The 72,089-nt window shown below is 35.2% G+C and overlaps 2 protein-coding genes and 1 long non-coding RNA gene across 3 annotated transcripts; all 3 read left to right on the forward strand.

Moving 5' to 3' along the window:
* The first annotated feature begins 9,393 nt into the window (after positions 1 to 9,393).
* On the forward strand, positions 9,394 to 10,884 carry LOC136270974 (tigger transposable element-derived protein 4-like). The gene has a single exon (XM_066070014.1). The coding sequence runs from the start codon at positions 9,811 to 9,813 to the stop codon at positions 10,882 to 10,884; it is 1,074 nt and encodes a 357-aa protein (XP_065926086.1). The 5' UTR covers positions 9,394 to 9,810.
* Positions 10,885 to 18,478: 7,594 nt separating this feature from the next.
* LOC136270892 (uncharacterized) lies at positions 18,479 to 25,772 on the forward strand. The gene is made up of 6 exons (XR_010708764.1): positions 18,479 to 18,677; positions 19,835 to 19,942; positions 21,804 to 21,885; positions 22,676 to 22,812; positions 22,890 to 23,100; positions 24,357 to 25,772. It is a non-coding gene; the product is annotated as an uncharacterized lncRNA (long non-coding RNA).
* Positions 25,773 to 33,469: 7,697 nt separating this feature from the next.
* On the forward strand, positions 33,470 to 49,237 carry LOC136270871 (uncharacterized). Its single transcript, XM_066069743.1, has 7 exons — positions 33,470 to 33,669; positions 33,780 to 33,887; positions 34,075 to 34,156; positions 34,378 to 34,505; positions 34,606 to 34,638; positions 45,409 to 45,468; positions 49,136 to 49,237. Exons 1-7 carry the CDS (start codon positions 33,552 to 33,554, stop codon positions 49,222 to 49,224), a joined length of 618 nt encoding a protein of 205 aa, XP_065925815.1. The 5' UTR covers positions 33,470 to 33,551; the 3' UTR covers positions 49,225 to 49,237.
* Positions 49,238 to 72,089: the final 22,852 nt, after the last annotated feature.

Consider the following 72,089-nt stretch of genomic DNA (forward strand, 5'->3'; position numbering starts at 1 on the left):
TTAAAGTTTTGGTGGTATTGAATCCACAACCTAAAAACCCTAGCTCTATAATGTTACTTAATGTCTGGAGCTCTAACCACTGAGCCATTTCAGTCATAACAAACTTCAATGTGAAGTGCTAATTGGAACTTCAACCACGAATTTACGGACTTGTAGTACATGTATTTCTCTAAAACGTTCAATTGTTGGGATACAAAATGACATTTTTAAAGTATAGTGGGTCATCTCTCCACGTTTTTGTTGATGGAAATCGGTTTGATTTCCTTTAAACCTTATATAGAATATGACAAAAGTATGGAGCCCAGATCCACTCTATAGAAGAAAAGGCATTGAAGTTCTAAAAATGACACTATTTGGAGATTTTGATACGCATACGCCAGTTTAAATCAACCTATTCTCAATATCTAACATATTTAAAGGTTATAAATCGATGTTATGGTAAATAAACATTGTTTTAAATAATTTAGAAAGAAATTATGAGATTTGTTCATATTTTAATTTTATAGTATCATATCTATCCCCATATGGGCAATTTACACGCCTTATTCACCCATCTTCTTTAGCATTAAAGCCTGTTGTGTGTGATCAAACGATATCACAAGATGCAGTATCCATCAAAGTTTGGTAAAGATAAAGACCAGTTAAAGCTTTTGACATGGCTATCAAGGGTACCTGCCTCAAAACCTTTAACCTCCTCCCGCATCTAAAATTTTTGACTGAGACTAGATTTCGTTCACAGGCACTTGGTTTTTTTTTTAAATAAAAGTTTACCTAAGAGCGAACTTTTATTGCTGAACTCCGTTAGTGAGTCAATATTCATGTAAGTGGAACATTTAACAACAGTTTTCAGTGGTTGAACCAATTTACGCAACCTCGAAACTATAAATACAAAACCAACGGAAATATAGGACCAATGTAAACAATGCAGACACTTAGCATCGCTTCTAAAAGTTGGAAAAGGGCAGGCTGATCCAAATAAAATCTTGACAAGCAAAAAAAAAAAAAATCGGAGGCAAATTGAAAGGGGGGGGGGGCTAGACTAATCCTTAGAAATCTTGACAAGCAAAAAGAAGGGGGGGGGGCCTAGACCCTCCCTGATGCTATGTGCCTAATGGTTAGGTCTAACTTTGCAAAAAAAAAAAAGGGGGGGGGGGAGAGGGGCTAGCGGTTCAGACGCCTATGAATAAAAATGAAAAGGGAAATTAGCAAATGGTGAAAATCCTAATCCATTGTGGGGGAGCGCTGTGAGTGCGTACAATGATTATGATTACTTGTAAATTCAATTTCACTGTTATTAATTTCCTTATTTTAACTTCAGTTTCTTACATGCTCCCAAAAAAGTGGGAAGGGGGAGGGGCAACTCCATTGTAATTCAATTTTCTATAAGCAAATTTGCACCCCCCCCCCAATCCGCTCTCTCCCCCTAATGTAAATGTAATGTAATCGTAATGTAATCGTACATGTGTATTGTGTTGTTTTTAAAGTTTAATACAAAAATCCTTGTAAAACGGATGATATCATTGGACATCCAATAAGATTGTTCGTGTGACAAAAGATGAAATTGAAAAAAAAAGAGGAAAAAATAAACCCCAAACATTTAACTTACGTAACCAGTGCATTCTTCGAAAAACCCAACCTTCGCCGAGTTTTTTAACCAGGCTGAAGCTAGCAGCCACTAACAGCAGCCACTAAGCCCGTAGAAGCTAGCAGCCAATAAGGAAATTCATCAAAGGACTGAGAGTACTCGAACAGAAAAATTATATTTCACCTAATTATCGACATATTTTAATTAATATCAAAATTATTAATGCTCAATAATTTGTACGAGCATTGCCGACTTCCAAAGCCGTAAAGCTCGCCTGGATAAGAGTTACAAATGCTTCTATGTTGGATAGAAATGAAATACGTCTATACGGGTCATAAGTTATGAAAATAATAATATCCTAAGTGTAGACTTATTGATACAAATAGAAAAACTATATGCATCGTATTGAGTGATATGCAAGCGTATTGTGATATAAAAGAAATGATAAATTAAAGTAAATTAAAAGGCATAAAACGATACAAATACAATAAAAACTCAAAGCCAACTCAGTGTGGCAAGATAATTTGTTTACATCGACGTTGAACATGTGCGTGTTTAAAAATTTATCCTCGGGCCTTTTTACTCCCCTGGACACAACATCAATCAAAAATTAAAAAGACATTGTATTATTACGAATATGAGACAGTAGAACACCCAGCATTGTGATTTTATTCTCATAAGTAAATTATTATATGTCGCAGTCAAAAACAGCGAAAATCATCAGGTGAAATTGGGATTATTTTGTATCGGCCATGTTTTGACGTGAACCTTCGAATACAACATTGGCAATGAAAAGGGTCGGGATAGCTCACCCGAACTTTGTCATATTTTAGCATTTCACAACGATATAGGGGTTAAAAGTGGCCCATTATCTTCCTTATCTTTGAAGTGTGCATCAAACGAATAACAGGGTAGTGTAGGGGGCATATGGGGCTAATATTTCCCGGTCTCAGATTTGGGCTGTAGGGGTACCACCAAGTGGCTCCCAGGGGTTCTGGCTCATTTCAGGGATTTATATCTCACTTGAGATTGGCCACAGGAACTTGCAAACACTTGGATTAAGTAGAGGACCTCAAGAGGTATTCATAATAAGCGTTAGAGGGCACCTATGACCCCTACAAGGGTTCGGTTAGCTCACCCGAACTTTGTCATATTTTAGCATTTCACAACGATATAGGGGTTAAAAGTGGCCCATTATCTTCCTTATCTTTGAAGTGTGCATCAAACGAATAACAGGGTAGTGTAGGGGGCATATGGGGCTAATATTTCCCGGTCTCAGATTTGGGCTGTAGGGGTACCACCAAGTGGCTCCCAGGGGTTCTGGCTCATTTCAGGGATTTATATCTCACTTGAGATTGGCCACAGGAACTTGCAAACACTTGGATTAAGTAGAGGACCTCAAGAGGTATTCATAATAAGCGTTAGAGGGCACCTATGACCCCTACAAGGGTTCGGTTAGCTCACCCGAACTTTGTCATATTTTAGCATTTCACAACGATATAGGGGTTAAAAGTGGCCCATTATCTTCCTTATCTTTGAAGTGTGCATCAAACGAATAACAGGGTAGTGTAGGGGGCATATGGGGCTAATATTTCCCGGTCTCAGATTTGGGCTGTAGGGGTACCACCAAGTGGCTCCCAGGGGTTCTGGCTCATTTCAGGGATTTATATCTCACTTGAGATTGGCCACAGGAACTTGCAAACACTTGGATTAAGTAGAGGACCTCAAGAGGTATTCATAATAAGCGTTAGAGGGCACCTATGACCCCTACAAGGGTTCGGTTAGCTCACCCGAACTTTGTCATATTTTAGCATTTCACAACGATATAGGGGTTAAAAGTGGCCCATTATCTTCCTTATCTTTGAAGTGTGCATCAAACGAATAACAGGGTAGTGTAGGGGGCATATGGGGCTAATATTTCCCGGTCTCAGATTTGGGCTGTAGGGGTACCACCAAGTGGCTCCCAGGGGTTCTGGCTCATTTCAGGGATTTATATCTCACTTGAGATTGGCCACAGGAACTTGCAAACACTTGGATTAAGTAGAGGACCTCAAGAGGTATTCATAATAAGCGTTAGAGGGCACCTATGACCCCTACAAGGGTTCGGTTAGCTCACCCGAACTTTGTCATATTTTAGCATTTCACAACGATATAGGGGTTAAAAGTGGCCCATTATCTTCCTTATCTTTGAAGTGTGCATCAAACGAATAACAGGGTAGTGTAGGGGGCATATGGGGCTAATATTTCCCGGTCTCAGATTTGGGCTGTAGGGGTACCACCAAGTGGCTCCCAGGGGTTCTGGCTCATTTCAGGGATTTATATCTCACTTGAGATTGGCCACAGGAACTTGCAAACACTTGGATTAAGTAGAGGACCTCAAGAGGTATTCATAATAAGCGTTAGAGGGCACCTATGACCCCTACAAGGGTTCGGTTAGCTCACCCGAACTTTGTCATATTTTAGCATTTCACAACGATATAGGGGTTAAAAGTGGCCCATTATCTTCCTTATCTTTGAAGTGTGCATCAAACGAATAACAGGGTAGTGTAGGGGGCATATGGGGCTAATATTTCCCGGTCTCAGATTTGGGCTGTAGGGGTACCACCAAGTGGCTCCCAGGGGTTCTGGCTCATTTCAGGGATTTATATCTCACTTGAGATTGGCCACAGGAACTTGCAAACACTTGGATTAAGTAGAGGACCTCAAGAGGTATTCATAATAAGCGTTAGAGGGCACCTATGACCCCTACAAGGGTTCGGTTAGCTCACCCGAACTTTGTCATATTTTAGCATTTCACAACGATATAGGGGTTAAAAGTGGCCCATTATCTTCCTTATCTTTGAAGTGTGCATCAAACGAATAACAGGGTAGTGTAGGGGGCATATGGGGCTAATATTTCCCGGTCTCAGATTTGGGCTGTAGGGGTACCACCAAGTGGCTCCCAGGGGTTCTGGCTCATTTCAGGGATTTATATCTCACTTGAGATTGGCCACAGGAACTTGCAAACACTTGGATTAAGTAGAGGACCTCAAGAGGTATTCATAATAAGCGTTAGAGGGCACCTATGACCCCTACAAGGGTTCGGTTAGCTCACCCGAACTTTGTCATATTTTAGCATTTCACAACGATATAGGGGTTAAAAGTGGCCCATTATCTTCCTTATCTTTGAAGTGTGCATCAAACGAATAACAGGGTAGTGTAGGGGGCATATGGGGCTAATATTTCCCGGTCTCAGATTTGGGCTGTAGGGGTACCACCAAGTGGCTCCCAGGGGTTCTGGCTCATTTCAGGGATTTATATCTCACTTGAGATTGGCCACAGGAACTTGCAAACACTTGGATTAAGTAGAGGACCTCAAGAGGTATTCATAATAAGCGTTAGAGGGCACCTATGACCCCTACAAGGGTTCGGTTAGCTCACCCGAACTTTGTCATATTTTAGCATTTCACAACGATATAGGGGTTAAAAGTGGCCCATTATCTTCCTTATCTTTGAAGTGTGCATCAAACGAATAACAGGGTAGTGTAGGGGGCATATGGGGCTAATATTTCCCGGTCTCAGATTTGGGCTGTAGGGGTACCACCAAGTGGCTCCCAGGGGTTCTGGCTCATTTCAGGGATTTATATCTCACTTGAGATTGGCCACAGGAACTTGCAAACACTTGGATTAAGTAGAGGACCTCAAGAGGTATTCATAATAAGCGTTAGAGGGCACCTATGACCCCTACAAGGGTTCGGTTAGCTCACCCGAACTTTGTCATATTTTAGCATTTCACAACGATATAGGGGTTAAAAGTGGCCCATTATCTTCCTTATCTTTGAAGTGTGCATCAAACGAATAACAGGGTAGTGTAGGGGGCATATGGGGCTAATATTTCCCGGTCTCAGATTTGGGCTGTAGGGGTACCACCAAGTGGCTCCCAGGGGTTCTGGCTCATTTCAGGGATTTATATCTCACTTGAGATTGGCCACAGGAACTTGCAAACACTTGGATTAAGTAGAGGACCTCAAGAGGTATTCATAATAAGCGTTAGAGGGCACCTATGACCCCTACAAGGGTTCGGTTAGCTCACCCGAACTTTGTCATATTTTAGCATTTCACAACGATATAGGGGTTAAAAGTGGCCCATTATCTTCCTTATCTTTGAAGTGTGCATCAAACGAATAACAGGGTAGTGTAGGGGGCATATGGGGCTAATATTTCCCGGTCTCAGATTTGGGCTGTAGGAGTACCACCAAGTGGCTCCCAGGGGTTCTGACTCATTTCAGGGATTTATATCTCACTTGAGATTGGCCACAGGAACTTGCAAACACTTGGATTAAGTAGAGGACCTCAAGAGGTATTCATAATAAGCGTTAGAGGGCACCTATGACCCCTACAAGGGTTCGGTTAGCTCACCCGAACTTTGTCATATTTTAGCATTTCACAACGATATAGGGGTTAAAAGTGGCCCATTATCTTCCTTATCTTTGAAGTGTGCATCAAACGAATAACAGGGTAGTGTAGGGGGCATATGGGGCTAATATTTCCCGGTCTCAGATTTGGGCTGTAGGGGTACCACCAAGTGGCTCCCAGGGGTTCTGGATCATTTCAGGGATTTATATCTCACTTGAGATTGACCACAAGAACTTGATAACACTGGAATTAGGTAGAGGGCTTTAATCCAAGTGTTTGCAAGTTCCTGTGGCCAATCTCAAGTGAGATATAAACCCCTGAAGTGAGCCAGAACCCCTGGGAGCCACTTGGTGGTACTCCTACAGCCCAAATCTGAGACCGGGAAATATTAGCCCCATATGTCCCCTACACTACCCTGTTATTCGTTTGATGCACACTTCAAAGATAAGGAAGATAATGGACCACTTTTAACCCCTATATCATTGTGAAATGCTAAAATATGACAAAGTTTGGGTGAGCTAACTGGACCCTTGCAGGGGTCATAGGTGCCCTCTATCGCTTATTATGAATACCTATTGAGGTCCTCTACCTAATCCCAGTGTTATCAAGTTCTTGTGGTCAATCTCAAGTGAGATATAAACCCCTGAAATGAGCCAGAACCCCTGGGAGCCACTTGGTGGTACTCCTACAGCCTAAATCTGAGACCGGGAAATAGTAGCCCCATATGTCCCCTACACTACCCTGTTATTCGTTTGATGCACACTTCAAAGATAAGGAAGATAATGGACCACTTTTAACCCCTATATCATTGTGAAATGCTTAAATATGACAAAGTTTGGGTGAGCTAACTGGACCCTTGCAGGGGTTATAGGTGCCCTCTATCGCTTATTATGAATACCTATTGAGGTCCTCTACCTAATCCCAGTGTTATCAAGTTCTTGTGGTCAATCTCAAGTGAGATATAAACCCCTGAAATGAGCCAGAACCTCTGGGAGCCACTTGGTGGTACCCCTACAGCCCAAATTTGAGACCGGGAAATAATAGCCCCATAGGTCCCCTACACTGCCCTGGTATCCGTTTAATGCACACTTCAAAGATAAAAGAGATAATGGCCCGCCGCTCACCCATATAGCAGTGTGAAATGCTTAAATATGACAAAGTTAGGGTGAGCTAAACCGACCCTTGCAGGGGTCATAGGTGCCCTCAAACGCTTATTATGAATACCTCTTGAGGCCCTCTACCTAATCCCAGTGTTATCAAGTTCTTGTGGTCAATCTCAAGTGAGATATAAACCCCTGAAGTGAGCCAGAACCCCTGGGAGCCACTTGGTGTTACTCCTACAGCCCAAATCTGAGACCGTGAAATAGTAGCCCCATATGTCCCCTACACTACCCTGTTATTCGTTTGATGCACACTTCAAAGATAAAAGAGATAATGGACCACTTTTAACCCCTATATCATTGTGAAATGCTAAAATATGACAAAGTTTGGGTGAGCTAACTGGACCCTTGCAGGGGTCATAGGTGCCCTCTATCGCTTATATGAATACCTATTGAGGTCCTCTACCTAATCCCAGTGTTATCAAGTTCTTGTGGTCAATCTCAAGTGAGATATAAACCCCTGAAATGAGCCAGAACCCCTGGGAGCCACTTGGTGGTACTCCTACAGCCCAAATCTGAGACCGGGAAATAGTAGCCCCATAGGTCCCCTACACTACCCTGTTATTCGTTTGATGCACACTTCAAAGATAAAAGAGATAATGGACCACTTTTAACCCCTATATCATTGTGAAATGCTAAAATATGACAAAGTTTGGGTGAGCTAACTGGACCCTTGCAGGGGTCATAGGTGGCCTCTATCGCTTATTATGAATACCTATTGAGGTCCTCTACCTAATCCCAGTGTTATCAAGTTCTTGTGGTCAATCTCAAGTGAGATATAAACCCCTGAAATGAGCCAGAACCCCTGGGAGCCACTTGGTGGTACTCCTACAGCCCAAATTTGAGACCGGGAAATAATAGCCCCATAGGTCCCCTACACTGCCCTGGTATCCGTTTAATGCACACTTCAAAGATAAAAGAGATAATGGCCCGCCGCTCACCCATATAGCAGTGTGAAATGCTTAAATATGACAAAGTTAGGGTGAGCTAAACCGACCCTTGCAGGGGTCATAGGTGCCCTCAAACGCTTATTATGAATACCTCTTGAGGCCCTCTACCTAATCCCAGTGTTATCAAGTTCTTGTGGTCAATCTCAAGTGAGATATAAACCCCTGAAGTGAGCGAGAACCCCTGGGAGCCACTTGGTGGTACTCCTACAGCCCAAATCTGAGACCGGGAAATAGTAGCCCCATATGTCCCCTACACTACCCTGTTATTCGTTTGATGCACACTTCAAAGATAAAAGAGATAATGGACCACTTTTAACCCCTATATCATTGTGAAATGCTAAAATATGACAAAGTTTGGGTGAGCTAACTGGACCCTTGCAGGGGTCATAGGTGCCCTCTATCGCTTATATGAATACCTATTGAGGTCCTCTACCTAATCCCAGTGTTATCAAGTTCTTGTGGTCAATCTCAAGTGAGATATAAACCCCTGAAATGAGCCAGAACCCCTGGGAGCCACTTGGTGGTACTCCTACAGCCCAAATCTGAGACCGGGAAATAGTAGCCCCATAGGTCCCCTACACTACCCTGTTATTCGTTTGATGCACACTTCAAAGATAAAAGAGATAATGGACCACTTTTAACCCCTATATCATTGTGAAATGCTAAAATATGACAAAGTTTGGGTGAGCTAACTGGACCCTTGCAGGGGTCATAGGTGGCCTCTATCGCTTATTATGAATACCTATTGAGGTCCTCTACCTAATCCCAGTGTTATCAAGTTCTTGTGGTCAATCTCAAGTGAGATATAAACCCCTGAAATGAGCCAGAACCCCTGGGAGCCACTTGGTGGTACTCCTACAGCCCAAATTTGAGACCGGGAAATAATAGCCCCATAGGTCCCCTACACTGCCCTGGTATCCGTTTAATGCACACTTCAAAGATAAAAGAGATAATGGCCCGCCGCTCACCCATATATCATTGTGAAATGCTAAAATATGACAAAGTTAGGGTGAGCTAAACCGACCCTTGCAGGGGTCATAGGTGCCCTCTAACGCTTATTATGAATACCTCTTGAGGCCCTCTACCTAATCCCAGTGTTATCAAGTTCTTGTGGTCAATCTCAAGTGAGATATAAACCCCTGAAGTGAGCGAGAACCTCTGGGAGCCAGTTGGTGGTACTCCTACAGCCCAAATCTGAGACCGGGAAATAGTAGCCCCATATGTCCCCTACACTACCCTGTTATTCGTTTGATGCACACTTCAAAGATAAGGAAGATAATGGACCACTTTTAACCCCTATACAGCAAAACTCGTTTATAACGAACACGGATATAGCGAATTTACGGCTATAACGAATTTTTTTTCAAGTCCCGGCAGAGTCCTTATATAATCCTTTATAAAATTGTCGCGTATAACGAACACGGCTATAACGAATTTACGGTTATAACGAAGTAATTTTAAGATCCCCCCTGATGAAATTTGAACGTTTGTTATCATTCCTATAACGAATTTTTTTCACTACAAAATTCATTTAAGATACGGGAATATTCCTATATTGAATATATTTTTTCAACAAAATTTATTAAAAAATGTACGTAAGAATTTAAAATTTATCTTGTGTAGTGATGTAAATAGTAAAGTGTTCACGGACTTACAAGGAATTTAGGAGTTTTGAGTTGTGTTCATTGTTCCTCTCGGTACACTAAGTCTAATTTGAGATATGTTCACGGTGATATATATGGTTAGTTTTTACTTGATTATCGTCATTCTCAACATGTCCTCGCCGTCTAGAAAAAGGAAAGCAATTACGCTAGAGACCAAGTATGAAATTATACAAGAGGTTGAAAAGGGGGGCCTTCCTAAAAAAGACGTCGCTGCAAAGTTTGAAATTTTACCAAACACACTGAGCACAATCTTGAAAAACAAAGATGACATCGTACAAAATTACGAATCAACAGGAATGAGTCCATCACGGAAACGCCATCGGTCCGTACCGCACGAGACAGTAGATTCCGCCTTATTAGAGTGGTTCAAAGAAAAAAGACATGAGAACATTCCTATAAGCGGTCCGTTACTGCTTCAAAAATCAGAGGACCTTGCTAAGAAATTAGGAGATCACACTTTTAAAGCGAATACAGGATGGCTGGATCGCTTTAAAACTCGACACGGGATCGTGTGCCGAGCTATAACTGGTGAGAGTGCGGTCGTAGATCCTAAAATCGTTGACGAATGGAGAGAAAAACTCCCCCAAATCATACAAAACTACAGTCCGAATGATATCTTTAATGCTGACGAAACTGGACTTTTTTATAAACTTCTACCCGACAGAACCCTACAAATGAAAGGTGAAAAGTGTCATGGGGGGAAAAGATCAAAGGAGAGATTAACTCTTATGGTCGCGGCGAACATGAGCGGTACTGAAAAATTACCCCTGCTGGTAATAGGCAAATTCGAAAACCCAAGATGTTTTAAGGGAATAAAATTTTTGCCCGTAATCTACAGAGCCAACAAAAAGGCTTGGATGGTTAGTTTCATTTTTGAGGAATGGCTTCGAAATCTTGATCGTAGGTTTCTGAGGGAGAAACGCAAGGTGCTTTTGTTCGTCGATAATTGCGCCGCCCACCCGAAAGTGCTCAACCTGAAGTCCATCACTCTGAACTTTCTTCCCCCTAACACAACAAGCTTGTTGCAACCGATGGACCAGGGCATAATCAACAACCATAAAAAATTGCGAATTCGCTATAAACGTATAACGAATTACGGCTATAACGAAGTTTTTTCTGTGGTCCCCTGAAATTCGCTATAAACGAGTTTTGCTGTATCATTGTGAAATGCTAAAATATGACAAAGTTTGGGTGAGCTAACTGGACCCTTGCAGGGGTCATAGGTGCCCTCTATCGCTTATAATGAATACCTCTTGAGGCCCTCTACCTAATCCCAGTGTTATCAAGTTCTTGTGGTCAATCTCAAGTGAGATATAAACCCCTGAAATGAGCCAGAACCCCTGGGAGCCACTTGGTGGTACTCCTACAGCCCAAATCTGAGACCGGGAAATAATAGCCCCATATGTCCCCTACACTACCCTGTTATTTGTTTGATGCACACTTCAAAGATAAAAGAGATAATGGACCACTTTTAACCCCTATATCATTGTGAAATGCTAAAATATGACAAAGTTTGGGTGAGCTAACTGGACCCTTGCAGGGGTCATAGGTGCCCTCTATCGCTTATTATGAATACCTATTGAGGTCCTCTACCTAATCCCAGTGTTATCAAGTTCTTGTGGTCAATCTCAAGTGAGATATAAACCCCTGAAATGAGCCAGAACCCCTGGGAGCCACTTGGTGGTACTCCTACAGCCCAAATCTGAGACCGGGAAATAGTAGCCCCATAGGTCCCCTACACTACCCTGTTATTCGTTTGATGCACACTTCAAAGATAAGGAAGATAATGGACCACTTTTAACCCCTATATCATTGTGAAATGCTAAAATATGACAAAGTTTGGGTGAGCTAACTGGACCCTTGCAGGGGTCATAGGTGCCCTCTATCGCTTATTTTGAATACCTATTGAGGTCCTCTACCTTATCCCAGTGTTATCAAGTTCTTGTCAATCTCAAGTGAGATATAAACCCCTGAAATGAGCCAGAACCTCTGGGAGCCACTTGGTGGTACCCCTACAGCCCAAATTTGAGACCGGGAAATAATAGCCCCATAGGTCCCCTACACTGCCCTGGTATCCGTTTAATGCACACTTCAAAGATAAAAGAGATAATGGCCCGCCGCTCACCCATATATCATTGTGAAATGCTAAAATATGACAAAGTTAGGGTGAGCTAAACCGACCCTTGCAGGGGTCATAGGTGCCCTCTAACGCTTATTATGAATACTTCTTGAGGCCCTCTACCTAATCCCAGTGTTATCAAGTTCTTGTGGTCAATCTCAAGTGAGATATAAACCCCTGAATTGAGCCAGAACCTATGGGAGCCAGTTGGTGGTACTCCTACAGCCCAAATCTGAGACCGGGAAATAGTAGCCCCATATGTCCCCTACACTACCCTGTTATTCGTTTGATGCACACTTCAAAGATAAGGAAGATAATGGACCACTTTTAACCCCTATATCATTGTGAAATGCTAAAATATGACAAAGTTTGGGTGAGCTAACTGGACCCTTGCAGGGGTCATAGGTGCCCTCTATCGCTTATAATGAATACCTCTTGAGGCCCTCTACCTAATCCCAGTGTTATCAAGTTCTTGTGGTCAATCTCAAGTGAGATATAAACCCCTGAAATGAGCCAGAACCCCTGGGAGCCACTTGGTGGTACTCCTACAGCCCAAATCTGAGACCGGGAAATAATAGCCCCATATGTCCCCTACACTACCCTGTTATTTGTTTGATGCACACTTCAAAGATAAAAGAGATAATGGACCACTTTTAACCCCTATATCATTGTGAAATGCTAAAATATGACAAAGTTTGGGTGAGCTAACTGGACCCTTGCAGGGGTCATAGGTGCCCTCTATCGCTTATTATGAATACCTATTGAGGTCCTCTACCTAATCCCAGTGTTATCAAGTTCTTGTGGTCAATCTCAAGTGAGATATAAACCCCTGAAATGAGCCAGAACCCCTGGGAGCCACTTGGTGGTACTCCTACAGCCCAAATCTGAGACCGGGAAATAGTAGCCCCATAGGTCCCCTACACTACCCTGTTATTCGTTTGATGCACACTTCAAAGATAAGGAAGATAATGGACCACTTTTAACCCCTATATCATTGTGAAATGCTAAAATATGACAAAGTTTGGGTGAGCTAACTGGACCATTGCAGGGGTCATAGGTGCCCTCTATCGCTTATTTTGAATACCTATTGAGGTCCTCTACCTAATCCCAGTGTTATCAAGTTCTTGTGGTCAATCTCAAGTGAGATATAAACCCCTGAAATGAGCCAGAACCTCTGGGAGCCACTTGGTGGTACCCCTACAGCCCAAATTTGAGACCGGGAAATAATAGCCCCATAGGTCCCCTACACTGCCCTGGTATCCGTTTAATGCACACTTCAAAGATAAAAGAGATAATGGCCCGCCGCTCACCCATATAGCAGTGTTAAATGCTAAAATATGACAAAGTTAGGGTGAGCTAAACCGACCTTTTTCATTGTCATTATTGCATTCTTCGAAGGTTCACGTCAAAACATGGCTGAGACAAAATAATCCCAATTTCACCTGATGATTTTCGCTGTTTTTGACTGCTACATATGATAATTTTTTTATGAGAATAAAATCACAATGCTGGGTGTTATATTGTCTCATATTTGTAATAATACGATGTCTTTTTAATTTTTAATCTCTTTATACGATGTATATAGTTTTTCTATTTGTATCAATAAGACTACACTTAGGATAACATTATTTTCATAACTTATGACCCGTATAAACGTATTTCATTTTTTTCCAACAAAGACGCATTTATAACTTTTATCCAGGCGAGCTTTACTGCTTCGGAAGTCGCCAATGCTCGTACAAATTATTGAGCATTAATCATTTTGATATTAATTAAAATATGTCGATAATTAAGTAAAATAAAAACTTTTGTTCGAGTACTCTCAGTACTTTGATGAATTTCCTTATTGGCTGCTAGCTTCTACGGTCTTAGTGGCTGCTGTTAGTGGCTGCTAGCTTCAGCCTGGTAGTTTTTTAAACGAGCGTTTGGCATACCTTTAACGCAAAAGGGAAAGTGAGAATGGAATATTTCACTAACTTTGCACGTCTATTCATACACTAGGAACTACTCTATTGCTTATTTAAAAATTACTGAAGGATTTTTTTTTAATTTTATACCCAAACGACAATCAGCTTTGTGTGAAGACTTCTTCGACGACGTCCCGGTCAAAAGTAAGGCAAATGAATGCGTTGTATATTTTTAGCTCACCTGAGCTGAAAGTTAAAGTGAGCTTTTCTGATCATTTTTTGTCCGGCGTCAGTCTGTCCGTCCGTCTGTCTGAATGTCTGTCTGTAAACTTTTTACATTTTTGACTTCTTCTCCAGAACCACAGGGCCGATTTCATCAAATTGTGCACAAAGCATCATTGGGTGAAGGATTTGTTAAAATAAAGGGCCACGCCTTTCTTTCAAGGGGAGATAATTTTGCAAGGAAGCATTCTCAGATAGGGTAGATTCAAGTTTGTTCAAATCATGATCCCCAGGAATAGGATGGGGACACAATGGGGGGGGGGGGGGGGGGGGCGAATTTTCACAAAGGGAGATGTATAGAGAATATTTTTTTTAAAATTCTTCCTCTTTAAACCAATTGGCCAGAAAAGCTGAAACTTGTGTGGAAGCATCCTCAGATAGTGTAATTTCAAGTTTCTTCAAATAATGATCTCTGGGGATGGGGCCACAATGGTGGGTCGAATTTTTACCAGGACTATATAATAGAGAAAAATCTTAACAAATATTCTTTTGAAAAATATTATGCCTAGAAAAGCTGTATCTTAAGTGAGGCAACTTATGATAGTGCGCGTGGATTCAAATTGGTCAAGATCTTAACCTTCACTGGTAGAGTTTGGACGCATTAGGTAGGGGGCAATTTTACAATGGAAAACATGTTCAATTACGATTTTAAAAAATTCAAAGGTTTGAATATATGGTTTTACTTATACATGAATGCAAGCATTCTGACATATTGTTGATTCTTGAAAATTGTTCAGACTCTAGCCCCTGGAGAATTCTTGTTTTTTTTTATCCCATATATCAACAATTGTTTAAGATCTTTCTTCAGAACTGTAATGCTCAATATGCCTATAAAATCATCCCGATACTAAAGGGATTCAATAATAAACATAAGAATATCCTGGGAATTTTTTTTTTGAAAATCTAACAATACAGGATCTATTACATTTCATTGTCAAGATATTTTGTATATGACTCCACAAAGCTAATTATATAACGTCTATTGTTCCTCAGGTGAGCAATGTGGCCCACAGGCCTCTTGTGGGCAAAACCAGCTTATTGAACGAAAAGGTCAAAAGAATGTTAAACGTGAAAGCAATTTCGAACAATCAGATGTGTTTATATTGTATCAATGCTCCATGTGTCGTAGTCCAAATTCAGGATTTTATTTTAATTTTATGCATGTATGCACCATATAGATTTTTCTTTGTAAAAGATTTTTTGAAGAGTGAATTTCAGAATTCTTGATATCACCATTATATTCTCAAAAGACGAGGTGACCAGAAAGTACCAGCTATATACATGTACATGTTTGGAAAATTATTTTGCTGATCGAACTTTATAACAGAAGAAAAGTCGCTTGTTAGTTGAGACATATATTACGTGCGAGTTGACGGTGATCCAATGCGCATTTTGATAATTTTAAATTCTTATCTTATGATCGTTGCAACAATAGCAAAACAAAAAGTCTGATTAAGTTTCCACCAATAAAGCTGTGTTTACACAGGCAACACGTAGCAACTCTTATATCATGTATATTGCCTATTCTGGTATTTGACAATTAAAGGCCCATGCATAGATTTTTGTTTACGTAATATGAAGAGACCCAACTCATACTACGATATAAATCATGTACATAATCATCATATTATCCCCCCCCCCCCAAAAAAAAAAAAAATTGTATATATAATACAATTTGTGTAGGTTTAAAGAACAAAAGCACGAGAAAATTACGCAATTATGTACATTAACCAACTTTTAATCCCATGCGAAAAATTTCGCGAGGTTGGAAAGAACGTCCAAATCGTGAATATATTTCACTGGGATTCAATTCTTCAACGTAATTTGTGTTTGTCTCAATTAAATTCGTAGATGATATATTCTTCTTCCTTCTAGGTGGGAATATTATTCACATGGTTGTCAGAAAAAGATCTACGTGCAGTTCGTATATATAACTTTCGTTACATCCGAGACACTGCTGCACGCTACAATCGGACCCTCAAAGCTCAACCTAACCGAATGTTAGCAGCATAACCTGTGTACGTGTGTGCCCCGTCCCCCGTGTAGGACCCCCCCCCCTTTTTTTATTATTATTTGTATATATGTAAATACTTATGCTTTGTCTAATAATTATATGTGTTGCATGTATGTATAATTGTATGCTCTGAAATAATCCTCATATGAGGGAAATGAATGAAAGGTCGCCACATAAACAAACCATGTTGTAACGTGATTTGCGAATTAAAACTGGTCAACGATACATGTGTTTGCTATGTAAGTGTTTATCTATCATTGTTTTTACTTTTGATATCAAAACTTAAAATTTTATAACTGAAAGGGAAACGTTTTTATGCCTAAACGTTCTTTTCTTCTGTCCATCTCCCGAAAGAGAAAACTGTATGTCCTTATTAGAACCCTTGTAAAATATTGAACACGCATGCGATTTCATCGGATTGCTCATATCAACTTAAATAAACTTAAATAATTACAACGCACATTTTTATGACATGGCACAAACCCAGACAGAAATGAACTTCGAATTTCTTGGAAAGATTTAATTCCAATAGATTAAAGTAGGTGCAATATAATAGGTAAACAGCAGTTATCTAGATATCCAGACCGTTCACGTTTATTTCGACAGACTACTGGATTAATAATTTAAAGATAACATTTAAATAAAAAACTGTTGGGACGGGGCTTCTTCAAAGTTTTTTTCAAAGGACATTGTTATCCTCCATGATGATGCGCTCGAAAGTAAGGCAAATACGTTATTATATATGCTTGATGTATCAAGATTTTACTTTTAAATACTTCTACATGTACATTATTATTCCCTTCTTCAATCAAGGGGGAAGCTTAATATGATGGTCAGTAGTAAGAGTAATTTTATATTTTTAAGAATGTTTAATATTATGACCCTGTTTTTACACCATGTGCACACCCTGAATATTTTTTAGCAGTATCTTTATACGACGTAAATCGGGTGTAAAGACGGGTTTGCTTTCACTATACATGTTCTTTAAATAATATAGGCACACTATTCCCCGGGATAACTTATTTCGCACTCAAATGTAAAGGCTGAATTTTAATGTGAAGAAGATTTGTACGGTACTCCGAATAAAAATAGCGTGCGTATTGACTCTTTCAATTTATTGGTACTGGTATTTTACCGTTGCTAATTAACCAAACAATCCAAACAATTCAATTCTGGTAAACACCCAGAAGTACTAGTTTCAAATTCTAAATACATGGAACTGGAATCTGCAAACTTAAATTGTAATGTAAAGTTTGGGTGTTTTTTGTTTGTTTGTTAATTAATTCTAACTTATCTTGGTTTCTTTAAGATAACAATAGTTTAACTTCATCAAGAAAGACTACAATTAGTTATCGGTACAGAATCGAAATCTAATGTTGCATTATCTTAAATAGCAGGCACGTAGCATCGTTTTTGATTGTGTGGGGGCGGGGGGGGGGGCGGGGGGGCAACCTCATCAAAAAATATCTTGAGAAGCACAAAAAACGAATCCCGAAATCATGAAAATCCTAATTTGGGGGGGGGGGGGGCTGCCAACTCTACTTTTATTCAGTATTGTATATGCAAACTTAAGGAAACCGTTTGCTTCAAGAAAAAAGGGGGCGGCCACGACAGTAGTGCTAAACCCGAAGCGGAGGGCTACAGCGGGAAAAGTTCGATTTCTCCTGTAAGACGTCAGGCCCCCCGCGCTCTTCCCGACACGGCGCAGCAGAACTGCATTTCCTTTGGCCGACCTGACACTTTAAAAGAGGTTTATTTTTTTCGATGGCAAAAATCTGCCAAACGTGACATTAAAATCCAAACTGCTCTTTTGAAAAGGTTTGAAACTATCAAAAGAATGACGTTTTAATCTACATCAAACATTTAATTCTCAACATTGTAATTACATACTCAGTAAAACCATTGTAAGAAAATACGTATTAAATAAAACGCATACTCATTATTTTTGTTTACCTTTAAACCGTTAACAAATAAACAGGTAAACTGACTTGAAATATTAGACATTTTAATATACATGTTTATTTTAACAAAATAAATTGGAATTGATTAAAGACATAGTATGGATTTTAGACATATCAAGTTTTTTTCCCGGGCGATTTAAACTTCTATGGTAGGGACAAGGCGTTATACCGGTATCATAAGCATTACTCTAATTTTTTTGTTGTTGGTACTTTTGCACGTAAATTGTCTTTAAAGTGGTACTCACTGTGGGCGATTGGTCATGATTTGAATAAATGCCGTAGACTTTCATTTAGTTTGCCTGGCTTTTGGTTTATTAAGATTGGCTTTTCCAAACTTCCAGTGCAGCGTTGATCGTTCGGTTTATTCATAAGAAAAAAGACATTTGTAAAAACCTTTCCGCTTTTGTAGTATTATCCTTTATCATTATTTGACAGGTTCCCGGATACAGAGAGGGGCTGGACGTCTACCAAACGTTTAAATGTCCACGGACGGACTATGCATGGACGTCGGCATCCTTGAGAATGAACTGTAATGTTGGAGGCGACCAGCCGTTTAACCATTATTACTGTATCCCGAACGCCGAGAGGACCCATTTTGTAGAGTTTTGTTACGACAGAGCTAGTATGAAGACCGAGAAAGGTGAGCCATTACAAAGCAATTTATCAAAAACTACACTAGCAAAGCTTCGAAGTATCCCCCCTGATAACTAGAATAATTTGAAAATCATGAATTAATATCATTATATAAATAGTGCCTGTTTTGGAGGGTAACAGTTGAAATTGACACCCCGAGGAAACCATTGTCAACCGACGCGAAGCGGAGGTTGACAATGGTTTTTGAGGGGTGTCAATTTCAACTGTTATCCTCCCAAATAGGTAATATTTATTTTATTATACTGAATGTCTTAGTTTTAGAGATTTTTTTACTGATTTTATATAGAAATGTTGTGAATTCCGCGGCGAACCGTACGCGCATAACTTACGCGCATGTAACAATTCGTTGTGTTACCCGTTGCTAAGTGTGTTGCTAACGCTGAGGGTAATAGAACGGATTATCAACTGCGTCTAAACCAATCAGATTTCAGTATCTAACATGAAAGTATAATAAATGAAATTGTTAACATTTCATAATAATTACATACTTGTCTCCTTAACAATAGCATAAAACAATACTGCTTGAAATCAATTACCCGTGACGAAACCTGAGAACAAGAAATATGCATTTTTCAGCACGATCTTCATATTTAATATTAACTTTTTGGGATTGACCTTAGTCTTTAGAAATCGTCTCACATGAAAAACACTTAAAAATGTGCAGAATTGCCATTGAGGAAAAAATCAGAGCCACAGGAATGTACGTGGCATCTGAATTCATCTTACGACGGGTTGTACTAACTGTAAATCTACCGTTCATTTCGTCCTCGATATTGTTTTAAATATTTGGCAATCCGTATAAAAATCTATTTTAATATTTTTCTTAAATGCTACAAATGTATCGTCATTTCCATCGACAACCTAATACAATCCGAGAACTCTAGGGGAATCTCAACCAAACCGGAAGTGTTCATGATATCTATTCAGCAGGGACCCAGGTCTCGGGTCGCAGCCAGAGGTCAAGATACGAATTGAGAGTTAGATAAAAATCAGTCACCCCACGGCAACACGAATGTGTTTATACATTATATTGGGTGAACACTCAGAACTTTGTTTCAATGTATGAATGATAACAATTTTGATTAATGATATTGCTCTATTTGATACGATCATATCATTTCTCAAAATATTAACCGATAACAGGTAATTGCTGGGAATTAGGTGGAATTGGGTATCTAAACCAAGTCAACTGCACGAACTTCGTCAAAGGATGTCCAGACTACACGTACTTGAGCGAACAAGTTTACAAGAGTAAGTATACTATTTTCCTGATTAAATTTTCAATAAGATTTAACACAGTGGCGTCGGAATCAAATTGAAAGTAATAAAATCAAATTAATTCCAGATAAAATATATCGACAGTTTGATCATTGACCTTGTTTAAACAATAAAATGCTTTCTATGACTTTGGTGATTCATGCGGGATATGAAGGAGGCGACATCGCGACATTGCAGAAAATAGTTATGAGTTATTAAGGAAGGAGTCTTTTCTGGTTTTCGACTTGTCAAACGTAAATTTGATTAATTGTTCATTAAATCAAGATGAAAGGAAATTAAAATAGTATATTTTTCTTTCTGTCTTACTATCATACAACTTGGCACAGAAAAATGTAATCAATGTGTAGAATGGAACAAGGACTTTATTTTTGGCGTAATATTGGCGTAGGAAAATATCACATGTTGCGCAATTCAGAATTGCTGCAGATTATATATATAATGAGTCTGTTTTAGCATTTTAAAAACAATAACAATAATGTTGGATTTTTTTTTTTACTAATGTGAACTAATAATATGATACTTGGGTTTCAGAATATGTTTTTAAAATATGATTTGCCTATCAAATAACATTTTTATAAGCTTTTTAAAGCGCCCATTCTATACATTGATTTTTGTGAAAAAATCACTAAAATCAGTTTTTCTCTCTTATGGAATGGTCAATATATTAGCTTTTCTGTCAATTTATATCTTTATATAAAGTCTTCATAATACATAAAAATTAGAAATATTTTATTATTGGAAGCATAAAAAAATAATCAAAATTTCTTCAAAATTTAAGAAAATTAGAGGAAATGCGGGCTAAGCAATATCAATTTTAGTATAAATATTTATTCCAATTTAGTAGTATAAGCTGATAGACACTCTCATGGTTTATGATTTCATTGAAGATTTGAATCTTCAAATCTTAAACAAATGTCAACAGAACTATAAAGAGCTACACTTATTTTTATCATTCTTTACGTTGAGGAAAAAGGTAGTGACCTTGACCTGACCTTTATCCGAAAACAAAAAGGTCAAATTTAATTAAACTGATAGAATCATGAAGTAATATGATCCGTTTGACTGTGTCAAAATTTCATGCATTTCTTATTATAAGAAGTATGTTTGATAATGAAAAGACTCCTTCCTTAACAATAAGTTTCCGTTAGAAAAAGAGGGAATCATACCCGTTCGATGTAAATATATAATGTTGAGGTCAATAGAATGCAAAGAATAAAAATAGTTTTTGACAATCAATGGTTTGGAGATCCAGTTACATGTGGTCAGTTTTTTTAAATACTCAATCAAAATGGGTAGAATTTTGAAAATTTATAGAGGAAAATCGAACTACATTAGATTTAAACTATATATGAGCTTAAAACGATTCACTGAAGTATGAAATTAGTAAAGCTATTCGTATTTTATAATTTTTCAACAACAAATTGGTTATTGTTTCTAATAATTTCCAAAACAAGGAAAACCTTGGTATGGGTGGATTGTTTTGCCAATTTCTCAATTAACATGCAGAGGTCAATGGCATAAAAAGTAGGTCACTGGTCTAGTTATTTGAAAGTGCACCACAATAGTAGGGTTACAATTATTACCCGTTTTTTTTTGTTTTTTGTTCCTAATACTGGGATTTTTTGCACCCTGAGTTAACGTTAACCTTAAGTTTAAGTTTGGGTTAGCAATGGCTCATACATGTGCATTCCTATAAGTCATTGACTTATTCAGCATCTATCAATCTGTTCTAAAGGAAATTGATATTTACATGACCTACTAGCATGCATATGCTTGTATTGTTAAATGCGCACACCAGCTCAGAGTGTAGCATTTAACGCAAACAATATTTAAGTTTCAGCCTGTCTGGATTTGAATTTTTTGGAAAGTTGTTTTAACGAGGAACCTGGATGCAGAACTTTGAATAATTCAACAAAGTATGTACTAATCTTGAAGCGTTTATAACAGTAAACAGAAATTAGAATAGTTAGCTACTATGGCCTAGTTACTAGTTGGATCAGTTGGATGTAGTACTACTATTCTCTACTCACCAAGAGAGGGAAAGTTAATTCATTAAATTGGGTATTATAGAGAAATTCAAATGATCGATACTAGCGACTATAGAAACGGTACAATTGATTAATGGAAGTTATGCAAGTTTAAATATGCTGCATAAAGATATAAGTAACGAATTAATGCAGGTTGTGACGTGTTGTTTCAAATACTAGCTCATGAAACCAGGCTCTAACACTTTCTGTAGTGTTTCAATATTGAAATCGACAAAATACGCTCAAAAAATCATTCAACTCAGTTATAAACATAAAAAACGGAACTTGTTTTGCTTCTTAGGTCCACTGAGTCACTCAGGTGACCTATTGCAATTGGTCTTTGTCCGTCGTCGCGCGTTAACAGTTTTACATTTCTAACTTCTTCTTAAAATCTGCAAGGCCAATTATTACCATTTTTGGTGTGAAGGATCTCTATGATATCAAGAATCTAAATTGTTAAATGTATGGCTCTACCAACGCCACAGGCGGGGCTAAATATGCAAACGGGTTTCATAGTCCTTTTTGAAAGATTTCAGGTGGTTGTCATTACAATATTAAAACTTATCTACTCCAGAATGAAACTTGATTAAATGCATATATGAGATTCGTTATTGGCTATGGTATTCAGTTGACCGTTAAGGCCTACTTGCATCTTGTTCTATTTTTATGTCACTTTCAGAAACAGAATCCTAGCAAACAATAGTTCTGCAGATTATCCTCTCCATCTGGCTGTATTCATCACCAGTATTGTAACAGCCCTTCTACTTTTGTTAGTTGTAATTAGTGTCAAACACTTCCGCTCAAGATTCTGTTCAGGTGTGTATTTTCAATCAATTTTAAGACTGATTTTTAATTTATAGAAAAATCAAGTTTCCTTTAAACAATTTTTTAAGGAAAAAAAGTTCAGGGAAGAACACCTCCTGAGGACCAAGAAAGTAAATTACTCGATAAAAATGATCGTTGTTCGTGTTATAAATTGATTGGTAAGTCGTCAACCAGATTGAAATGGCTAATTATATATATCTTGAAAAATGTCAAATGTTTTGTTTACAAAATGTTTTTCAGGGGATAACGAACAAAGAATGTGTTTTCTGAACCAAAAAGGTATATTACATTATTTAAAACTTGTATGTAACGCCATATTAAGATTTTGTCTGTTATGACCTTTAATAAGTAACTATACATGCCCTTACCCCCCCCCCCAAAAAAAAAAGGGGGGGGGGGTAAATCTACTAACCATTTAATCTTTTTACGAGTTTGTAAGGAGGAATTGTATTCAGGAAGCTATGGACGAATGAAGACCAAGAGATATGCAAATATATCACTAATCAGAACACTGTCTCAATTAATTGGCGAGAAAGCGGAAACTTCATCCTCATGTATTGTAGGTTCAAGTTCCTTAAATGTCAACATCCTCGGGGGTAGGATTGGGCCACAATAGAGGTCGAAATGATACATAGAAATTTATAGAGAAAAATCCTTAAAAATCTTCTTCTTAATAACTTTAAAATAGGCCAAAAAACTGTCACTTATATGCAAACATCCCAGATGTGTAGATTCAAGTTTGTTCAAATCATAATACCCGGGGTAACATGGGGGAGGGGGTCAAATTTTTACATAGGCTTATATAGAGAACAGTCTTATTTTCAAAAACCAATGGGCCAGAAAAGCTGTAACTTGTGTGGAAGCATCCTTAAGTAGTTTAGATTCAAGTTTGTTCAAATCATGATCTTCGGATTAAGGGTTGGACACAATGGAGCGGAAGGGGGGGGGGGGGTCAGATTTTTACATTGACAAAAATATAATTAATTACAAAATCTCAAATGATATAATCTAAGATATGACTTATATGTAAGCATCTTCGTGATCCCCAATTGTTAAGAGATTTGGACAATTCTTGGGCCACACAAGAGGTTCAAAGTTTAATGTAGGTTTATATGTATATAAACAATTGTTTAATATCTTCTTGAGAACTGCAGTGCTCAATATCTAATATGTCTATGTGAAATCGTCAAGTTACAAAAGGGAGTCAATGTTTATTTAACAGAGGAAATTGAAAATCTTTTTATTCAGGATCTATTTTAATACATTGTCCAGCCATTTTGTTTATGCTTCATTAAACTTGTTTTATAATGGCTATTGTTGCTTAGTGAGCGATCTATTTTAATACATTGTCCAGTTATTTTGTACATGACTTCATTAAGCTTGTTTTAATGGCTATTATTGCTTAGTGAGCGATGTGGCCCATGGGCCTCTTGTTATAAGAGGTATAACATTTTTTTTATTCGAACTAACTCTGATATCAACAGCTTTCCTTTTCAATTAAAACAAATTATAGTGAGTGCTTGTTTTCTTAATAGATGACAATGATCAAAGCAAGCCAGAAAATCTAAAACCAGTTTTAAGAAGAGCAGTATCGGCTCAGGAAAGTATTACACCTACTGGCTTAAATGGCCCTATTTCACATTTGTATTGTTGTAGCAAAAAATACATATGGGCAAGCAATAACCGTGGTAAACTTGGAAAATTTGACCATTCTGGGAATAACTGTGTGTCAACACTTGTACAGACTTGCTCCACACAATATGGACATTTTACCATAGCGACTGTTAGTGAGAACAAACATATTATATTTTCGGTTGATATAAATGAAAAAAAGATTGTAAAGAAAGTTGTTCCAGGTGAGACGGATTTTGAAGTATTAAGTAAGGATACTGGTCTATGGGAACCAATCAGTATTTATTTTTCAGACAAAACAAAAAAATCTATCTTGGCAAGCTTATGCACAGTGGAGCAAAAATAACAAGGTACAAATATGACGAGGAAGATTTTGAAAAAATCGATGATATTCTTGATTATTATCTGTACCCTGCGTACTTGGCCGAAAATACCAATGGCGACATCTGTGTTTCTGACAACAACCGGTGTGTTATTGTTGTTGATCAAGACAGGAAACTCCGATTCAAGTATACAGGGCTTGAACATAGTGGATTCACCCCCTATGGAATATGTACGGACAAATCAGGACAAATTCTTATTCTTGATTCATATTCAGTATGTATCCATATATTGGATCAAAATGGTATGTTTCAGCATACAATAATTGTTGTCCAAAGACTTGAGACAGCCGAGGGGACTCTGCATAGACGATGATGGCCACTTTTATGTAGGAACTTACAGTTTGATATCAAAGTATAAGTGTTTGACAGCATCACAAACCACAGAAGAATCAGAAAAGTAAACTCAGATGGAAAAAATTTTCTAATGGAGAAAAAAATTCTTTAATCTTTAAAATAAGTGAAAAACCCTATACGCATTTTTTATTCAGTAATATAAGACCTTTTATATGCCATTATTAATTTATGTTCCATTTATGCGTCCTTTCTATAAGTCACAATATTTTTCTATATACATCATAAAATAAAAATATAAATTTATACCGCCCTCGTTGACCCTCCAACATACCGGTATATTGTTTATACTAAGCAAGGACTGTTTTACAAGCAAGCAGATTTACAAATTAAATCTGCCTTCCATTAACAGCTTTTACACACACACACACACATACACACACACACAGAAATGTTTTGTATTTTATCCTATTTCTGCGTTATTCTCTTGATCATGATATGTTACCCTTAAAAAATAAACATATTATATGTACCTGTTAACCGTCATACCCTAATTTATGCTAATATTGTTTTTTTTTTTCTTTTGTTGTATTTTGCATAATGCTGTTATATTTTTCCATTTTGTGCGTGTTTATGAAAGGTTGATCGTGATTGTGCTAATACATGTAATAAAATGTTCTTTATATTTTACTACGTGATTAAGGTATTCCACTCCTTAATGTTCTTGTATCAAGAATTTCTTGAGAAGTATATCATTGAAACACCCTTAAAATACAAAGATAATGGAAGGTCAGTTTTCATCCCTCTGAGTTATGGCCAATTTAATTTAACTTTTTTGCACTTAAAAGGCGATTTCAGCCTGATTTGGATTTGTTGTCAATATGTTTGATTAAGCAAACTTTTTTTCTTGAAATATTGTTTTTCATTATGCACAATGGTCACACTGAATAGAGGGATTACGAAAAAAATTGTTCAAATCTGAGTTATTACGAAAATGATAATAAAGGAAACTTTAAGGCGTGTTTCAATCAGTTTATAGCTTCGAGTTCGGTATTCCTTACGAGTCTTAGTAAAATGGTTACTGTAGGCAAACCCGGGCCGGGGCAAAATAAAAGCCCGGGCAGATAGAGATTTTTCAACTTATGTCGATAATAATCAACCAATGTCATTGAAATTTTCAGGATATGTTACAGACCGGTATATTTGTATTTGCTGTAAATATTCATAAACAACAAAGCGTATTTTGAAATTTATTGATGATTGTTGATTTCCAAGTTGGTAAAATGGACCGTAGGCAAACTCGGGTCGACATTTTACGGGTTTGTGGAATTATTTAAGAAGAAACTTAATAATTCATGTTTAATTCCATACTTCTAAAACGAAGTTCTTTGTTTAAAGCAGCCATTACGTATGATAAACGGGTAGATCTGACAAAGATGAACTTGTTTGTTGTGCAACAGTTCGCGTGCGAAGGGAATCCTTGAAACATGAAAAATATATTGGAGCCGATTTTGTGAAGTAAATTGAGGTTAAATATTTCAATGTGTGACAGTTGAACTTGTTTGTTGTGCAACAGTTCGCGTGCGAAGGGAATCTTTAAAACATGCAAAATACATTGGTGCCGATTTTGTGAAGTAAATTGAGGTTAAATATTTCAATGTGTTGACAGTTTTCACATATGACTGTGGTGTAAGCTTGTTTAGATTTTCGTTTCGTTTTCATTCTTTATACTTTATAACCTCAGGCCCGTTTCACAAAGATTTCTTAAGATTTTTCCTAAGATAGAACTTGTGATATGCCTAAGTTAAAACTTAGAAAGTTCCTAAGATTTGTCATAGCTGTTTCACAAAACTTTCTTAGCATAACGCAGTTGACTAAATCTTATCTTAAGATACACTGTAAGCCACTTTAAATCATTTCGTTAATTCCTAACTTATTTTAATCATGTAAATTCCTTTCAATATGGCACGGGTGTAAACTTTCTAAGTAGACGTAAAAACTCATTCCCTTATTCACCCAGAAACAAATTTAAAAAAGTTAAAACGTGTAAATAAAGTGCAAATAGTGTAATGCCTATATACTGAAATTTTGTATAATATTTTACATTCACATGCATACACGAGTAGATAAAAATAACGTAATATACCCGTATATTCTTTGAAAACGGTATTTTTTGTATTTGAGAAATCGCAGTATCGATATCTTTCTTGTTTTATGCTACCTGTACATATAGTTCTTGACAGCATAAATCATTTGAAAACATTGGTTACTGGTAGAATTTCTCTTATTCTTTGGAAATGATCGAGTGCCTTTTTTTATCTAGTTGGTCCATTATAAATAGTCCGTGTTAACATAAACAGATAATACTCGTTGAGATATCCAAATTTTATGAATTCACTACATCTTAGGGTATATTCCAAAATGGAATACAATACTCACATGCAGTGACAAGTAGGATTTAGAATGGAAAGATGTGAAACTTTTAAACTAGTAAGTTTAATGTAACGCCGGTGTGTTTTCTTGGAATGGTTGATATAAGAATGGTTTTTTATTTTTATTTTTTTTACAAAAGGAAACATTGCAAAAAATGTATCTTTGCTGATAAGAGGAAGCGAAGATTAAAGACACCAATTTTTTAATTAAACAGCATTCCCATTGATGATTTAGCATCAACATACCTAACCCACTTTTACCCCTCCCAACAAAAACTAAAATAAAGAACCCCTCACCCCACCGCAAAGAGAACACCTAAAAAAATTTTTGAGTTGAGTTGAACATATTTTATTGACTAATGATGCCAAAAGGATTGGACACAAGTTCCAAAAACTTAGAATGGCCTCTCCTTGTACATCATATATTACAGAGCCATACAATGCCAGTTAACATTTATAACAGTTATAGTACATTTAATGAAATACAAATAAATCATTAGTTTTAAATCTAGAATTAGAATTAGGATGGATAAGAAAGTTATGCAAATAATTTAAAAACTTAGATAAATCTACCACACTTTTGTATAAATGTATGAACTTCTTTAGAAATTTTTATGTTTTCATCTTAAGATAAAGTTTTGTCACCCCAAAGTAACAAATGTACATCAATTATATTCAAAAAGTTCAGTGATAAAAGATTATACATAAATGATTGTCTTAATAATGAATATTTTTTACAAACGAAGAACAAGTGATGTGCATCTTCTAAACTTCCACATGAACACATTGGGTTGGCTATTATGTTACACAGATAAAGATCACAATTGAGAACACAATTATGCCTTAATTTTGTATGAATGATATTTAAGAATCTTTTACCAAAAGAAAAATACTTAGGAGGTTTTGTATAATTGCTCTGTAGTGATTCTTAAAAATATTTAACAAAGTAACTTCCTTGGTATTATTATTCAGACTATTCCACTTACGAAAGAATGACTTGTTAAAAGCGTCTAATCTACATCTTGGCAAAGAATAGTTTGGGGAGTGTCTAGTATTATAGTTGGAAGTGACATTTCTAATTTCAGGAGTTATGTCTTTTAGATAAGAAGGAACAAGATTGTTATGAATTTTGAACATAGTAGATAATTTAAGGCGGTCTCGTCTCGTTATTAATGGTTCCCATCCTGTTTCCAAATATAGTGAATTTCTTGAGGCTATGACTGAAAGACCTGAAACTATTCTTGCTGCATATATTGGAACCTTTTCAAGCTTATCCATATCAAATTGGGTACATCCAGACCAAACTTCAACAGCATACTATAGTTGTGGTCTTACAAATGATACATACATTTGTGCTAAAAATATCTCTAGATACAGTAAATTTAAGTTTTTTAAGTAGACCAAGTTTTCTGTAAGCTTTTTTAACAATGTTGTCCATGTGATAAGACCAACTTAAATTTGAAGATAACAATACTCCGAGATGCTTGTGTTGTGAAACATATTCCAAGGTACAATCATCAAGTAACAAATTAAGAAATTTTTCAACATTTTTAAAACTAAAGAATACAACTTTTGTTTTTTGTGGATTAAATTCTAGAAGCAATTGTTTTGACCAAACTTTCTTTCGTAAAAGACAAGCTTATTTGGTGGAGGAATAGGAGAAATCATCCAGCCATTCTGTAATTGAATTTTAATTAGTATTTATTTCTGTTTTTATAAAACTACTTTAGACAATAGTGATTCTCGGGCATGACTAATTTCATTATCATCAGTGCACTAGCTATAACAATACCCGTTACCCATCTGCGCGTGCGACCAGATAATCTAATAAAAATGTTATTATAAAAGTTTACACCAAAAAAATAATTGAATCAATATATGTATATTTTGATAGTTCTAAAGTTTTCAGTTAAGAAGTAAAGTGAACAAGTCCTAATGATTCGTTTTCTCTTGTTTTTGTTTTTTTTTTTTTGTGTTCAACTTTATTGTGCATGTAATTCATTTCATTATGAAATAAGCAGTCGCCATGTTAAGTCTGTTCCCAAAACATCGATTTACCTGTCTTAAAGTTAGGACATAACTTATGAATTTCATAAGATAAGACTGGATTAGTGAAACGGATAAGTAATGAACTTAGTAAAAAGTTCTTTCCGAAGCCTAAGTATGCTTTGTGAAACGGGCCCCTGTGGAACTATCGCCTGTATTTTGTAATTTTTACATATCAAAGTAAACATACACTTCGGTAAATCAGACAGTTGACTGTTACCTGCGCAAATTAAGCAAAATCTGATGTATTAAAAAAATACTAAAATACAATTCATTCTATCGGTAATTCGGTATGATCTTTTGCGTAATGGTTGATTAATGCAATGTGTTTTGTTGAGATTCCTATCATTTTCTCGTGTTTATTCAGTTTCATTAAAGTTTAATATCGTATATATATATATATATATATATATATATATATATATATATATATATATATATATATATATATATATATATATATATATATATATATATATATATATATATATATTTATATATATATACACGACTCAGCGATATTAAACTCTATTTAAACTGAATAAACTCCAGAAAATGCTGATATTATAAATTAAAGATAAATTGTGCTCTTTATTTGTTATAGTGCATGTTTCTTATGTTCAATTGTTTACAATTTCTATTTACTAACCATATTTGAGTGTTAGGCTTAGAATTATAAGCAAGATACAGAGCTCTGCTCACAATTCTATGTTTGTACACAGACCTGAGGTCATTTTTTTGTTTGTTTCCATTTTAAATGCTGAAAAGGAAATAATAAGTTAAAAATCTTAAGCTTACTGAAATTTTGGTTATTCATTAGAAATGTCTTGCTAAACGTTAAATACTTGTACAAAAAAAATTAAAGGATGATATGCTCGAACTACTCTCTGGGGGCCCCTCTTTATACAATGAATAATATAAAATCTACATCAATTTTGATAGTTTTTCAGACACGAGTAATCGACACCGTTAAAACAATTTTCATAGTTCTGACACATTTCTGTTACGGGGATAAAGGCATGATCGCTATTTAAATTCCTAAGAAAATATTACAGCGGAAAATTATCCTGGTTTGTTATTTTAATAATTTGATAATGAATGTGTTAAACATTAGAATCTTTTTTTTAATCTTAAATGAAAAAAAGATTGGCAAATAAACCTGAAAAAGATTTTTTTACTGGTATTTTGAACATATGAAAACAAAAACAGGGCACGAGCCTTGTTTACATGACAAAGAAATGTGAGCCCTGAATCTTGCCTATAACTTTACAACTGACTCTCAAATCATTTGATCATTTAAAATGTATATTCCTAAAGCATAAAAACAGAAAAATATAATTTGACTAAAATTATGACCATGCCCCTTTGATATTAGTTTATTGATATGACTAACATTTATAATTACATCAGATTTCCAGCTACTTGCTCTGTTTGCATAGTTTATAACTCCAAGTTGTAGTTCGAGCCACGCTGTTAATTTCAACGTTTTACCCATCTGGCATCCAAGCCAGTCGAGTGCACTAATACTGCTAGATACATAAATCGTCCACGTTTGGTGAAGATAGGACCAGTAATGTTATAGATAAGGCCATCATCCTCTCCAAAATCTTTTAAACATCTTCAGGCATCTGGAAACCAGCATCCAAATATCCCTGATGCACCAACCGATTTTATTACGGACCAACAGACAAACAGATTAAAAATGTCTTCGTTTGAAGTCCAGTTGAAAGTTCATGCAAACAGTTAAGCATCTTCCTACTACAGCCTCAGTTAAATTACATGCACTTTATGAATTTAAGAAAAACAGAAGTTATTTTAACTGAAGAAAGACGGACAGAATGGCAATAACGAGTAAACATAATCCGATCCTACCGAAAACCTGCCCTTTTCTGTTATCAGTCAATATATTCGAAGATAATGTTTTTTGCAACCGTACATGTGTACTCGATTCCAGTTTAATACAGATATCATTGTAATACAGCCTGGTGATTTCATTGGACATCCAATGAAATTGCTCGCATGACCGAAAAAAACCCGAAAAAGGTAAAAAGCAGATTAACTTACAAGCAGGTTCTTGGAAAGGCCCAACCTTGAATTTATTTGAAGCGAGCGTTTCTCGGGAATTGCATAACTTGCCTTCAATCCAGACAGAAAAGTAAGTATTTTCAGAAACCTTGCATTTGTATGATTATTTGTATGAATAATTCTTTTGCTTGATTATAAATTACCTATGGGTGTTATTGATAATTTTTTTTCTTTAGATCAAGACGACACTCAGCATTTTGTGAAGGTCGCTATCATTTTCCCCGACGATGTCCCGATCAAGGGTAAGACAAATACATGTATTTATGCGTGATATATATCTTTATTGATTTTAGATAAACTAAGTATGCTACAACATTAATATAAAAAGTAAAAGCAATTCGGAATTCACAGGGGTGTATTATTTGGTATTATTAGGTATATAGGGTATATATTTTCATAACGAGAAAAATATATAACGTAAGGTGCCTATGCACCAGATGGTCTGTGTACAATATGTTGAAGGAGTGAATATGAGAATTCTTTATAATCATATCAAAGAGAACAGCAGAAACGATCACCAGAAAGTAATGGGGAGAAGAATAGTTTTATCACTTCGCTTGTTGAACTTTATAATGAAACAAAATTCTGTTAGTGTCCTGTCAACACCTGTCTGTCTGTATGTATGTGACGTACTTGTTCATGATGATCTTATGTGCATAAATGTTGGGGTTTCTCCCATCACTAATGATGCTATAATAACTTAACAATAATTAAGGTCTTAGTGTTCACTCCCTATAAATCGGGGTTACCTATATAGGCAACAGACAGCTACTTTATTATGTATGTTGTTCATTATGAAATCCTATACCCACATTTTGTACTGCACCTTGAATTTTAAGCCATGAAAATTCAACAGCTCTTCTTATCAAGTTTAAACTTAACAAAGGATTTCTCTCACATTCTTTAAAACAGGTCAGGTATCTATGACGCCTTCCTATATACATGTTAGGAAACTGAAACCGATACAACGAGATGGATATACATTGTACATGTACATCATATCCCATACCAAATCTTGTGAAGTTCTTCACAAATTTATCTATATAACAACCATTTTGTAATCATAGAACTAACATTGTTTTAAAAACAAAATATATAGAAAAACGTGGAGTCATTATTTAAACATTTGGTGATTCATTCGGGATATGAAGGTAGCAACATTGTAGAAAAAATCGCTACCTTCATAACCCGCATAAATCATCAGGGAAAGCATTTTATTGTTAATTTTAACACCTTTCTTTTAACTTATTAATAAATTGATTATGAAAAGGAACTAATAAATTACTGTTTATGTACATAAGTACGTTAGCTTAAAGAAGCAGGCAAATCGACTCCTGTGATACACTGAGTCTGACATCATCATGATTATTTCGTACAGTCCAATCAAGCATTTGTGAACGAGCTCTGCGTTGCCACCAGCCGTAGACTCAGAACCCGCAAGAAAATGGCAGAATATTCATTGCTCAAACATCATTCGAAGTGTTTGTTAGTCTCCAGGCCATATCCGGTATCAGTGACCAAACCCGCATTTTTTACGTGCACCCAGCCATCCCCCTCCTCCCCCATCCATTGACATTTATTTCAATTGTAGCCTCTCTTTTTAATTAAAAACTGTTAAAAATTAATAAACATTTATTATTTGACATGGTTGATTATATACAAGATATAATTTGTTTGTCAGTTATTTGAATAAAATGCCGACCGATACAGGAAGTTTCAGGCAGTGAGATTTTAAGGTCCGTCAGTATATTATTATAACTCTGTACTTTGGCAGGTACCCGGTTACAGAGAGGACTTGATTGTCTACCAAACGTTTACCTGTCCACGGACGAACTCGGCATGGACGTCCGCGTCCCTGAGGATGAATTGTAATGTTGTAGGCAACAAGTCGAAAAACCATTATTACTGTATCCCTAACGCCGAGAGGACCCATTTTGTTGAGTTTTGTTACGATAGAGCAAGCATGAAGACAGAGAAAGGTGAAACAAAATATTGCAAAGCAATTCATCAACAAATATAACTGACATCAATTTCGATTTTTAATGTGATGATATTCTTCTCTTTCAATATCAATAATAACCGATACCAGGTAATTGCTGGGAATTAGGAGGAATGGGGTACCTAAACCAAGTCGACTGCAAGGACTTCGTCAAAGGATGCCCAGATTACACGTACTTGAGCGAACGAGTTTACAAAAGTAAGTATACTATCTTCCTGTGGTCTTTTTCTGAAATATTGTCCAATACTAGTTAATTTTTTAAACGAAAGTTATTATCTCAGTTTTTCAAAAATAAATTATTTATAGCATTTCAATAGTATATTAAATTTGTCACATCTAATGTTTTGAAAGAAAAATCATTCATTCATCATTTATTTATTTAAAGTCCCAGCTTGTCTAGATTTGAATTTTTCTGAACAATGTTTCACCGAGGAGCCTGGCTGCACAGTTTTGAAAAATTTCACAAAGTATGTACGATGTTGTTGGTGTTTCGTTTATCACATTCAATATGACTGCATTTTGCTCTACTAGACCGATGCTACATGTAACACCAAACAAATATTTGTCCATATAAAACAGATATTAAACACTCAATTACTGAATGGAATGATGACTCAGAATGTTAAGTAAATTTATAAGTGACATATAATTCAAATCGAATAATGATTCTATTTTACTTCATGAACAGCGCTCTGGTGAACAATCAGACCAATGCAGACACCTCTCTTCAACTTGCTCTTGTTGCATTGGTTACCTGTGTTTTAACTGCCGTAATACTTTTATTAGTGGTATTCCTTCGCCGTAGATCATGTCGAGGTGTGTATAAAACTTTTTTTTCCATTTATTTTTAATATTGCATACACATTTTGATCATATTCTCTAGAAAAGATAAGAAAAAAATATTTATTTCTCACAGGAATCAGAAAAACAGCTGTTAAAGTCCAACAAGGTAATTTATCCAAGGAGATTTCTTGTTATTTTAAGTCACAGAACAGATTTACATGGCTAGGGTATAATAGTTGCTCTGATGCTCACTTTGTGACACTGCTAGAACTCTTAAAAATGAAACAGTTTCTCTACTTTTGTGTTTCTCGCTAAAAAAGAGTAATAGTATTATGCACAATGAAGAACAAATTATTATAAGAAAAGTAACGATCTAACAGACCAATCGACACTCTTCACTTTACAAAGGTTATGTCCTCGAGCCGTCATCTTCGGGGAATAAACCATAGATTTCTTTAAATAACCTTTTTAGTTTAGTGGTTTGTAACTTTGACATTAAAATTCTTTTTCAGTGTTTCCGTTTCTCTTACATCAAAGAAATAAATGAAATTCAAAGGGATTTCATCAGATGTCGCCCAAATATTTGGTAGCATAAAGTACTTGTAGTTGGTTTATTCCTTTTACTCGATTTTTTTATTATTATTATTTTTTTTAGCAATGTATGGATTGGCTGGTGTAACTAGCGTAATAGCCATGTCATAATATTGTAAATGTTGGTTTTACTGGGTGGGTGTAAATATTAGATTTACAATATGATTTTAATTTTTTATTTACAACAACCAAATTTACAATTTCAATTTACAATATGGCTGTCTTTTATGAGTATCTATATAACAAACTGAGTGCATTAAAATTTTAAAAAGATTAACTATTCTGATAGTAAATTTTTTAAGTTCCCCGTAAGAGGATAAACAATAGTTATACCCGTATGATATGAAAAATAGTCACGTTTGGTACTGTTGAAATGCCCATGTAATATATATTCATCATACATTTGAAATCGGTTGTGATTATTGCCATTTACTTTTTTGCGTGGAATAATAATGATGATAATTTGTTTAGATAAGAGCTGTTTAAAGGTTTATGGTATTGTTATGGTAATAATGATACTGTATAAAGGGAAATAAATTAATGATGTCAATCTATATTTCACAAATGTACACCATAGTTAACGCGGTCATCTATGTTTCAGAAGGTAAAAACGTTAAATAAAACTGAAAAAAACATTTATGATTGCAAAACATAGTTTACTTGATAAATATAGTTTTACAATTGGTGAAACTGTAATTAACAACACCTAACTTGTAAATTATACATGTAGTTTAATAGAGATGTGAATCTATATTTATCAGCAAATCCATTGTTAACGTTATTTGTAGACAGATAGACTTTTCGCCCTCGTTGTCGGCAGGCAATTCCAATATCTCAAATTATATCTCTTAAAATACAACAGTGCCCAGGCAAATTCAAGATGGGACAAAATGTATAACCCTGTTTGCAATGTATATGGGCGAAAATTACACGGGGCGAAAATGAGCCTGAGTTCAGTATTGACACTTTTATAAATGGGTGTTCCAATGGTCTGTCCTACTCCAATCATTTAAAAAACGGATAATTAACTTTAAATATACGAAATTAACAACTTTTTATTTTATTCTTGCTGAATGTCAATTTAAACTGAGTGTTAGAAAAGGTCACCCGAGGTCATTCCTCGCCATATCGTTTAGATAAGAAACTTTAATCAGACATTCTCAAAACCAAAAAAGGCCAGCATGCTTCTTTTGTTGACCTTTTGTTGCTTAAAAATTCTTTAAAAACAACCAAAATTGTTTAATCTGTAAACGTATGCTTTTCTTGTGTATGATTAGCTGCAGGTATGTAGCTCCCGGTCTGAAAGAAAAATTCGGATGGACGGATTGAAAAACTTGTGTATAAATTTATTGCACACTAAAACTTGTACTAGTTTTAGACTGATGAACCCTCAGGCAATTTACTACTGATATCATCTCTTTACTTACCTCTGATAGTCATCGGCGCAGTCACGTAAAAATGGTGACTCTAAATATTGATGTAAAAACATACTAGTAGTTGATTTGTTCTCCCAGAATTAGCGTATAAACAAGGTAAATCAGTCCTAAACTAGCGCACGTTTTTGTGCGCAATAAATACACGATTTTTACAATGGGTGGTGCTGTAGCTTTCGCGTCGTCCATCCGAATTTTTTTCAGACTGGGAGCTACAGATCTGCCGCTAGTGTATATTTTGAAAAGCAATTTTTAAAAAATGATCCTGTCACGTTTAGACATGATAAATTAGGGTCAATAGTCCGGTGTTTGAATTCCGAAGTTAGATATAAATATCTGTTGATATTCGATAACAAACTTTACATGACTTTAAACCTCTATGCAGCAAGGTACTGTCTTTCCACAAATTTATTTAAAAATTAACTTTGCTGTTATAGTGTCATATGAGTATCAGTCGTTTGCTTTAATATCGTAATATGTATAGCAATTTGAAGTTCTTAATTACTTTTTATAACTTTTCTTGAATACCTTTTGTTCCATTATAATTTGTATTGTTATACTTTCATGTTAAATACTGAAATCTGATTGGTTAAGACGCAGTTAATAATATTTACTATTACCCTCAGCGTTAGCAACGCACTTGGCAACGGGTAACATTAAAAAATGTTACATGCGCGAAAATTATGCGCGTACGGTTCGCTGTAGAATTCACGTTATTCCTATATAAAAGCAGTACAATTTTCTTAAAAATTTTTAAAAAGACATTCAGTATAACAAAATAAATAGTGCCTGTTTGGGAGGATAACAGTTGAAATTGACACCCCTCGAAAACCATTGTCAACCTCCGCTTCGCGTCGGTTGACAATGGTTTTCTCGGGGTGTCAATTTCAACTGTTACCCTCCCAAACAGGCACTATTTATATAATGTTGCATTTATAATCCTTTTTAGCTCACCTGAGCTGAAAGCTCAAGTGAACTTTTCTGATCACATTTTGTCTCGTCTGTCCGTACACTTTTCACATTTTCAACATCTTCTCAAGAACTACTAGACCAATTTCAACCAAACTTGGCACAAATCATCCTTAGGCAAAGGGGATTCAAAATTGTGAAAATAAAGAGCCACACCCTTTTGCAAAGGGAGATAATTAGGAATTTATGAATTTTTTTTTTAGAAATTTTCAAAAATCTTCTTCTGAAGAACCATAAAGCCAGGACAGCTGAAACCTGTGCAGAAGCATCCTCAGGTAGTGTAGATTCAAAGTTGTGAAAATCATGACCCCCAGGGGTAGGGTGGGACCACAATGGGGGTCAAAGTTTTACATAGGAATATATAGAGTAAATCTTTAAAAATCTTCTTCTCAGAAACTAATCAGCCAGGAAAAATGAAACCTGTGTGGAAGCATCTTCAGGTAGTGTAGATTCAAAGTTGTGAAAATCACGACCCCCGGGGGTAGGGTTGGACCACAATGGGGGTCAAAGTTTTACATAAGAATATATAGAGTAAATCTTTAAAAATATTCTTCTCAGAAACTAATCAGCCAGGAAAAATGAAACCTGTGTGGAAGCATCCTCAGGTAGTGTAGATTCAAAGTTGTGAAAATCACGACCCCTGGGGGTAGGATGGGGCCACAATGGGGGTCAAAGTTTTACAAAATAATATATAGAGTAAATCTTTAAAAATCTTCTTCTCAAAAACTAATCAGCCAGGAAAAATGAAACCTGTGTGGAAGCATCTTCAGGTAGTGTAGATTCAAAGTTGTGAAAATCACGACCCCCGGGGGTAGGGTGGGACCACAATGGGGGTCAAAGTTTTACATAGGAATATATAGAGTAAATCTTTAAAAATCTTCTTCTCAGAAACTAATCAGCCAGGAAAAATGAAACCTGTGTGGAAGCATCCTCAGGTAGTGTAGATTCAAAGTTGTGAAAATCATGACCCCCGGGGGTAGGGTAAGGCCACAATGGGGTCGAAGTTTTACATAGGAATATATAGAGTAAATCTTTAAAAATCTTCTTCTCAGAAACTAATCAGCCAGATGATTCTTTATAATTGTTAAGACTTTGGCCCCAGGACAATTCTTCGGCCTCACAAGAAGGTTCAGAGTTTGATGTAGGTTTATATCCCATATATAAACAATTGTTAAGGATCTTTTCGAGAACTGCAATACTCAACATGTGATATGACTATAAAATCATCCTGCTAGAAAAGGGACTAATGATTATAAACATAAGAATATCCAGGGGGGAAATGGATTATATTTATACAGGATCTACATGTATTATTGTACATTGTCCAGATAGTTTGTATTATGACTCCATTAAGCTGATTTTATCATACTTATTGTTCCTCAGGTGAGCGATGTGGCCCGTGGGCCTCTTGTTTCCTTTCAGAGGGAACTGGTTCAGGGGAAACTGGTACTGAATTACAAACGTCACTCCTGAAGCCTCAAGGTAAATTGTTTCATGTCAAAAACTCGTAGCATAATTGTCAGAATCATCATTATATAATGTTTTATGCAACAATACATTACTGTGATTTATGGCACGCCAAATTCACAAATTAGCTAATCATAGTTTCACAGTCTTGAAACTAGGTTTAACGGCTGTAACTAGTTTACGGACAGAACGCTGTTGTTAACGATGTCAATCTATATTTCACAAATGTACACCATAGTTAACGCGGTCATCTTTGTTTCAGAAGGGAAAAACTTTAAATAACACTGAAAAAAACCATTTATGATTGCAAAACATAGTTTACTTGATAAATATAGTTTTACAATTGGTGAAACTGTAATTAACAACACCTAACTTGTAAATTATACATGTAGTTTAATAGAGATGTGAATCTATATTTATCAGCAAATCCATTGTTAACGTTATTTGTAGACAGATAGACTTTTTGCCCTCGTTGTCGGCAGGCAATTCCAATATCTCAAATTATATCTCTTAAAATACAACAGTGCCCAGGCAAATTCAAGATGGGACAAAATGAATAACCCTGTTTGCAAGTGTATATGGGCGAAAATTACACGGGGCGAAAATGAGCCTGAGTTCAGTATTGACACTTTGATAAATGGGTGTTCCAATGGTCTGTCCTACTCCAATCATTTAAAAAACGGATAATTAACTTTAAATATACGAAATTAACAACTTTTTATTTTATTCTTGCTGAATGTCAATTTAAACTGAGTGTTAGAAAAGGTCACCCGAGGTCATTCCTCGCCATATCGTTTAGATAAGAAACTTTAATCAGACATTCTCAAAACCAAAAAAAGGCCAGCATGCTTCTTTTGTTGACCTTTTGTTGCTTAAAAATTCTTTAAAAACAACCAAAATTGTTTAATCTGTAAACGTATGCTTTTCTTGTGTATGATTAGCTGCAGGTATGTAGCTCCCGGTCTGAAAGAAAAATTCGGATGGACGGATTGAAAAACTTGTGTATAAATTTATTGCACACTAAAACTTGTACTAGTTTTAGACTGATGAACCCTCAGGCAATTTACTACTGATATCATCTCTTTACTTACCTCTGATAGTCATCGGCGCAGTCACGTAAAAATGGTGACTCTAAATATTGATGTAAAAACATACTAGTAGTTGATTTGTTCTCCCAGAATTAGCGTATAAACAAGGTAAATCAGTCCTAAACTAGCGCACGTTTTTGTGCGCAATAAATACACGATTTTTACAATGGGTGGTGCTGTAGCTTTCGCGTCGTCCATCCGAATTTTTTTCAGACTGGGAGCTACAGATCTGCCGCTAGTGTATATTTTGAAAAGCAATTTTTAAAAAATGATCCTGTCACGTTTAGACATGATAAATTAGGGTCAATAGTCCGGTGTTTGAATTCCGAAGTTAGATATAAATATCTGTTGATAGTCGATAACAAACTTTACATGACTTTAAACCTCTATGCAGCAAGGTACTGTCTTTCCACAAATTTATTTAAAAATTAACTTTGCTGTTATAGTGTCATATGAGTATCAGTCGTTTGCTTTAATATCGTAATATGTATAGCAATTTGAAGTTCTTAATTACTTTTTATAACTTTTCTTGAATACCTTTTGTTCCATTATAATTTGTATTGTTATACTTTCATGTTAAATACTGAAATCTGATTGGTTAAGACGCAGTTAATAATATTTACTATTACCCTCAGCGTTAGCAACGCACTTGGCAACGGGTAACATTAAAAAATGTTACATGCGCGAAAATTATGCGCGTACGGTTCGCTGTAGAATTCACGTTATTCCTATATAAAAGCAGTACAATTTTCTTAAAAATTTTTAAAAAGACATTCAGTATAACAAAATAAATAGTGCCTGTTTGGGAGGATAACAGTTGAAATTGACACCCCTCGAAAACCATTGTCAACCTCCGCTTCGCGTCGGTTGACAATGGTTTTCTCGGGGTGTCAATTTCAACTGTTACCCTCCCAAACAGGCACTATTTATATAATGTTGCATTTATAATCCTTTTTAGCTCACCTGAGCTGAAAGCTCAAGTGAGCTTTTCTGATCACATTTTGTCTCGTCTGTCCGTACACTTTTCACATTTTCAACATCTTCTCAAGAACTACTAGACCAATTTCAACCAAACTTGGCACAAATCATCCTTAGGCAAAGGGGATTCAAAATTGTGAAAATAAAGAGCCACACCCTTTTGCAAAGGGAGATAATTAGGAATTTATGAATTTTTTTTTTAGAAATTTTCAAAAATCTTCTTCTGAAGAACCATAAAGCCAGGACAGCTGAAACCTGTGCAGAAGCATCCTCAGGTAGTGTAGATTCAAAGTTGTGAAAATCATGACCCCCAGGGGTAGGGTGGGACCACAATGGGGGTCAAAGTTTTACATAGGAATATATAGAGTAAATCTTTAAAAATCTTCTTCTCAGAAACTAATCAGCCAGGAAAAATGAAACCTGTGTGGAAGCATCTTCAGGTAGTGTAGATTCAAAGTTGTGAAAATCACGACCCCCGGGGGTAGGGTTGGACCACAATGGGGGTCAAAGTTTTACATAAGAATATATAGAGTAAATCTTTAAAAATATTCTTCTCAGAAACTAATCAGCCAGGAAAAATGAAACCTGTGTGGAAGCATCCTCAGGTAGTGTAGATTCAAAGTTGTGAAAATCACGACCCCTGGGGGTAGGATGGGGCCACAATGGGGGTCAAAGTTTTACAAAATAATATATAGAGTAAATCTTTAAAAATCTTCTTCTCAAAAACTAATCAGCCAGGAAAAATGAAACCTGTGTGGAAGCATCTTCAGGTAGTGTAGATTCAAAGTTGTGAAAATCACGACCCCCGGGGGTAGGGTGGGACCACAATGGGGGTCAAAGTTTTACATAGGAATATATAGAGTAAATCTTTAAAAATCTTCTTCTCAGAAACTAATCAGCCAGGAAAAATGAAACCTGTGTGGAAGCATCCTCAGGTAGTGTAGATTCAAAGTTGTGAAAATCATGACCCCCGGGGGTAGGGTAAGGCCACAATGGGGTCGAAGTTTTACATAGGAATATATAGAGTAAATCTTTAAAAATCTTCTTCTCAGAAACTAATCAGCCAGATGATTCTTTATAATTGTTAAGACTTTGGCCCCAGGACAATTCTTCGGCCTCACAAGAAGGTTCAGAGTTTGATGTAGGTTTATATCCCATATATAAACAATTGTTAAGGATCTTTTCGAGAACTGCAATACTCAACATGTGATATGACTATAAAATCATCCTGCTAGAAAAGGGACTAATGATTATAAACATAAGAATATCCAGGGGGGAAATGGATTATATTTATACAGGATCTACATGTATTATTGTACATTGTCCAGATAGTTTGTATTATGACTCCATTAAGCTGATTTTATCATACCTATTGTTCCTCAGGTGAGCGATGTGGCCCGTGGGCCTCTTGTTTCCTTTCAGAGGGAACTGGTTCAGGGGAAACTGGTACTGAATTACAAACGTCACTCCTGAAGCCTCAAGGTAAATTGTTTCATGTCAAAAACTCGTAGCATAATTGTCAGAATCATCATTATATAATGTTTTATGCAACAATACATTACTGTGATTTATGGCACGCCAAATTCACAAATTAGCTAATCATAGTTTCACAGTCTTGAAACTAGGTTTAACGGCTGTAACTAGTTTACGGACAGAACGCTGTTGTTAACGATGTCAATCTATATTTCACAAATGTACACCATAGTTAACGCGGTCATCTTTGTTTCAGAAGGGAAAAACTTTAAATAACACTGAAAAAAACCATTTATGATTGCAAAACATAGTTTACTTGATAAATATAGTTTTACAATTGGTGAAACTGTAATTAACAACACCTAACTTGTAAATTATACATGTAGTTTAATAGAGATGTGAATCTATATTTATCAGCAAATCCATTGTTAACGTTATTTGTAGACAGATAGACTTTTTGCCCTCGTTGTCGGCAGGCAATTCCAATATCTCAAATTATATCTCTTAAAATACAACAGTGCCCAGGCAAATTCAAGATGGGACAAAATGAATAACCCTGTTTGCAAGTGTATATGGGCGAAAATTACACGGGGCGAAAATGAGCCTGAGTTCAGTATTGACACTTTGATAAATGGGTGTTCCAATGGTCTGTCCTACTCCAATCATTTAAAAAACGGATAATTAACTTTAAATATACGAAATTAACAACTTTTTATTTTATTCTTGCTGAATGTCAATTTAAACTGAGTGTTAGAAAAGGTCACCCGAGGTCATTCCTCGCCATATCGTTTAGATAAGAAACTTTAATCAGACATTCTCAAAACCAAAAAAAGGCCAGCATGCTTCTTTTGTTGACCTTTTGTTGCTTAAAAATTCTTTAAAAACAACCAAAATTGTTTAATCTGTAAACGTATGCTTTTCTTGTGTATGATAAGCTGCAGGTATGTAGCTCCCGGTCTGAAAAAAAAAACTCGGATGGACGGATTGAAAAACTTGTGTATAAATTTATTGCACACTTAAACTTGTACTAGTTTTAGACTGATGAACCCTCAGGCAATTTACTACTGATATCATCTCTTTACTTACCTCTGATAGTCATCGGCGCAGTCACGTAAAAATGGTGACTCTAAATATTGATGTAAAAACATACTAGTAGTTGATTTGTTCTCCCAGAATTAGCGTATAAACAAGGTAAATCAGTCCTAAACTAGCGCACGTTTTTGTGCGCAATAAATACACGATTTTTACAATGGGTGGTGCTGTAGCTTTCGCGTCGTCCATCCGAATTTTTTTCAGACTGGGAGCTACAGATCTGCCGCTAGTGTATATTTTGAAAAGCAATTTTTTAAAAATGATCCTGTCACGTTTAGACATGATAAATTAGGGTCAATAGTCCGGTGTTTGAATTCCGAAGTTAGATATAAATATCTGTTGATATTCGATAACAAACTTTACATGACTTTAAACCTCTATGCAGCAAGGTACTGTCTTTCCACAAATTTATTTAAAAATTAACTTTGCTGTTATAGTGTCATATGAGTATCAGTCGTTTGCTTTAATATCGTAATATGTATAGCAATTTGAAGTTCTTAATTACTTTTTATAACTTTTCTTGAATACCTTTTGTTCCATTATAATTTGTAATGTTGCATTTATAATCCTTTTTAGCTCACCTGAGCTGAAAGCTCAAGTGAGCTTTTCTGATCACATTTTGTCTCTTCTGTCCGTAAACTTTTCACATTTTCAACATCTTCTCAAGAACTGCGAGACCAATTTCAACCAAACTTGGCACAAATCATCCTTAGGCAAAGGGGATTCAAAATTGTGAAAATAAAGAGCCACACCCTTTTGCAAAGGAAAATAATTAGGAATTTATGAACTTTTTTTTTAGAAATTTTCAAAAATCTTCTTCTGAAGAACCATAAAGCCAGGAAAAATGAAACCTGTGTAGAAGCATCCTCAGGTAGTGTAGATTCAAAGTTGTGAAAATCATGACCCCCAGGGGTAGGGTGGGACCATAATGGGGGTTACATAGGAATATATAGAGTAAATCTTTAAAAATCTTCTTCTCAGAAACTAATCAGCCAGGAAAAATGAAACCTGTGTGGAAGCATCCTCAGGTAGTGTAGATTCAAAGTTGTGAAAATCACGACCCCCGGGGGTAGGGTGGGACCACAATGGGGGTCAAAGTTTTACATAAGAATATATAGAGTAAATCTTTAAAAATCTTCTTCTCAGAAACTAATCAGCCAGGAAAAATGAAACCTGTGTGGAAGCATCCTCAGGTAGTGTAGATTCAAAGTTGTGAAAATCACGACCCCTGGGGGTAGGATGGGGCCACAATTGGGGTCAAAGTTTTACAAAATAATATATAGAGTAAATCTTTAAAAATCTTCTTCTCAAAAACTAATCAGCCAGGAAAAATGAAACCTGTGTGGAAGCATCCTCAGGTAGTGTAGATTCAAAGTTGTGAAAATCATGGCCCCCGGGGGTAGGGTAAGGCCACAATGGGGTCAAAGTTTTACATAGGAATATATAGAGTAAATCTTTAAAAATCTTCTTCTCAGAAACTAATCAGCCAGATGATTCTTTATAATTGTTAAGACTTTGGCCCCAGGACAATTCTTCGGCCTCACAAGAAGGTTCAGAGTTTGATGTAGGTTTATATCCCATATATAAACAATTGTTAAGGATCTTTTCGAGAACTGCAATACTCAACATGTGATATGACTATAAAATCATCCTGCTAGAAAAGGGACTAATGATTATAAACATAAGAATATCCAGGGGGGAAATGGATTATATTTATACAGGATCTACATGTATTATTGTACATTGTCCAGATAGTTTGTATTATGACTCCATTAAGCTGATTTTATCATACCTATTGTTCCTCAGGTGAGCGATGTGGCCCGTGGGCCTCTTGTTTCCTTTCAGAGGGAACTGGTTCAGGGGAAACTGGTACTGAATTACAAACGTCACTCCTGAAGCCTCAAGGTAAATTGTTTCATGTCAAAAACTCGTAACATAATTGTCAGAATCATCATTATATAATGTTTTATGCAACAATACATTACTGTGATTTATGGCACGCCAAATTCACAAATTAGCTAATCATAGTTTCACAGTCTTGAAACTAGGTTTAACGGCTGTAACTAGTTTACGGACAGAACGCTGTTGTTAACGATGTCAATCTATATTTCACAAATGTACACCATTATAGTTAACGCGGTCATCTTTGTTTCAGAGGGGAAAAACTTTAAATAACACTGAAAAAAACCATTTATGATTGCAAAACATAGTTTACTTGATAAATATAGTTTTACAATTGGTGAAACTGTAATTAACAACACCTAACTTGTAAATTATACATGTAGTTTAATAGAGATGTGAATCTATATTTATCAGCAAATCCATTGTTAACGTTATTTGTAGACAGATAGACTTTTCGCCCTCGTTGTCAGCAGGCAATTCCAATATCTCAAATTATATCTCTTAAAATACAACCATGCCCAGGCAAATTCAACATGGGACAAAATGAATAACCCTGTTTGCAAGTGTATATGGGCGAAAATTACACGGGGCGAAAATGAGCCTGAGTTCAGTATTGACACTTTGATAAATGGGTGTTCCAATGGTCTGTCCTACTCCAATCATTTAAAAAACGGATAATTAACTTTAAATATACGAAATTAACAACTTTTTATTTTATTCTTGCTGAATGTCAATTTAAACTGAGTGTTAGAAAAGGTCACCCGAGGTCATTCCTCGCCATATCGTTTAGATAAGAAACTTTAATCAGACATTCTCAAAACCAAAAAAAGGCCAGCATGCTTCTTTTGTTGACCTTTTGTTGCTTAAAAATTCTTTAAAAACAACCAAAATTGTTTAATCTGTAAACGTATGCTTTTCTTGTGTATGATAAGCTGCAGGTATGTAGCTCCCGGTCTGAAAAAAAAAACTCGGATGGACGGATTGAAAAACTTGTGTATAAATTTATTGCACACTTAAACTTGTACTAGTTTTAGACTGATGAACCCTCAGGCAATTTACTACTGATATCGCAGCATTGTTAAGGCGTCCCGATGCTAAAATACGGCTGGAAAACGATATTATTTGAATCATGGCAAAAATTAGTTTAACGGGAGTATTTCTTTAAATTTATGTTACATTTATTGACATCAATGTTAAACATTATATTTGATGCATTTTTGTGACGTCATATGTACTTCGTAATCACGTGACAGGCGAATCCTAATATTGCAAATGATCTAGTTAAAACGCATCGGCGCAGGTGATTAATGACATTAAATCATACATATTTTTAAGAAAAATCCTTTGTTAAGTCATAAACTTTGAAGTTCTTGCTTGGGAAAGAAATAGATATTTCGTTTATAGAACATATTGTTGAAACATTCCACAAAATCATCAAAATAATGCACATTTTTACTAATCAAAAGCGATTTACAAAAAATTGGGGTAAATCCGTAGGTTTCCGCAGCACGATTCACATTGGTACTTATATTCTCTACCAATTTTACGTAAAATATTCTAAAATTGTGTTGATCTTTCACCTGCGCCAAGCTGGTTTTACATGCATTAAAATTTCTTCATTCAGTTGTTTACACGTAGCAGGGATAGTCTCCAAACCACTAGTTTATAAATAGTCTTTTACTTAAAACGAAGCTTTAAAACTGCCGATTATTTGATACTGGTTTTTAATATGAATGAATTCTGTACGTCTAGAATTGACTGCAGCATCTATATAAAGGAAACATGCGGTATTATACTGGTTTGATATAATTCACTTTTAACGTTAAGATACATTCCCTGAGAACTATCGACATGAATGCAGATCGTGACGTCAAAGTTAATTATGACGTCATATCGTATGAAGTACAGACAAGTGACTTTTTACATATCGCATCGGGAAGCCTTAACATGCCCGCGATCATCTCTTTACTTACCTCTGATAGTCATCGGCGCAGTCACGTAAAAATTGTGACTCTAGATATTGATGTAAAAACATACTAGTAGTTGATTTGTTCTCCCAGAATTAGCGTATAAACAAGGTTTACCAGTCCTAAACTAGCGCACGTTTTTGTGCGCAATAAATACACAATTTTTACAATGGGTGGTGCTGTAGCTCTCGCGTCGTCCATCCGAATTTTTTTCAGACTGGGAGCTACAGATCTGCCGCTAGTGTATACATGTATTTTAAAAAGCAAATTTTTTAAATGATCCTGTCACGTTTAGACATGATAAATTAGGGTCAATAGTCCGGTGTTTGAATTCCGAAGTTAGATATAAATATCTGTTGATATTCGATAACAAACTTTACATGACTTTAAACCTCTATGCAGCATGGTACTGTCTTTCCACAAATTTATTTAAAAATTTACTTTGCTGTTATAGTGTCATATGAGTATCAGTCGTTTGCTTTAATATCGTGATATGTATAGCAATTCGAAGTTCTTACTTACTTTTTATAACTTTTCTTGAATACCTTTTGTTCCATTATAATTTGTAATGTTGCATTTATAATCCTTTTAAGCTCACCTGAGCTGAAAGCTCAAGTGAGCTTTTCTGATCACATTTTGTCTCGTCTGTCAGTAAACTTTTCACATTTTCAACATCTTCTCAAGAACTACGAGACCAATTTCAACCAAACTTGGCACAAATCACCCTTAGGCAAAGGGGATTCAAAATTGTGAAAATTAAGAGCCACACCCTTTTACAAAGGGAGATAATTAGGAATTTATGAATTTTTTTTTTAGAAATTTTCAAAAATCTTCTTCTGAAGAACCATAAAGCCAGGACAGCTGAAACTTGTGTAGAAGCATCCTCAGGTAGTTTAGATTCAAAGTTGTGAAAATCACGACCCCCGGGGGTAGGGTGGGACCACAATGGGGGTCAAAGTTTTACAAAATAATATATAGAGTAAATCTTTAAAAATCTTCTCAGAAACTAATCAGCCAGGAAAAATGAAACCTGTGTGGAAGCATCCTCAGGTAGTGTAGATTCAAAGTTGTGAAAATCACGACCCCTGGGGGTAGGGTGGGGCCACAATTGGGGTCAAAGTTTTACAAAATAATATATAGAGTAAATCTTTAAAAATCTTCTTCTCAAAAACTAATCAGCCAGGAAAAATGAAACCTGTGTGGAAGCATTCCCAGGTAGTGTAGATTCAAAGTTGTGAAAATCATGACCCCCGGGGGTAGGGTAAGGCCACAATGTGGTCGAAGTTTTACATAGGAATATATAGAGTATATCTTTAAAAATCTTCTTCTCAGAAACTAATCAGCCAGATGATTCTTTATAATTGTTAAGACTTTGGTCCCAGGACAATTCTTCGGCCTCAAAAGAAGGTTCAGAGTTTGATGTAGGTTTATATCCCATATATAAACAATTGTTAAGGATCTTTTCGAGAACTGCAATACTCAACATGTGATATGACTATAAAATCATCCTGCTAGAAAAGGGACTAATGATTATAAACATAAGAATATCCAGGGGGGGAAATGGATTATATCTATACAGGATCTACATGTATTATTGTACATTGTCCAGATAGTTTGTATTATGACTCCATTAAGCTGATTTTATCATACCTATTGTTCCTCAGGTGAGCGATGTGGCCCGTGGGCCTCTTGTTTCCTTTCAGAGGGAACTGGTTCAGGGGAAACTGGTACTGAATTACAAACGTCCTCCCTGAAGCCTCAAGGTAAATTGTTTCATGTCAAAAACTCGTAACATAATTGTCAGAATTATCATTATATAATGTTTTATGCAACAATACATTAATGTGATTTATGGCACGCCAATTCACAAATCAGCTAATCATAGTTTCACTGTCTTGAAACTAGGTTTAACGGCTGTAACTAGTTTACGGACAGAACGCTATTGTTAACGATGTCAATCTATATTTCACAAATGTACACCATAGTTAACGCGGTCATCTATGTTTCAGAAGGGAAAACTTTAAATAACACTGAAAAAAAACCCATTTATGATTGCAGAACATAGTTTACTTGATAAATATAGTTTTACAATTGGTGAAATTGTAATTAACAACACCTAACTTGTAAATTATACATGTAGTTTAATAGAGATGTGAATCTATATTTATCAGCAAATCCATTGTTAACGTTATTTGTAGACAGATAGACTTTTCGCCCTCGTTGTTTGCAGGCAATTCCAATATCTCAAATTATATCTCTTAAAATACAACAGTGCCCAGGCAAATTCAAGATGGGACAAAATGTATAACCCTGTTTGCAAGTGTATATGGGCGAAAATTACACGGGGCGAAAATGAGCCTGAGTTCAGTATTGACACTTTTATAAATGGGTGTTCCAATGGTCTGTCCTACTCCAATCATTTAAAAAACGGATAATTAACTTTAAATATACGAAATTAACAACCAAATTTAAACAATAAATTGTTTAATCTGTAAACGTATGCTTTTCTTGTGTATGATAAGCTGCAGGTATGTAGCTCCCGGTCTGAAAGAAAAATTCGGATGGACGGATTGAAAAACTTGTGTATAAATTTATTGCACACTAAAACTTGTACTAGTTTTAGACTGATGAACCCTCAGACAATTTACTACTGATATCATCTCTTTACTTACCTCTGATAGTCATCGGCGCAGTCACGTTAAAATGGTGACTCTAAATATTGATGTAAAAACATACTAGTAGTTGATTTGTTCTCCCAGAATTAGCGTATAAACAAGGTTTACCAGTCCTAAACTAGCGCACGTTTTTGTGCGCAATAAATACACGATTTTTACAATGGGTGGTGCTGTAGCTCTTGCGTCGTCCATCCGAATTTTTTTCAGACTGGGAGCTACAGATCTGCCGCTAGTGTATATTTTGAAAAGCAAATTTTTTTTAAATGATCCTGTCACGTTTAGACATGATAAATTAGGGTCAATAGTCCGGTGTTTGAATTCCGAAGTTAGATATAGATATCTGTTGATATTCGATAACAAACTTTACATGACTTTAAACCTCTATGCAGCAAGGTACTGTCTTTCCACAAATTTATTTAAAAATTTACTTTGCTGTTATAGTGTCATATGAGTATCAGTCGTTTGCTTTAATATCGTGATATGTATAGCAATTCGAAGTTCTTAATTACTTTTTTTAACTTTTCTTGAATACCTTTTGTTCCATTATAATTTGTAATGTTGCATTTATAATCCTTTTTAGCTCACCTGAGCTGAAAACTCAAGTGAGCTTATCTGATCACATTTTGTCTCATCTGTCAGTAAACTTTTCACATTTTCAACATCTTCTCAAGAACTACGAGACCAATTTCAACCAAACTTGGCACAAATCATCCTTAGGCAAAGGGGAATCAAAATTGTGAAAATTAAGAGCCACACCTTTTTACAAAGGGAGATAATTAGGAATTTATGAATTTTTTTTTTAGAAATTTTCAAAAATCTTCTTCTGAAGAACCATAAAGCCAGAACAGCTGAAACTTGTGTAGAAGCATCCTCAGGTAGTGTAGATTCAAAGTTGTGAAAATCACGACCCCTGGGGGTAGGGTGGGGTCACAATGGGGGTCAAAGTTTTACAAAATAATATATAGAGTAAATCTTTAAAAATCTTCTTCTCAAAAACTAATCAGCCAGGAAAAATGAAACCTGTGTGGAAGCATCCTCAGGTAGTGTAGATTCAAAGTTGTGAAAATCATGACCCCCGGGGGTAGGGTAAGGCCACAATGGGGTCGAAGTTCTACATAGGAATATATAGAGTAAATCTTTAAAAATCTTCTTCTTAGAAACTAATCAGCCAGATGATTCTTTATAATTGTTAAGACTTTGGCCCCAGGACAATTCTTCGGCCTCACAAGAAGGTTCAGAGTTTGATGTAGGTTTATATCCCATATATAAACAATTGTTAAGGATCTTTTCGAGAACTGCAATACTCAACATGTGATATGACTATAAAATCATCCTGCTAGAAAAGGGACTAATGATTATAAACATAAGAATATCCAGGGGGGAAATGGATTAGATCTATACAGGATCTACATGTATTATTGTACATTGTCCAGATAGTTTGTATTATGACTCCATTAAGCTGATTTTATCATACCTATTGTTCCTCAGGTGAGCGATGTGACCCATGGGCCTCTTGTTTCCTTTCTGAGGGAACTGGTTCAGGGGAAACTGGTACTGAATTACAAACGTCCTCCCTGAAGCCTCAAGGTAAATTGTTTCATGTCAAAAACTCGTAACATAATTGTCAGAATCATCATTATATAATGTTTTATGCAACAATACATTAATGTGATTTATGGCACGCCAAATTCACAAATCAGCTAATCATAGTTTCACAGTCTTGAAACTAGGTTTAACGGCTGTAACTAGTTTACGGACAGAACGCTATTGTTAACGATGTCAATCTATATTTCACAAATGTACACCATAGTTAACGCGGTCATCTATGTTTCAGAAGGGAAAAACTTTAAATAACACTGAAAAAAAAAACATTTATGATTGCAAAACATAGTTTACTTGATAAATATAGTTTTACAATTGGTGAAACTGTAATTAACAACACCTAACTTGTAAATTATACATGTAGTTTAATAGAGATGTGAATCTATATTTATCAGCAAATCCATTGTTAACGTTATTTGTAGACAGATATACTTAGATTATCATCCGTAAACTATAGTTTACAACCGTTAAATATAGTATGAAAGCTTTAGTTCACGAATCCGTTAACTAAAGTTTCTTTTTCCCTATTCTTTTTTAGGGTCTTCCATTTCCAACGGAAGACCCTTTTGTTTTTCTATGGTTTCTTTTTATTCTTATTAAAGTCTTCCGTTTCCCAACGGAAGACCTTATTGTTTTCGTTCGGTTTCTTTTTCCCTATTTTTATTAAGGTCTTCCGTTTCCAACGGAAGACCTTATTGTTTTCGTTCGGTTTCTTTTTCCCTATTCTTTTTAATTCCGTTGGAAACGGAAGACCTTATTGTTATTGCTTTGTTTCTTTTTCCCTATTATTATTGTTGTTTTTTTTTCTTACGCAATTTTGTGCAGGCGATTTCTCGGAGATGGCTCAATCGATTTTCATGAAACTTTAGATCCGATAGATATTCATTTGAACTAAATACACATTTTTTTATTTTGATGACGTCACTTCTGTTCTTGAGATAATGACGTTTTAGCGATTTTCAGAGGGTCGGCTTGTCCAGGGATCTCCTCCTAAACGGTAAAAGATATTGAGTTCAAACTTTCAGGGATTGTAGACAAGAGATTGTAGATGTGCTATTTGGCATTCATATTTGTCATGCTCAAACGGCGTTAAAGTTCGCTTGGTCCCGAAAATTGAGACTAAAAAGACGTCGTAATTTTTCATGGTTTTCTTAGTTTATCTCTTTTCTGAAAAATATTTTGTTAACACATGTAATGCAAAAACAGTTTATATTTACAAGAACTTTCATTTGATATCAAGAAAAAGGGGCTGGTCCTTAAAATTAGGGGACCAAAGGGCTCTAAAGTCTTTCATCTGTAGCCCGTTACTGAGGGATATTTTGTGAACAGTTATAGAAGCAAATATGTTTTTCTTACAGTTATGTATCCAAGCAATGTAATAATTTTATCATGTGTTACGTAATTAGGGGTTTTCAGGGACCAAAAGTTCCAGAATTTTGATCACATATATCTCAGAAAGGAAAAATGTTACGTAATTAGGGATTTGAAGGGGCCAGAAGTACAAAACTTTGATGCTCAATATTTCAAAATGGAGGAATATTTTGAAAAGCAATATTGAACAAAAGATGCTCAAAATATTAAGCTTAACAATAATCAACAAAAATGTCTTTGTTATGCGGTCCCTAAAAGGAGTTACAGGGTCGGCCCCTAAAACGACTCTCTCAAGATATCTCGAGAACGGTACAAACTTTGTAAACACTTGTTGAACAAAATGAGTTTTAATTGATTACAGCTTTCATTTGAAATCATGAAAAAGGGACTGGTCCTTCAAATAAGGGGCTGAGGGGCACTAAAGTCTTTTAATGATAACTTTTTACCGTGAAATATTTTGTGATACGTTAAAGAGGCAATTATGTTCATTCTAAGGTTATTTACCTATGCATGGCAATCATTTACTCCTATGTTACGTAATTAGGGATTTTAAGGGACCAGAGGTCGAAAACTTTGATGCTCAATATTTCAAAATAGAGGAAAATTTTGAAAAGCAATATTGAACAAAAGATACTCAAAATATTGAGCTTAACAATCTGCAACCATAATTTCTTTGTTATGCGGTCCCTAAAAGGAGTTATGGGCCCTAAAACGACCCTCTCAAGATATCTCCAGAACGATACAAAATTTGTAAACACTTGTTTGTTATCTGGACCCTAAAAGGAGTTTAAGGACCGGATATCAACACGAATTTTCCCAGATATCTCAAAAACGGTAACCAATTTCTAAACACTTATCAGCGGTACACAAAAATACCTTTTAACTAAAATGAATGAAAAGGAACTGATCCCTCAAATAAGGGACACCAAAGGAATAGATAGTCTTTCACCCATTACACTCATAGATTCCGCCTCCTGTTCCGGATAAGTTTCATTGACAAAGATCAAGAGTAAGGTCATTCCTTATTCTAAAAATCGGACGGAAGACCTCCTCGTTGCTCGCAGTCTAGTTCTTATTAGGGTCTTCTGTTTCCAACGGAAGACCCTCTTGTTATTTTATTGTTTCTTTTAATTATTATTAGGGTTTTCCGTTTCCAACGGAAGACTCTTTTGTTTTTCTATGGTTTCTTTTTTTTCTTATTAGGATCTTCCGTTTCCAACGGAAGACCCTCTTGTTATTCTATTGTTTCTTTTTATTATTATTAGGGTCTTCCGTTTCCAACGGAAGACCCTCTTGTTATTCTTTGGTTTCTTTTTATTATTATTAGGGTCTTCCGTTTTCAACGGAAGACCCTCTTGTTATTCTTCGGTTTCTTTTTATTATTATTATACTTTTTCTTTTTTTTTCTGACTCCTTCTCGGCTTTATAACTCCTAAAGTTTCCAACCGATTTTAATGAAACTTTCAGAGATAATGTGAAACTATTATAGCTCAAAGATGTTAAAGTTTATTTGACAACGTCACTTACGTTTTGACGTAACGTCATTTTTAAAATTTAAAAAAAGTCATTTTGTCCGCGGCGTTTCTCAAAAACGTTTTAAGATAGAGGCTTGAAATTTTCAATGGTTATTATTTGGTCGATTTACCTCTGTAACAAGGCTGGAAATGAAAATCTGTCACTTCCGGTCGAAACCGGAAGTGAAACAAATTTTTCGAAAAAATGAATTTTCTGATCAAATCAAAAATGAATATGTGTTTTGTAGAGCTTATTAAACTGAATCTAACACTGAAAGCCTTTTAAAAATCAGACGGTGCATTACAGAGATATCGGGGTTTAAAAATTGATTTTTCCGGAAATTTTGATTCCGCGTCCTTGGTTTAAAAAATAGCGTAATGTTCAAAGTAAAATTAACTCGTACCAAAAATAATTGTTAAGTCGTTCTTGAACACATTCTGATTTTTTTTAAGCTGTTCTTGAGATCGGAAAAGTTTTTGTTAAGTCGTACTTAAAATCATTCGTATTTTGTTAAGTCCTACCAGGAATAATTCGATTTTTTCATCGTTTTATTTTAGTTACTATTGTTGTTGGTTTAAGAGCTCTGCTTCTTACAGGAACTCTCAGCTTTACTTCTGACATTAACGGAAGACCCACTCGTTGCTGTGCAACGAGCTTTGCTCTAATTAGGGTCTTCCGTTTCCAACGGAAGACCCTTTTGTTTTTCTACGGTTTCTTTTTTTTCTTATTCTTATTATTATTATTCTTTTTATTTTTTTTCCAACTCAAATATTTCAAAAACGCTTGCATCGATTGTTTTGAAATTTACAGGTTTAATGTGTATCTATAAGATCTCTATGATATGAAAAAAAAATTTGATGACGTCATCAATTTCGTCAGATATTGACGTTTTTCACGTTTTAAAAAGTGATTTTGTCCGGAGCTTTTCTCATTTCTGATTTAAGATAAAGCTATGAGATTTACAGAGAAGGTAGAACTATCGTTTTCCTTATGACATAAAGCTGGAAACTCAATTCGGACACTTCCGGTCGAAACCGGAAGCAAAACTAATTTTTTTGAATTTTCATGTTTTTCAATTTTAAAAATTTTACGTACGTATCTTACAGCAATTTTCATGCTGAGTTCATAACTGAAATCCGTTTTTGAATCGGACGTTGCATTACAGAGATATCGGAGTTTAAAAATTGATTTTTCCGGAAATTTTGATTCCACGTCCTTGGTTTAAAAAATGGCGTTATGTTCAAAGTGAAATTAACTCGTACCAAAAATAATTATTAAGTCGTACTTGAACATATTCGGATTTTTTTTGGTTAAGTCGTTCTTGAAATCGAATAGGTTTTGGGTAAGTCGTACTTAAAATCATTCGTATTTTGTTAAGTCGTACCAGGAATACTTCGATTTTTTTCATCTTTTTATTTTAGTTACTCTTGTCATTGGTTTAGGAGCTCTGCTTCTTACAGGAACTTACAGCTTTACTTCCGACATTAACGGAAGACCCACTCGTTGCTTTGCAACGAGCTTTGCTCTAGTTATTATTCTTTTTCTTTTCTTCTGACTCCTTTTATGCTTCATTACTCAAAAGGTTTTTAGCCGATTTTGATGAAATTTTCAGAGATTTTTGCAAATTGGCGTCCCTCAAAAATGTCAAAGTTTTAAAGAGAACGTCACCTCCGTTTTGACGTGACGTCATTTTTAAAAATTTTAAAAAGTCATTTTGTCCCGGATTTTTCTCAAAAACGCTTTAAGATAGAGGCTTGAAATTTTCAATGGTTATGATTTGGTCAATTTACCTGTGTAATAAGGCTCGAAATGAAAATCTGTCACTTCCGGTCGAAACAGGAAGTGAAACAAATTTTTTGAAAAAATGAATTTTCTGATCAAATCAAAAATGAATATGTGTTTTGTAGAGCTTAATAAGCTGAATCTAACACTGAAAGCTGTTTTAAAATCGGACGATGCATTACAGAGATATCGGGGTTTAAAAATTGATTTTTCCGGAAATTTTGTTTCCGCGTCCTTGGTTTAAAAAATAGCGTAATGTTCAAAGTAACATTAACTCGTACCAAAAATAATTGTTAAGTCGTATTTGAACACATTCGGTTTTTTTTGTTAAGTCGTTCTTGAAATCAGAAAGGTTTTTGTTAAGTCGTACTTAAAATAATTCGGATTTTGTTAAGTCGTACCAGGAATAATTTGATTTTATCATCTTTTTATTTTTGTTACTCTTGTTATTGGTTTAACGAGGCCGGGTCTAATTTTTTCTGCCCTAGATTTTTGAATGAAATTTTTTACATGAATTTCTACTAATATAATTATTATTTTAAGATAAAGAAAAATAAGACATTTACCACATCGTTTGTTTAATGGGTCATCTCAAAGTTTGGTAATTTTTAACATAGGACCCTATGGGATTTTGCTTGAAAAGTATCAATTTTGCACATTTTTTACATTTTTATTAAACTTCTGCCCTAGGGATTTCTTTTTCTGTTCTACACATTAAAGTTATTGCTTAAAGGCATCAAATGGTCAAATAAAAAAAACCTTTTACCTCCTGGTTTGTTCCAGGGGTCTTATCAAAGTTGATTTTTGTATGCCCAATTTCCCAGATTTGTCAGATAATGGCTATTTTTTATTTGGTAAAGGCGGAAATGGTGATCTTTATAGATTTATTAGAACATTCAGATATATTTAAGTAATAAATAAATATATAACATCACATAATAAGGGTCATTAATACAAAATGCATGGTTACTGTCTTAAAATATATGAATTAAGCTATATTTAGGTAGGTTAAGAAAACGTGACAGAGGGCAAAGCTTGCAGAAACCTCTTCACGTTTTCGACCCGAGCCCAGATATAGCTTATACTTCGAGACATTTATGTTTATTCCACAATATAACATTAATTTTACGCATCAAACGAGCTATTTCACAGGATGAATGACAATCTTTAAGTTCTCCTTAAAGATAGCTTAAAGATGCTTAAAGGTAGCTTAAAGACGATCTTTAAGCCACCTTTAAGCTACCTTTAAGCTATATGTGTTGCTTAAAGATGGCTTAAAGAAAGCGTAAAGATGGCTTAAAGGCAGCTTAAAGACTATCTTTAAGCCACCTTTAAGCCACCTTTAAGGACAACTTATAGGTCCTTAATGTCCAAACTTCTTTAAGCCACCTTTAAGCCACCTTTAAGCCATTATATTTTTTTTATTTCAATATTGTGCTTAATTTCCAACAAAATGTATTAACTTTATGAAAGAAAAGGTATTAAAACGGTTTTTGTTCTAGAAAGAAAAATGAAAAAAAAAAACAAAAAAAAAAAACCGGCCACGGCGAGAATTGAACCCGGGACCCTTACTTTACTAGCATCACCACCCTTCCTCTGCGCCACGGCAACTTACATATATATGAGCGTTTTTATATTCTATATATCAGTGGATATTGAATCACTCTATTGAATGTGTTTACTTGAAAAGATTTTGACAAACCATTCAGTTTGTAACAATTAATTATATCTAATTTATAAATAACATGCATGCGTGTATTTAGAATGAAATACGGAACTTGGTCTTCAGTGAACAAAAATATATTATACCTAAATGGAAACCGTTAGGTTCACTATAATAGGCTTTCTTAGTTAATAAATTTAAACCGAGTAGATATACGTTCATCTAATTTATAGCTATAAAAATGTAAGAAAGAAAATGAAATCATTTCTTTTATGAAATGCATTGATACTATTAGGGTATTTGTTCAATTTCCCGCAATTTCCCGGTTTTCACGATCGCGGCGCCGTTCCAATATGTTTAAATATTTACATGTAATTGTATGTACATGATTTTAAAACTATCAATTCTATAACAAACAAAATTACCAATTACCGGTGACGTATTTACTGCATGTGGCAATTGCAAATGACTTGTATATACAATTGTATGATGTGCCAGGCCGGGTATATTTGACATATTTACCCTTATACATATATTTAAATAATCAACCCCTATTTATGATCACCGGTACATTAATTAATTAGCCTCAAGATTTTACTCTTACATACATGTATCGTTAATTTGTAGACGTAACATCTTTGAAACCCAGAGCTAGGAAATAATACTTTGAAAATGAATTACAAATGTAAATTAACTTTTATTCACTAGACTTATCGTATGCTCGTACATACTAAGATTCAACGCCTTTAGAAACCCTGACATGCACCTGGGCACACGACACACCTGTTGTGTATATCTTGTATATTCTGTGTTAGTTCCAGGGGTTTTCTTAAGTTGGACAAACAATAGACTTTAATTAGATATACACAAACATGCACCTGGGCACACGACACAACTGTTGTGTATATCTTGTATATTCTGTGTTAGTTCCAGGGGTTTTCTTAAGTTGGACAAACAATAGACTCTAATTAGATATACACAAACGAACAAAACTGTGTCTAGACAAACAAAGCAGTAATATCCTGCCCGATATAACAAAGGCAATTGAGAGTCTTTTCATCTTTAACATGTATCTAGCAGATCTAGAGTTAGAAATAATGAAAATTGAAGAAAAAAAAATACAAACCTTAAACCGATTATCAAATTAAATCATGCATCTTTGGTTCATTATCTTTATTTTGTTTAATAACCGGAGGAACAGAGAGAGAGAGAGAGAGAGAGAGAGAGAGAGAGAGAGAGAGAGAGAGAGAGAGAGAGAGAGAGAGAGAGAGAGAGAGAGAGTTAATTTATAATAGGAAACAAACATACTTTAAGTAGTTTTATGCACATATTAAGATCATCCCTACAATAATTTTGAAACCCCCCCAAAATTATAAAGAATTTTATAACGGCAATCTGTGTCCATCAGAGCGGTGCTGATGATAGTGATCTGTGTTTAATGGAGCGACGATTAAAACCGCCTGGAACACCCCCCCCCCTTCCTTGGAAATAATATTATCACTCGGATGACCCCCTCCCATTTCTATAAAAGAGCTTTTGCATTTAATATATGTTTTTATTGTTCAGCTTGATCAATATTGACTTAAAGGCCACTTAAAGACAGTGTAAAGGCAGTGTAAAGAGAGCGTAAATGCCACTTAAAGATGCTTAAAGATGGCTTAAAGGTGGCTTAAAGAAGTTTGGACATTAAGGACCTATAAGCACTTGCTTAAAGGTGACTTAAAGGCGGCTTAAAGGTTGTATAGCCTTTAAGCTCCTTTAAGTCACCTTAAAGCCACCTTTAAGGACTTGCTTAAAGATGTTTTTTCGCCCTGTGTTTTCAACAAATTTCGCTGAATATCTGCAGTTGAAATTATCACGTCATGGCGTTAACCAAGCAAAAAGATGACGTCACAATACAAACGAAACGCTTTTTTTTTTCCACCTCAAATTTTTCGAAAACGAAAAATTTTCATCGATTGCTTTGAAATTTACAGGTTTTGTGTGGTTTTAAAAGATCTCTATGATATGAATTTTTTTTGATGACGTCATCAATTTCGTCAGATATTGACGTTTTTTCACGTTTTAAAAAGTATTTTGTCCGGAGCGTTTCTCAGTTTTGATTTAAGATAAAGCTATGAGATTTACAGAAAATGTAGAACTACCATTTTGCTTATGACATAAGGCTGGAAATTAAATTTGGACACTTCCGGTCGAAACTGGAAGCAAAACCATTTTTTATGGATTTTCATGTTTTTCAATTTTAAAAATAAAAAGTACGAATCTTTCAGTAATTTTGATGCTGAGTTTGAAACTGAAATCCGTTTTTAAATCGGACAATGCATGACAGAGATGTCGGGGTTTAAAAATTGATTTTTCCGGAAATTTTGATTCCGCGGTCTGGGTTAAAAAAATAGCGAAAAGTTCATAGTGAAATTAAGTCGTACCAAAAATAATTCGATTTTTGTTAAGTCGTACTTTGACACATTCGAATTTTTTTGTTACATCGTACTTAAAATTGTTAAGGTTTTTGTTAATTCGTACTTAAAATCATTCGCATTTTGTCAAGTCCTACCAAGATTTGTTCGACTTTTTAAAATTTTTAATTTAGTTACTGTTGCATTTGGTTTAAGAACTCTGCCTCTTACAGGAACATCTAGCTTTACTCTCGACATGAACGGAAGACCCACTTGTTGCTTTGCAACGAGTTTTGCTCTAGTTATTATTCTTTTTCTTTATTTTTCTGACTTTTTTAAAGCTTAATATCTCAAAAAGTTTTCAACGGATTTACATGAAACTTTCAGGGATTATGAAGCATTATCGTGCCTCAAAGATTTTTAATTTTGAATTCCAACGTCACCTTAGTTTTTATGTAAGGTCAATTTTTGTTTCCGCGTTTTTGGTTTAAAAAAAAAGCGAAATGTTCAAAGTAAAATTAACTCATACCAAAAGTAATTGTTAAGTCGTACTTGAACACATTCAGAATTTTTTGTTTAGTCGTTCTTGAAGTCAAAAAGGTTTTTGTTAATTCGTACTTCAAATCATTCGGATTTTGTTAAGTCGTACCAGGAATAAATCGATTTTTCTATCTTTTAATTTTAGTTACTATTGTTATTGGTTTAAGAGCTCTGCTTCTTACAGGAACTTCCCGCTTTACTTTCGACATTAACGGAAGACCCACTCGTTGCATTGCAACGAGCTTTGCTCTAGTTCTTCTTCTTATTTTTTCATTTTTTTTTCAACTAAGATATTTTAAAAACGCTTGCATCAATTGCTTTGAAATTTACAGATTTTGTGTGTTTTTAAAAGATCTCTATGATATAAAAAAATATTTGATGACGTCCTCAAATTCGTTAGATATTGACGTTTTTCACGTTTTAAAAAGTTATTTTGTCCGGAGCTTTTCTCATTTTTGATTTAAGATAAAGCTATGATATTTACAGAGAAGGTAGAACTACCATTTTACATCTGACAAAAGGCTGGAAACTCAATTCGGACACTTCCGGTGGAAACCGGAAGCAAAACCAATTTTTTTGAATTTTCATGTTTTTCAATTTTAAAAATTAAACGTACGTTTCTTACAGTAAGTTTCATCTGAAATCCGTTTTTAAATCGGACGATGCATAACAGAGATATCGGGGTTTAAAAATTGATTTTTCCGGAAATTTGATTCTGTTTCCTTGGTTTAAAAAATAGCGTTAAGTTCATTGTGAAACTAACTCGTTCCAAAAATAATTCAATTTTTGTTAAGTCGTACTTTGACACATTCGGATTTTGTTTGTTAAGTCGTTCTTATATTGTTTATAAATTTTCAGCGCAAAAAGCGCCGAAGCTCGGTAGGGCTAAAAAAATGAGATATAAAAAGCGTTGTGATTTTGCATGGTTTTTTTAATTTGTCTTTTTTCCTGGAGATATTTTGTTAACACATATAGAACAAAAAAGATTTATGTTTAAAAGATATTTCATTTGACATCAAGAAAAAGGGGCTGGTCCCTTAAATTAGGGACCTAGAGTTCTTGAAAGTAATCGCCCTATAACTCAAAAGCGGTTAAGATTTCAATATGGCTGTCGCTGCAAAAGTTGTTCATTATCATTATCAATGTCGGAACAATAATATTTTGTTCGGGTAGTGCGTAATATGAGTGTAAAAAGCTAGACTTGTTATCATGTGTATGTGTTTTATTTGGCAAATAAACGGGGCATGTGTGCGTATAACTGACATAAAGGGTACCAGTTTACATTACGGAAATCGTTTAAACATTTTATTTCTTTTCTAGTAAAACACATTATAGATAAAAGAACTTCTTCTATGCAATGCATTTAAATGCATTTAAAATCTAGCTGGATTCCGAGCTGTGTATGTGAACAATTACGTATCCGATCCCTTGCCCCGGCTGAGGAAATAGGTCGCGGGTTGACTAGCGAGCGGTCTGCCGTAATACACAAGATTTGCATCTTGCTGTTATGCACACATGAGTTTATTTATGTAGTCGAAACTCAAAGATTCCGATTTTAACGATTTTTAATAGTAAATAAATAAGATTATACCTTTACCTACTACCATAGACAGTGTACCAGCTTAATTACATTCAAAAAGTGTTGAAACACTTTAATTCTTTTCTAGAGAAACACGCTAAGGGTAAAAAAAAAACTCTGCTTTTTTGCAATGCATTTCAGTCACATTTAAAATCTAGCTGGATTCTGAGCCCTTGCCTGCGGCCGAGGAAATAGGTCGCGGCTAGACTAGCGAGCGGTATACCGTTATCCAATACATACAATTTGCGCATCATGGGTTTATTTATGTAGCTGCAGACACAAAGAATTCCGCTTTTAACGATATTAAAAGAGTAATTCCATTACCAACGAAGTAATGCTGTTTTGGCCTCGTAATCAAGAAAAATATAGATAGTATGACTGTCAATGAAAAAAGGCGTTCATTGTGATCTTGTTTATGTCATAAAATAGTGATATTATTGGAAAATAAAATTCAGTTATCAAACTGAAAACATTTCAAACCCACCACGTTGAGTGTACATTTACATAACACGGGCCGGGGGACGCCGCGCAAGTGGACAACCGATTCGCTCTAGTCTAGGACACATGCTTCTCGTGTTTACATGTACACGTTATCACACATTGGTTCGATGTTAAATTATTTCAATTTCCAATTATATTGGTTAACGATGAATCAAACCATTGATTTAAATCATAGTGCGTAAAATAAAAGAAAAACAATGCCATCAATGAATATAATTCAACGTTTTACAGTCGTACGAGTTGAAATGTAAATACATTAACTGTGTCCATTTCTGAGAATTTGCTGCTGAGAATTTAATGCATTGCACTACCCATTTCAACAAAAAAGCGCGATATTCACAACATGATTATTCCAATCGCACATCTTAAGTATCTGTAATCTGTGATAATTCATTTGGCTAACAAAATTTTGGAATTTTTTTATGAGTTATGAGAGAGAGAGAGAGAGAGAGAGAGAGAGAGAGAGAGAGAGAGAGAGAGAGAGAATTAAGCATGGTGTATTTAGTTAAAGTTGAAATATATTTCATAAAAGCGTACGAGATAAGGCAGCGTAAGTGGTACAAGGATTGTGAAAATTTCAGCGTGGTTTACAATAAGAGGGTAAAACGATCACGAATTTTGGCAGATTTGGCTACAAAGAGTTAAAAAGAGATTGATACGAAACAAAAGTGCGATTATATCTTGTAGGAAATAAAAAAGTTATTAATCTATGTATGCCATAAATACAAACTTTTATCATAAGAATATTTAACATTTAGATCTGCTGGATATTTCAATTTCCCTTCATTGTTTGGTGCCTGATATGAAATAACGTTTTGAGTTTTAATAAGTGGAGAATGTTCTTTAAAGTATCAAATAGTTTTCCATGCAAACCAAATGAATGATCTTACAAAGTTATAGACGTATTTACACGGAATTGCTTTCCTTTCAACGTTAGAAATATTCAAAGTAATTTTTTAAAAATTTGGGCATACAAAAAAAAAACCCGAAATGCATCATGGTTATGTTTAGAAAAGAAAACCGTTTGGTTTTATCCTCCGAATGATTGGGTTTATTCATCCTGCATGTTTAGCATCGATTATAAACAACGTAAACTTAAAAACTATTAATCAACACATGTACACTGCTTTATTTTTATTCCTTTAAATAGTCATGCTGTATATTTTTTATGTTATAATAGATCATATAAAAAGGACAGATGTCAAAGTCGTAATACAATCATACTAGCTTCGACATAAGGAGCCAGTTTAAACACGAGGCGAAATAGCGCGAATCCCTTTTATGTCGTTTATTTTGAAAATAAATTCGTACATTATATAGCTAAACTTGTATAATCCCGGATTAGTCAACGTCTGGTTTAGAGGACATTGTTGCAAATTAATTATAGTATTAAATGCACTAAGTCTTATTCGTGCATATTCTTGCAAAATTTTTAATTCTTCTGAAATATATTAGATTTCATCGATTTTATTTACGGTACCAATTTTCATTTTAATTTTTTTTTAAAAACCTAGGCAATAAATCCATAACGGAATACATACGAAAGAAATACTTTTTTCAATCAAATCATCGTTATTGATAATTTTTCAAACATCCGATTAACCTGAAAAGTGCATGCTTAACCGGAAATTGTTATACAAACATTAACAAGTCAACAGGTGGCTAAAATGCAAATGGCGAGAATTGTTTTGATGTTGGGAACAATGGATGAATATTAATATAAATGAGAATTTTATAAAAAAAAAAATAACTAGATCGTTCTCGTTGCGAGCAACGAGTGGGTCTTCCGTCCGATTTTTGAGCAAATGAGATAAAATCCTTCACTTTTAAGACAAAATTGTTAATCAACTCCAAAAATTAAGGAAAAAAATTTTGGCACCCGATGCTTGAACCCGGGTTGCCTGGGCACATGTCCACGACTCTAACGACTGAGCTACTCGGACTCTCGCATCAGGTCTTTGATGCTTAATATCTCGGGAACACATCAATCGATTATAAAATAAATTACATATTCTGAATCAGTAAAAGAGTCCTATCAACCCGTTAGAAAAATATATAAAAAGCAAAAAGTTGAAAAACCGATTTTTTATCTTTCCTTTCGGTGACGACCGGAAGTGACAGCGGACCGGACGTGTTTATGACCATGTTACAACAGGTTAAATTGATGTCTATCCTCACTGAAAATTTCAGACCTATATCTTTATTCGTTTTTTGGATCTCTAGCCAAAAATTTACTTTTATAAATCGTAAATGGACGATAACTTCCGACCGGAAGTGGTTATCAAAAAATTGAAACGGCGGTACAAACTTCAGATGCCGACACATCAACCCTTAAAATTTGAAGAATATCGAATGAGCCATTTTCGAGAAATCGCCTGCACAAAATTTGTAAGACAAAAAAAGAATAAAAAATAGACACGGTAACGTTGCGAGCAACGAGGAGGTCTTCCGTCTGTTTTAGAACTTGAAATACATGTACGACCTTGGTTTTGCTATTTAACGGCTAAACGTGATTTAGAATATAAGAAAAGGGTCTACATTCTAAGGGCCAGATACTATTTTGTTTTAGATGTAAGAGCTTTGGTTGAAAACATCGAGACCTCTAATTCGAGGGGCCAGCAACTTTTTCCTCATATCAAATGAAAAGTCATTTACTTTTAAAGATATTTTGTTCAACAAGTGTATAGAAATTTGTAACCATTCTTGGGATATCTCAGAAAGAACGTTTTAGGGGCTGATCTCTTATCTCCTTATAGGAGTTGTTTAACGAAATTTTGAAGAATGCATATTGTTTAGTAAATCATTTTGAGTATCTTTTCTTCTATACTGTATTTAAAAATATTTTCCTTTCTGAGATATCGGTGATCAAAGGTTTGGACTTTTGACCCAAAAAACCCTTAATTACGTAACACATTATAAAATCATTACACTGCTTGGATACACAACTGTAAGAAAAACATATTTGCTTCTATAATATTTAAAAAAATATCTCTCAGTAAAGGGCTATAGATGAAAGACTTGAGAGCCCTTTGCTCCCCTAATTTGAGGGGCCAGCCCCTTTGTCTTGATATCAAATGAAAGGTCTTGTAAATATAAACATTTTTACATTACAAGTATTAACAAAATATTTTTCAGAAAAGAGATAAACAATGAAAACCAGAAAAAATTATGCAGTTTGTTTAATCTCAATTTTCGGGTCCAGGCGAGCTTCGACGCTTTTTGCGATCGAAATGATTTTAAACCTTCATGCACAATTTCAGTCTTCTGTCTACCATCACTGAAAATTTCAAGTGTATATCTGCTATAGTTTAAGAGGAGTACTGCTCTGAAAATCGATAAAACGACTATATCTCAAAACCGGAAGTGACGTCATCAATAAAAAATTTGAAATACGGTTCACATCATTATCTATTAGATCGCAAAGTTTCATGAAAATCAATTGAGTAGTTTTCGAGATCTCGCGTGCACAAAATTTGTAAGAAAAGATAATAATAACTAGACACGATCTCGTTGCGAGCAACGAGGAGGTCTTCCGTCTGATTTTAGAATTTGAGATATATCTTCGATCTTGATTTTGCTGTGAACAACTAAACATGTTTAAGAATAGAAAAACAGGGTGTACATTCTCAGGGCAAGATACTATTTTGTTTCAGGTGTAAGAGCTTTGTTCAACAAGTGTTTGCAAATTTGTAACCATTCTTGAGATATCTGAGAAAAAACGTTTAAGGGGCCGGTCCATTTTCTCATTAATGGGGCCACTGTGCCAAAGATTGAAGGTTGCAAGATTAAGGTTGAAAGATAAATATATTTGCTTCTATAATACATTACAAAATATACTTCGGTAAAGAGATAGAGAAAAAAACTTTAGAGCTCATTTAGGTCCCTAATATTAGGGGCGAGCCCCTTTTTCGTGGTATCAAATGAAAGGTCATTTAATTTTAAAGACATTTTGTTCAACAATTGTTTAGAAATTCGTTACCGTTTTTTTAAATATCTGAGAAAAAAAAGTTTAAGGGGCCGGTTCCTTATCTTCTTATTAAGGCCATTAAACCAAATTTTGAAGGTTGCATGATTTTAGGTTCATTTTTGAGCATCTTTTCTTCTATACTGCGTTTCAAAATATTTTTACTTTTGGAGATATAAGTGATAAATGTTTTGGATGTTGACCTCTTAAAACCCCTAATTACGTAACACATGAAACAATTGTTATGTTGTCGGGCTTCATAACTGAAAGATAAACATATTTGCTTCGGTAATCTTTTACAAAATATCCCTCAATAAAGAGCTAGAGATAAAAGATGTTAGAGCCCTCTTGGTCCCTAATATATGAAGCAAGCCCCTTTTTCGTGGTATCAAATGAAAGGTCATTTAATTTCAAAGAAATTTTGCTCAACAGTTGTTAGGAAATTCGTTACTGTTTTTGAGATACCTGAGAAAAAAAGTTTTAGGGGACGGTCCGTTATCTCCTTATTCAGGCTACTGAACCAAATTTTGAAGGTTGGATTATGTTAAGTATATCATTTTGAGCATGTTTTTTTCTATACTGCATTTCAAAATATTATTCCTTTTGGAGGTATAGGTGATCAAAGTTTTGAATTTTGCACCCCAAAAAACCCCTTATTACGTAACACATGAGAAAATCGTTATGCTGTTGGACTTTATAACTGCAAGATAATCATATTTGCTTCTATAATCCATTTCAAAATATCCCTAGGCGATTAGCTATAGCTATAAGATTTTAGAGCCCTCTAGGTTTCTAATATATGGGGCCAGCACCATTTTCTTGGTATCAAATGAAAGGTTATTTAATTTTCAAGACATTTTGATAAACAGTTGTTCAGAAATTTGTTACCGTTTTTGATATCTGAGAAAAACATTTTAGGGGGAGGGCCCTTTTTTCCTTATTTTGGGTCGCTGAACCACAATTTGAAGGTTGCATGTTGTTAAGTTCATCAATTAAAGACCTTAATAATAGGGGGAAAAACGAAGAATAACAATAAGGTCTTCCGTTGGAAACGGAAGACCTTAATAAGAAAAGTGAATAAGAAACAATAGAATAATAGAAGGGTTTTCCGCTGAAGACATAAGACCCTAAAAATTTAAAGACTGTATTTGTCTAAATCTTAATGGAAGAGTATTTTCAACTTGTACTACAATCCAACAACCCCTTGATGTTGAATAGTTTATGTTGAAAATCAAAAAAAAAAAAAAAAAAAATAAGAAGAAATTGGCTCCAGCGTGATTAGAACACGCAGACTTTGCAGGTGTCATAACAGTATATCAGCGAAGGTTCACGTCAAAACATGGCTGACGCGAAATAATTCCCGAATATATTTTTGAATTTGGGGCGTTTCCGCTCGGGACAGGAGCTAAATGTTTGTATGAGATGAAAAACAACGAGTAAGATGTTTGACTACTCAGGTTTGGTAACAGTGCGAGGTCATTTGAAATATTGATGCCTGTTTGTGTCTGGAGAAGATTTAAAGGACCGAGCTTGATTTTCGTCGTAAATAAATCGAAAGTAGAATTTTGAGGTGTGGATCTCGGATTCAGTTAACGACATTTAGGGGAAGTAAAGTTCTAAATCAATGACTGATGCATTTTGCACATGTATTTCAGTGCTGTGATTTTTTTCCTTGCGTTTACTATTGTGTTTGACTGTTTTATTTCAACAGGATTTATAAAATCTTTATAAATGTAGAAATAACGAAATAAGTAACACGTTAATTAATTCGGTAAAAATTTGATGAGAGTAATTTCCACAGTTCTAACATCCATAAGTAGTCCACACGCTATCGTAGATACAGACTAAACGGAAAACAAGAAGTATACATGCAACAGAAATATTACGCGGCTGCTTACATCCCTAGATCTGTGTAAATTTTAAGTCCCCGTACTGGCTATACCCGCCGCTTGGTCTCAGGAATTTCTTTTTAATTGTTCAATCCGCTGCATATTTGGCAGACAATAAGAATGGGGTCCGAGGTACATTCACACAAAATTTCATTAGGATTGAGTGAAGGGCGCGGGAGTTAGATTTTTTTTCTACAGTACATGTCAAGCACGACAATCGGAACTCAAATGCCCAAAACCGCTTAAAAATGAACGCATTGGTCTGGTCATTGGTACAAAAATCAAGAATGGTACTGGGTTGAAATAAAAGGTTCAAATTGAAAGATCCAGTAATAGGGGCCAGTACCTTTTTCTTGGAAACCTTTTAAATGAAAAGTTTTTTGATTTTAAAGACATTTTTTTCAACAATTGTTTGGAAATTTGTTACCATTCTTGAGATATCTGAGAAAGAATGTTTTAGGGGTCGGTCCCTTATTTCCTTATTGGGGCCACTGAACCAAATTTTGAAGGTTGCATGTTGTTAAGTACATCATTTTGAGGATCTTTTCTTTTATACTGCATTTCAAAATTTTTCTCCTTATTGAGATATAGGTGATCAAAGTTTTGGACTTTTGACCCCTAAAAACTCTTAGTTACGTAACACATGAGAAAATCATTATACTGTTGGGCTTCATAACTGTAAGATGAACATATTTGCTTCTATAATCTATTACAAAATATCCCTCGGTGAAGAGCTATGGGCAAAATACTTTAGAGCCGTCTAGGTCCCTAATTTGAGGGGCCAGCCCCTTTTTTCTGATATTAGCTGAAAGGTCTTGTAAATTCAAACTTATTTTACATTACATGTTTTAACAAAATATTTTCCAGAAAAGAGATAAAAGAGGAAAAGCACGAAAATTAACGACGCTTTTCATATCTCAATTTTCGAGCCCTACCGAGCTTAAGCGCATGTAGTGCTAGACATGTAAAACAACAACCATGCAAAACTTCAATCTTTCCTCTACCAACTGTAGAAATTTGAGTGCAATATCTTTTATACTTGAGGAGAACTGCCGCAGACAAAATACCCATATAAAAATCGTTAAAACGTCAATATCGCAAAAACGGATGTGACGTCATCAATGCAAAAAATTTGCTATCAAGTTCAGACCAATATGTATCACATCTGAAATTTTGATGGAAATCGGCCGAGTCGTTGCTGAGAAATCGCGTGCACAAAAATCGGAACAAAAAAAAAAAGAAAAACTAGATCTCGTTACGAGTAACGAATAGGTCTTCCATCCGATTTGTTTTATATGATACAATGAAATATCGATACTCTCTGCCAAATCTGAGATCCTTGTGGAACTAAATTTTTTATATCTCGAGACTGGAAACGGACGAACGAAAGTGATTAATGGAAAAAAGCTAGTAGTTCTTGTACATTTGCCTAGTGTACATCACTGTTAATTATGCTAGATAAAAAACCTAAGAAAATCTGTTAGACTTGACAAGGAAGTGGACAAACGGAAATTCTCAGTGAAAATAAAAGTTAGTATTTCATGAACATAAGACCACTGTACTTTATTGTTTATCAATTTTACTAAAATTGTCAAAGAAATAGTTTAACTTTCAAACAGCTTCATTTGTTTGAACCCTCCTGGTGAGGACCGGAAGTGACGGTCGACAAAATGAAAGTGGTTTAACACATTTTCTATCAAATGTTTATCATCTTTCTTAGTCTGGTGTATTGATCGCTTGACTTTCTGACATCTTGTTGGTAAAACAGTTATTTAAAAAAGGCTATCTGAGATATTTGAGATATCTCACCAAAAGTAATTTTTTTTATTTATTTAACATTGGATAGATGACATATGTAAGGATTAAAACTCATACTTTAATTCTATATGAAATAAAATTAATGCAAAAAAAAATTTAGAGTGCTTCCGGTGACGACCGGAAGATATGAAGAACAAAACAAAATAGTTTGAAGACATCTACAACTATAGATCTTTAATCCTACAAAGTCTGAATGCCCAAGTCCTAATCATTATTGAGACCTCAATGTCACAAGATTTTTGACGCGGGACAGGAGACAGACGACAGAAAATGAACTTTTGAAAAAATGAAATAAATTCCTGAGGGTAAAGTTTTGTTCTATCACTCCTGCAAATTTCAAGAAAATCTATCGACCCATCTCTGAGAAATCTTGTAGACAAAAAATGGGGAAAAAAATTCGTACCCAATTTTCGAGCTAAAGTGAGCTCCTAAGAATGGCACCACTGGCGTAAAACAAAAACAATAGGCTCAACTTCAGAATATGGTCTACCTATCCTGAAAATTTCATATTCATGTCTCTGATAGTTTCAGAGTTTTAGTGTGCACAAAATAGGTCGTAAAAATGAACAAAATGGCAGATAAATCGGTACCGGAAGTGACGACAAAAAAATTATCAAAAATGTATTAAGTTCATATCAAGTCTAATCATCTGTGAAAAAATGGTGGAAATCCTTCGGATAGTTTTCGAGAAATCGTCTGCACAAAATTTGCGGAAAAAAAATAATAACTAGATACGACCTCGTTACGAGTAACGAGTAGGTCTTCCGTCCGATTTTTATTTTTTTTTTAGTTTAAATGATACCATGAAATATCCATACAATTTCAAAATTACCCCCCGTTGGAAGCGGAAGACCTTAAAAATAATAGGGAAAAAGAAACCGAAGAATAACAATAAGGTCTTCCGTTGGAAACGGAAGACCTTAATCATATAGAACAATAGGGAATAAGAAACAAAGCAATAACAATAAGGTCTTCCGTTGGACACAGAAGACCTTAATAATATAGAAGAATGAGAACGCGTAGAAAAACAGAAGGGTCTTCCGCTGAAGACGTAAGACCTTAATAATAAAAGACTGTTTTGTCTAAATCTTAATGGAAGAGTGTTTTGAACTTGTACTTTAGTCCAACAACCCCTTTATGTTGAATATTTTAGTTAGAAAGTCAAAAAAAAATTGGAGAGAAGGAAATAGAGAGAAAGAACAAATCTTGGCTCCGGCGAGATTAGAACACACAGCCTTTGCAGGTGTCATAACAGTATTTCATCGTAGACTGGTCCTCTGTCTCTATCGTACGTATCAGACAGGCATTGCCAGTCTATATTTCATCGAGGTTCACGAAACATGGCTGACGCAAAATAATTCC

Source organism: Magallana gigas, chromosome 8 (genome assembly GCF_963853765.1).
Source record: "Magallana gigas chromosome 8, xbMagGiga1.1, whole genome shotgun sequence".
Classification (NCBI taxonomy): Eukaryota; Metazoa; Mollusca; class Bivalvia; order Ostreida; family Ostreidae; genus Magallana; species Magallana gigas.

Excerpts from the sequence above, each read along its gene's own strand:
- LOC136270974 (XM_066070014.1), top strand. The coding sequence starts at position 9,811 with ATGTTCACGGTGATATATATGGTTAGTTTTTACTTGATTATCGTCATT.
- LOC136270871 (XM_066069743.1), top strand. The coding sequence starts at position 33,552 with ATGAATTGTAATGTTGTAGGCAACAAGTCGAAAAACCATTATTACTGT. Across the intron at positions 33,888-34,074 it reads GAGCGAACGAGTTTACAAAA|TCCCAGCTTGTCTAGATTTG; the intron begins GTAAGTATACTA and ends ATTTATTTAAAG. Across the intron at positions 45,469-49,135 it reads GTCACTCCTGAAGCCTCAAG|AGGGAACTGGTTCAGGGGAA; the intron begins GTAAATTGTTTC and ends GTTTCCTTTCAG.